General features: G+C 49.2%; 1 protein-coding gene across 2 annotated transcripts; it reads right to left on the reverse strand.

Moving 5' to 3' along the window:
* Positions 1-9,167: 9,167 nt before the first annotated feature.
* On the reverse strand, positions 9,168-41,676 carry MAEA (macrophage erythroblast attacher, E3 ubiquitin ligase). Of its 2 annotated transcripts, XM_044267967.1 has the most exons (10): positions 41,588-41,676; positions 22,883-23,065; positions 20,756-20,959; positions 18,189-18,311; positions 17,403-17,516; positions 14,646-14,722; positions 13,820-13,928; positions 11,207-11,340; positions 10,245-10,440; positions 9,168-9,893 (listed from the first exon to the last, which is right to left on the reverse strand). In XM_044267967.1, exons 1-10 carry the CDS (start codon positions 41,654-41,656, stop codon positions 9,798-9,800), a joined length of 1,305 nt encoding a protein of 434 aa, XP_044123902.1. In that variant the 5' UTR covers positions 41,657-41,676; the 3' UTR covers positions 9,168-9,797. The 2 variants fall into 2 exon arrangements, with proteins under 2 accessions (XP_044123902.1, XP_044123903.1); XM_044267968.1 differs by lacking the exon at positions 17,403-17,516.
* Between the last annotated feature and the right edge of the window lie 30,177 nt (positions 41,677-71,853).

Here is a 71,853-nt window from a genome sequence, read left to right on the forward strand (position 1 = left end):
TCTGCGCCGTGACTCAGGCGCGCTCCCGGAGGGTCGGGAAGGCCGAGGCGGGCGCGAGAAAGGAAGCGGGCGGGCGCAGCAAGTCCTTAAAGGGACAGCGTACGCTGGTGCCGGGGCGAGGCAAGGCGGGGCAGGCCCGAGGGGTGCGAGCGTGGTCTCCACGCCGCAGTCGCCCAGGAGTGTGCGATTCCCAGGCCCTGACACCGCGAGAGGCAGGCCGGGATGGCCCGGGTGGGAGCCGGTGCGCGCTTCTCCCGGGGGTGCCGGACACCCCGCGGCCCCGCGCTGCCTGCTGCCTGGCACGGATGGCACGCTAGGCCCTGGCCCTCCCTGCCCCGCTGTCCGACCCGCGCTGGTGACCGCTTCCGGAGGCGGTGAGCTCGAGGAGCCCTCGCCGTGCAGGCAGGGACCCCCTCCGGGCGCTGGCCAGGGTGCTTGCCAGGCTTTGTCCTTCTCCAGGACGCCCCTCGCCCCTGCCCGCTGAGCAGGGCAGGCCAGGCTGGCCTCGTCCGGGCTCCGCGCTGGCGCGGCCCTGGTGCAGCCCAGGCCCCGATCCGTGCCGTCCAGCCGCGCATGTGCGCCCGTGGGTTCCCTGGGCACCCCCACCTGTGGAGGAGGGCCTGGGGGTGATCCGCCCAGCTCTCCAGTTTCTTGCACCAGGGGGTCCCCTCGGGGCCAGGCGGTGGCCTCACCCAGCGCTTTCTTGGAGCCTGTGCCTGTGTGCCCCCAACCCACAGGCTGAGTGCTACCACCTCCTTGGCCTTTTGTCTTTGCCTTTGCCTCAGGAACACCTGCCTCACCCCCAGGTACTGAGGCCCCCGGTGCTTGGGGCTCTTTGAAGGGGTCTCCACAGGGACTCAGAAAGTAGGTTTGCATGTTTTCTAGGATCTTGGGGGGATGCAGAATGGCGTGGAAACCCCACGGACCTCTGCACATGGGACCAGTACCACATGGATCTGAACGCCCTAAGTAGTATCCTTCTTAGCAGCAAAAGTGATACCAGCCCATACTACCATCAGTCAATGGTAGATGAATGTCTGTCCTTCAGCCAAAAAGGAGGAAAACACAGACACCCTCGATAACACGGATGAACCTTAAAAGGCCCTGATATTGCGGGATTCCATTGACACAAAATGTCCGGGGAAGGCAGATGCGTGGGGATAGATTAATGGCTGCTGGTGGGGAGCCTGGCGGTCAGCACGCTAAAGCATCAAGCTGGATGTGTCCAGAGAGGCAGTCATGGTATGGCAGCTGTCACTCAATAATGCAGTTATGGAAAGAGAAGAGGAAAGTGGGAAGCATGCCGACTCGTCCTTTCTGTGCGCCTGATCCCAGGCCTGGAGGTTGCTCTGAGCAGCCTCCAGCTTGGCAGCCTCCCTGCATCTCCTGAGGTGTGGGTTGGCCTTTCCAGTCTCCCAGCTGTTCCCATCAGCACAAAAGCATGCAGTTTCTCTTCGTCCCAACAGAACCCTGCTCTGCATCCACCTTACCCCCCTAAGCCTGTTAGGATTGTGGTGCTTTGTGCAGCAGGACTCCCCCAAAGAGCTGTGCATTTGCCCTGCACCTCTTTCTCCTCTGACCCCTGTGTCCACCCAGTGGCCTGTGATGTTTGTGTGGCCCACTCACATCTGCCTGCTTGCCTCAGCTCAAGTGATGGGATGTTTGTACTTCCACGTGCTCAGGCCAGTGACCTGGGGGCTGCTGGCACCCCATGTACAACCCACAGGGGACCCAGCAGCTGGCCTCACACCCGTAGAGTCCACTTATCTCACAGCAGCCAGGAAGAAACTGTCAGTGCCACCCACTGCCCACATCTCCAGCTCTGCTACCTCCCTCCAGCAGTCAGGCCTCCACGGAGCCCACTCTCCTGCCTGGAAGGCTGCTCCCAGCCCACCCTCGCCAGCCTTGTAATCAGCCTCTTCATGCCCTCTCCTTAGGCAGCTCCACTTCATTCTGCAGTGCTCAGACTCCATCACACAAGGCTCATAATTTTTTTTTTTCTTTTTGCCCTTAAAACATATGGTCCATGAGAACTGGGGTCTTTATTTTGTTTCATGAGGTCAGGCACAGAGTAGCTGCTCAATATTGAATACTGAATAAATAGAATTAGCCCAAATGAATGTGTTGAGACCTAAAGGATATTGTAGAGGAACCAACCAGGACTTTAGAGATGAGGAAACCCAGCAGGACACGCACAAACCCATCCAAGGCACGGCAGGACCACAACATGGAAAGGCAGTGATGAAAAGCAGTGGAAGAGAAAACTCATTATACAAATAGTTACAAAGATAAGAAAGGGAACAGCAGACCTCTTGGTCACAACACCACAAGCTTGAAGACAATGGCATGAAATTTTTATTTTATTTTATTATTTATTTATTTGACAGACACAGCAAGAGAGAGAACACAAGCAAGGGGAGTGGGAGAGGGAGAAGGAGATTTCCCACTGAGCAGGGAGCCGGATGCAGGGTTTAATCCCAAGACCCTGGGATCATGACCTGAGCCAAAGGGAGATGCTTAATGACTGAGCCACTCAGGCACCCTTGGCATAAAATCTTTAACAAACTAAAAGAAAAAACTAAAAAATTTGTCAACCTGGATTGTATATGCCGTGAACTATCCTTCCCAACCTGAATTAGATTGAAATAGAACACTTTCAGACCAAGAAAAGCTGAGTGAATTCATTGCCAGCAGGTCTGCATGGAAGCATACAGTAAATTCTTTAAATGAGGAAAATGCTAGCAGATGCAAGCTTAGATCTATAGAAGCAGTGAAGAGTGCTGTAATTGGCAAACATGGGTAAATATATCTATTTTGTTTTAAATTTCTTTTCTAAATCATTGGTCGCTGAAAGCATAAAAAGGTATTGCAAGGTACAGAATACAGAATGTCTGTAGAAGTAAATACGTGGCCACAGTGGGGTACAAAGGGCAGGAGAGAGGCAGTAAGTTTCTGATTCTTATCATATTTGAAGGCACTTGTGGTCAGTTAAAGAGGTATACTGAACTAGAGCAACTACAGACATACAGCTAAGAAGTCAATGGAGACAAAATAACTTTTAGTCTAAATTTAGATAGAAGGTAAAGACAGAAAAAATAACAGAAGACAGACCGGACAAATGGAAAAAGAATAACAAATCCAGCAATAATAATCATCACGTTAAATATCAGTAGTCTAGACACTTGCTCAATTAAAAGGCAGTGATTGTCCAATTGGATTAAAAAGACCCACGCGTACGCTCTCTACAAGAAACAGACTTCAAATTTAAGACTTGGGTTGGAAGCAAAAGGATCAAGAAAGAACTAACATACAAACACTCAATGGGAGGGCCAGAGTGGCTGGGCCAGGACAAGGTGGACTTTATTTGACAGACAGAGATCACAAGTAGGCAGAGAGACAGGCAGAGAGAGAGAGGGAAGCAGGCTCTCCGCTAAGCAGAGATCCCGATGTGGGACTCGATCCCAGGACCCTGGGATCATAACCCGAGCCGAAGGCAGAGGCTTTAACCCATAGAGCCACCAAGGCACCCCACCAGGTGGACTTTATAACAAGAGCTGTTACCAGGGAGGGTGTTTGTGCTTAGTAACAGATTCCAGATACAGGAAGCAAAAGCCCATAGATGTAAAGAGGACATAGACAAATTCACTTGTAAACTTTTAAGTACAAGTAGGGAGATCAGTAAGGATAGCAGAGACTGGCTGCCCGTCACAAATTTGACTTGGCTTGCACTTGCAGGACACGCCCCCGACAGCAGGCAGATGTTCTCTTTAAGTGCACATGGAACACTTACCAAGGCAGACATAAAACAAACCTCTATAAATTTAAAAGGATTGAAACCATATGGACAAGATTTTCTAACAATTACATGAAAACTTAATAACAAAAAATATCTGGAAAGTCTACAAGTATTTGAAAATTATCTAACAGGCTTCTGTAACCTGTGGGTCAAAGAGAAAAAAAATCATAATGGAAATTATAAAATAGTTTGAACTGCATGAAAATGAAAACAACATTAAAATGTATGGGATGTGGGGCTCCTGGGTGGCTCAGTGGGTTAAGCTGCTGCCTTCGGCTCAGGTCATGATCTCAGTGTCCTGGGATCGAGCCCCGCATCGGGCTCTCTGCTCAGCAGGGAGCCTGCTTCCTCCTCTCTCTCTCTGCCTGCCTCTCTGCCTGCTTGTCATCTCTCTCTGTCAAATAAATAAATAAAATCTTAAAAAAAAATAAAATGTATGGGATGTTTATATTAGAAAGGAAAGGCCCCAAAGCAGTAATCTAATCTTCCCCTTAAGAAGCTAGAAAAAGGACAATTAAACCTAAAATAAGCAGGAAGAAGAAAACACTAAAGAACAGAAATCAGGAGAAGATATTTGCAAACGACATATCAGATAAAGGACTAGTGTCCAAAATCTATAAAGAACTTAACAAACTCAACACCCAAAGAACAAATAATCCAATCAAGAAATGGGCAGAGGACATGAACAGACGTGTCTGCAAAGAAGACATCCAGATGGCCAACAGACACATGAAAAAGTGCTCCATATCACTCGGCATCAGGGAAATACAAATCAAAACCACAATGAGATATCACCTCACACCAGTCAGAATGGCTAAAATCAACAAGTCAGGAAATGACAGATGCTGGCGAGGATGCGGAGAAAGGGGAACCCTCCTACACTGTTGGTGGGAATGCAAGCTGGTGCAACCACTCTGGAAAACAGCATGGAGGTTCCTCAAAATGTTGAAAATAGAACTGCCCTATGACCCAGCAATTGCACTACTGGGTATTTATCCTAAAGATACAAACGCAGTGATCCAAAGGGGCACGTGCACCCGAATGTTTATATAGCAGCAATGTCCACAATAGCCAAACTATGGAAAGAACCTAGATGTCCATCAACAGATGAATGGATCAAGAAGATGTGGTATATATACACAGTGGAATACTATGCAGCCATCAAAAGAAACGAAATCTTGCCATTTGCAACAACATGGATGGAACTAGAGCGTATCATGCTTAGCGAAATAAGTCAAGCGGAGAAAGACAACTATCATATGATCTCCCTGATATGAGGAAGTAGTAATGCAACATGGGGGCTTAAGTGGGTAGGAGAATAATCCATGAAACAAGATGGGATAGGGAGGGAGACAAACCATAAGTGACTCTTAATCTCACGAAACAAACTGTGGGTTGCTGGGGGGAGGGGGGTTGGAAGAAGGGGGGTAGGGTTATGGACATTGGGGAGGGTATGTGCTTTTGGGTAAATTGGAAGGGGAGGTGAACCATGAGAGACTATGGACTCTGAAAAACAATCTGAGGGGTTTGAAGTGGCGGGGGGGGTGGGAGGTTGGGGTACCAGGTGGTGGGTATTATAGAGGGCACGGCTTGCATGGAGCACTGGGTGTGGTGAAAAAATAATGAATACTGTTTTTCTGAAAATAAATAAATTGGAAAAAAAAAAACAGAAATCAGGTATACAGAGAACAGGCAAACAATAGGGGAAAAAATCAAAGACCAAAAGGTGGTTCTTTGAAATGATCCATAAAATTGATAAGCCTCTAAGTAGATTTCAAGAGAAAAGAAACAAATGACCAATATCAGGAATGAGAGGGTCCATCACTACAGAACCTACAGATGTTAAAAAAACAAAACAAAACAAAACAAAAACCAATAGAGTATGTTGTAAACAAGTTGCTCCGCCAAGTACTAGCAAGTCAGATCCAGCACTACATTAAGACCCACACCATGAGCACCAGAGGTTTATCTCAGGAACCGAAAGTTTTTTCAACTGCTCAAAGCTAATCTAGTTCTCTGTGTCATCCTTATCAGAACAAAGGAGAAGAGCCTTATGGTAATTTCATTAGATGAAGAAAAGAACATTTGACAAAATTCAACATGCCCTCATGATGGGAACTCAGGAAGAAGTGAACTTCCTCAACCTGATAATTGCACCTTGTGAAAACCTAGAGCAGACGTGGTTCTTCATGATGGGAGAGGATGCTTTCCCGAGATCAGAACAAGACCAGGACTCTGTTTTTACCCTCCTAGTTCACACTGTCCTGGAGGATTTACCCATACAATAAGGGGAGAAAAAGAAATGCCAGGCATAGAGATTGCACAAGAACAGGCAAATGGTCTTTATTTGCAGAGGTTACAACGGGTACACAGAAAATGCTTTATAACATATCAAAAAACTACCAGAACAAATGAGTTTAGGAGGGTCACAGGATACAAGATCAATATATGAAATCAGTGACATGTCTGTATGTTACCACTCTAGAATGGTTGGGAAGTCAAATTTAAAAATCTCGCCGACAATAGCAGTAAAATGATGAGAACTGTAATGCAGGTGAGGTCTGGATACAGAGAACACCATATTCACAGGCTGGTGGCCTCAATATAGTCATGATTTTGAAGTTCCTGCTGTGGGCTGAACTGCCCTCCTCACCCAAACTCATGTTGAAGCCCTGCCCACCCCCCATGCTGACTATATTTGGAGGCAAAAGTTCACATGAAGTTATGAGATGGGTCCTCATCCGACAGGACCAGTGTCCTCACAGTAGGCAGGGCTGTCTTTCCATGCACACAAAGGGAAGGCCGTCTGTGAGCCAGGAAGATTGACTCTGGTGTTCAAAACTGTAAGAAAATGTTTTTCTATTGTTCAAGCACCCCAGTCTGTGGTGTTGTTAGGGCAGCTTGAACAGACTAAGGCAGTTCCCAGACTGATCTAAAGATTCAACGCTATTCTAGTTAAAATCCCAGCAGACTTTGTTTAGAGAACTCTTATAAGCTGATTCCAAGACTTAGGTGGAAATGCAGTCAAAACAATTTTGAAAAAGTAGAAACTACATAGAACAAAAGGGGCTCATTTGTACTTTAAAGCTGCAGCGACCCAGATGCTGGGTGTTGGGGTGAGGACAACCTTAAGGCAACTACGCAGAGGAGAACATCCAGAAATAAACCGAGAGAACGACAGCCTGGGGACTTCACATTATCTTATGGAGACAAAAAGCCTTCAACATATGATGTTCAACATATGATGTTGTAACGACAGGATGAACACATGGGGGTAAATGGTCCTTAGCCTCTTCCTCACTCCATACACAAGTTCATTGCAATGGGTTACAAACCTAAAAAGCTAAAACAATTTTCTAGAATACAGGGGAGAGGGGTGCCTGGGTGGCTCAGTGGGTTAAAGCCTCTGCCTTCAGCTCAGGTCGTGATCCCAGGGTCCTGGGATCAAGCCCCACGTCTGGCTCTCTGCTCAGCAGGGAGCCTGCTTCCCCCTCTCTCTCTGCCTGCCTCTCTGCCTACTTGTGATCTCTGTCTGTCAGATGAATGAATAAAATCTTAAAAAAAAAAAATCTTAGAATACAGGGGAGAATATGGTTGGGACCTAAGAATGGGCAAATTTTCTCAGAACAGAAGTTATGAGCCACAAAAGAAAAAGTTAACTGAACTTTACTAAACGTAAAACCTCTGGTGGTCAAATAACAGGCAACCAAGTGCAAATACATGTATCAGACAAAGGATCTGTGCCCCCAATATGGAATGCATTCCTACAAAGAAAAAAAAAAAGGGTTATCCAATAAAGAATGGGCAGAAGACTTAAACAGATACGGGACTAACAGCCACTCACCACATCTGCAGGAGCTCAGCATCTGCAGCCATCAGGGAAACACACATAAGCCCACAGGGATTACCCACCTGAGCCACTAACGGGAAGAATGACGCCACCAAACACTGGCAAAGATGCGGACAAACTTGAACGCCCCCACACTGCCAACAGACATGTACACCGTTACTGGCACTTTGGGAAAAGCCTTGGCAGTTGTGAAATTAAAGGTACAGCACTGGCATGACTCCTTCTACTTCCAGACATTGACTTAAGGGAAATGAAAACAATGTCCACAAAGAACTGTTCCTGCCATATTCACGGCAGCTTGACTTATAGTAACTGGAAGCTGGACACAATGTCCACCGAAAGAACGTGCAGCTTGTGGTGCACGTGGAGTGGACTACTGCTCAGCGGTGGACGAGGGCCACGGACACACGCAGCCACGTGGACGCACCTGAGGCATCTGCTGAACCAAGTCAGGCACAAAGGACCACATGGCCTGTGTTCTGATGTATCCGAGGGCAAGACTAACAGCAGCTGTGCTGATCAAGTCCCAGTGGGGACTGTGCAGCGGGGTGTGGCTGTCTGGGAAGACTCCTGGGCTTGCAGCTTATACCTGGTCCATTTATCAAAACTCATCACACTGTTTATGGAGAACCCGTGTGTTTCAATGGCTACGACTGCTATGCTGGTTAAAGCCCACCATGAGCGAAGAGCTGTCAGCCACTGGCATGTCCTGGATCTAAGATGCGCAGGGCTGAGGCTGGCAAGAATGCAGAGCAGGCCGGGGTGGAGGGGGCGGGAAACGGGAGGCTTTAAGTGCTCTGGCCAGCTGGCCGTCACTGTCATTGTCTATTGACCTCCACTCACAACGTGGGCGTCCAGCAAGTCACACGTGAATGCATTTGTGGCAGCTTCATCTGCAAACAGCTCCAACTTCTCCAGTGTAGCTAGGGCCAATCGCTGTGTTCCACTCACCCTGTGGCTGCCCTCCCCCCCTCTCCTGGCCAAGTAGCTCTCCCCATGTGTGGTCACCGGAATGGACCAGAAGGGACCCGGAGGGCAGGAGTGGGGTGTGTGGCTACACGCACATGCACACATACCGATGTCCTCACAACTTTGGGAAGGAAATGGGAGGGAGGTGGCCCAGGTGATGGTCAGAGGGAGGCCAGGGGGCCAGGGCGGCAGGGCTGGAGGGCATGGTGGGAAGGAGCTGCTGCCTCCCTGCATCCACTCTGTGCTCTGCGTGGGGGCTCAGCCACAGGTGCACCAGGTGCCCATGGGCAGCAAGAGGACAACAGGCGCTGGCGAGTTGGGGAGACCCCACTCAGAGGGTCCAGCTGCACTCGCTTCCCCCAAAGCAGAGCACAGCATCCTCCAGCAGCTGCAGCAGGACTCTGGGATGGGGCCTGTGTGGGGACCCCAGGAGCCACCCTGTTGCGTGGCTGCAGACAAGGGGAGGCCTGGGGTGAGCAGACACAATCGAGGGTATCAGAACGCACAGCAGCTTCCACCTCACACAGACATAAGAAATAGAAAACCCTTTTATTAACAGGTTTTACATTTACAGTTTATTAGCTAATCAACATTGACATGCAAAAATAAGCGCTAAATACAACCCTCTACAGTGTGGTTTCGTGTAAACTACAATGGGTCGTTTGATTTGAAAAGTCATCGGTGGTTACTCGGACTGACTGCTAGTTTCTGTAACAACAGCATTAGATCTACAGTTACGGAGCCATCAGCAAGGCCTCTGCAGAACTCGGTCCAGTGGATTTCCACGTGAATACATTCTCAAGCAGGAAATAAGGCGGCACGAATGACGTGACATTGAACCTAGCACACCATAAGACTGCCCCCACGGCAGCACAGGTGCAGCCCCTTGGGCCCCCTCGCCGAGGATGGCCGTGGGGGCAGGGTGGCAGGAGGGGCAGGGGCGGGGGCGCGGGAGAACCGACTCCTGTTTCCCAAGCGGCCGAAGGCGGCGGGTAGGTCTCTCTGAAAGGGGAGGGCATCAGGTGCCTCACGTGCACTCCGGAGTCCTACCAGCAGAAGGCTGTCCCTCAGCACGGGTGTGCGGACCCAAATCCACCCTTCTAGGAGTGCCCAGCGTCGCTCACTGATCTTTGGTCGCAAGAAACAGAAACGCAGGTGGGCGGGGGCGCAGGGGCGCCCGGCCTACATGATGTACACCTTCTCGGCTTGGGAGAAGTGGAACACTTCTTTGGTCCTCGGACAAACGACTTTGTCATCTTGACGGATGGACAGCAGAGACTGAAACACAACGAGGGCAGGGGGCACATGAACGTGCGGACATAAAGGCCAAACCTCTCCAGGGCGCCCGCCCACCCACCCACCGCTGCAGGAGGGCTCGGCTTCTCTCCGCACGCTGCCTCCGGGAGGCCTGCCTGTCTGTGAACCCTGATCCTGCAGCTTCTTGACCACCAGTCTGGCTCTCCAGGGGCAGCGTGGGGCCAAGCTGCCTGCACACAGGGACCCATACCCAGGGACTGCACCCAGCGCAGACAGCAGGCAGCTAGCAGAGACCGTTAGGTCCACCAGATCCACCACCGCCCCCGTATGTCCCGCCCCGCTCCGCTGTCCCTGCACGTTGTTGCCCCTCACGTTGTAGCCGTAGACATAGCCATTGGGCAGCATCATGGGTGGGTTGTTCTCGTTCATCACATCACCAGAGATCTTGCAGACCAGGCGGGAGTTGGCGCAGTGGGCCATGGGCAGGGGCTGTGCCAGCTTGTTCAGGGAACGGCTGCACACGGGGCAGTCGGGGCTCTTGGAGCTGCCGTCCTCCTTGTAGCACTGTCTGCGCAATGGTTAAGGAAGGGTCGTGGGGTGGGGGGGCACTGGGCATGCTGAGGCCACCCCAGCTGCCAGGCAGGAATCAAGCCTGGCGCTCTCAAGACAGCAAACACTGCGTCAAGCAGGAAAATGGCCTAAGGCTGCACCAGCCTAGCCCAAGAACCCTACTGCCCCACACCCCTGTGCACCTGCCCCTTCTCAGGCACCAGAGCCTGTGGCCAGTGCCCACAACACTCACTGTGGTCCCATCACAAAGATGGCCACGAAAGCCAACAGCCCTCGGTCCCAAGGGGCCCACATGCCACATTCGAGAGGGACACTTGGGCACTGGGGTCACAATCCCACTGCTCTCTGGTGGCAGGGGAATGACTGCTATGCCAAACATGTTTTCAAACAAGACACTGGGCCAGGGACGGCCAGGGCTCAGACCAAGAGAAGCTCGAGGAGATTCTCAGGAATCACATGGGAGCCTTCAGAATGGCAGCCAGACCCAGCTGCCAGAAGGTACACCAACACCTTGCAGCCTGCGAGCAGCGCCGGATGGTGTCTGGGAATGAGTGAACACTCAAGAGGCTGGGGGCAGAGTTGCCCCACGACCACCACCCCTGACTGCCCGGGACCAAGCACCCACCACACAAACCACAAGCAAAGGCCTCAAGTTGGGAAGGGCGTGGCGCCTGCCTGCTCACTGGAGGACAGAAGGCCCCAGATGTGGAGCCCAGGCTAAGGAGGGCCAAGCCTGCGGGTGCCCTCGCCCGCCAGAAGGATACGGTGTCTTTATGGCAGAGAGGCCGGCCTGCAGCGTCAGGGTAAACACAGAGTTGTTGCCCAGCTGGTGCAGCCGGTAGTTGTCGTAGCGGAACTGCTGGATCAGCATGCGCCACCGGGCCGGGTCCAGCAGGTCCTGCAAGAGATGGGGCAGAGCCGCGCTGGGGATGGCACAGGGCCATCAACCCCAACAGCGAGTGACAAAGCCTTCCTGGCCTGCCCTCATCAACCCGTGCCCGCCAGCTTGGACTCCGAAGTCTGCATGGACACGGATGATAAGGGGGGGGGTGCTGTGGCCTCGTGGCAGGAAGGGGATACAGTGGGCCGAAGGACAGCACTGAGGTCTCAGGGGCAAAGTCTCACTCCAGAAAGAAACTTCCTGCGCCAGGAGTCACCCCCATGTCACAGCTGGAGTTATACAACAGAACAGGAAGCCTGGTTAATGTGTGTCCCCAGAGCTTCCCAGGTTCCAAGTCACCAAGAGCAGCAAGGGAGGGCATATGCCAGTAAGACTGAAACCCTGCACGTCATGCACAGGGGTCAGGCCCCACGATGAGGGAGGAGATGCGGGCACCCATTCAGCAGGGACTCTAAGGGCAGACAGTACGCTCAACTCCGATGTTATAAAAACACGTCTTTAATGTCATTATTATTGAAACAAAGTCCACAGTGGACCAAGGCCACAGTCCAGAGGCTCTGCAACCCCCACCCCGAGACCCTTGGCCTTGGGCCTCTGGTGTGGCCACCTCTCCCTAACTAGAGCACATCGCCCTGCTCCTCGTGGGAACCCCTGAGACACACCTGTGACTGCCTGCCACAGGGGGCAAGGCCTCTGTGCCCTCAGCATGGCAGGGAATGGCCCTGCCCCAGCACTGCCCTCTGGAGTCCCATGCCCCCCAGGCCATCCCCTCTGTGTGTATGCTGGTCTTCCTCAGGCATGCCGTCCGTGTCCAGTTACGAGGCCGTGCATCGGTGGGCTGTGTCTGCCTGTCCCCCGCTGGCCTGGACTCCGCAGCGACTGTGTGGCTTCTCTTCACGCTGCCCTGGTGCCTCCCTGAGGGTCAGCCCTCCAGCCCGCTCCCAGAGTGGAATCTCACCCTCCAGGGCAGGCCCTCTCTGCCTTCTCTCAAAGCTTCTCCAGAGCAGGGGAGAGAGACGGAAGAGACTGTAAGTTAAAGCTCAGTCTCATTCCTGCAGAGCCCGTGACCTGAGGCTTGATTATGGGACGCTCCCCATACCACCGAGCCACGTGAGTCCAGTCGCGGGGGAGATGCTGCCACTGCCTTGTGGATGGCCGAGCACTCCAGCAACCGGGGCCTGTCTGCCCATGAAACTGCATGGGGCAGCCAGGGCCTTGGAAAGAGCCCACCATCAGGGCTCAGGGAACAAGCCTGGTCCAGCCCACAGGGAAGTCAGTTTATTTCACTCCCCAGGAACAGGCTGGCAGCCAGGGGAGAGCACATGGCTGAGCGTCTGCTGAGGGTGTAGGCAGGTGGACTTCCAGGCCCACAGGGTGCTGAGGGAGGCATATTCAGGAACTAGTTTGCTTCTAAGAACATACAGGAAGAAGAGCCACCCCCCAATCAGGCCAGTACCCTGATCTCGGGCTTTCCGACCCGAGACTCTGGAATTCCGTCACGGAGCCCAGACAGACGAAGACAGAAAACTGTGGGAGGAACTGAGCAACAAATATCTATACATTTGGGCACAGCTGGGAGAGCCCTGGTCTCCATGGGCAGCAGCAACAGGGTCCCAAGCAGCGCCAGCACAGGTGGCAGAGAGCATGGTGGCATCTAGGGAAGGCAGTGCTTGTGTGGAAGGGACCTGGGAATGTGACGGCCACGCCTCCAAGCAAAGTGCAGGGTCCGCGGGGAGCCAACGGGGTGGGGGGAGCCTGGCTTCTCTGGAAACGTTTACCTTTAAAACGTGTGAACAGAAAACTGACACAGGGATGAACTCATCTAAAGAAATCAGAACTTGATGATTTGGAAATTTCCATCCATGTTGCAAAAAATGAGAAAGCTGCTCCAGAGAGAACACAAAGGGCGTATCCAAGCAAGCCTAAGGACACCCATGGGGGTGTGACCAAGGGCTGATGGCCAAGGGGCCAGCATGGGGAGGAGCCAGAAGGAAAGTGTGAAGGCTGTCTGAATTCCTAGGTTCTCCAGGACACCACTGTGAGCAGTTCAGCTGCAAACACGTAATATCTCTCAAGACAAGAGGACCCTAAAGGCAGATCAGAGATTACCAGGGCTGTCCTGAAGGTTCCAGATGGGCATCACCTGGTTTCAAGAGGCCAGACACGCTGCCCTAGCAATGCTGAGCAAGCTGGCTAGTAATGCTATGTGACCACACCTGCCCAGACCCCACGTGGACCTCCAAGGCCAAGAGGAGCAGCGGAAAGACAACGAGGTGAGGCAGAACATGGGGCAAATGGGGAAGGCGACAGGTGAGGCACCCAGATGTGAAACATTTCCAGGCTGAGACCCCTCATGCGTGGTTCTGACCCAAGCCTCCCACTGGCAAGGTGGGAACGAGAGGGGGGAAAGCGCGTGTGGTGTGTGGTCCCACGCCCAGGCCCTCCCCAGCCCTGAGAGCCCACAGGCACGGCTTACCTTGTAGGGTGAGATGTGCGTGTCTGGGGGGAAGGCCAGCATGCCCATCACCTGGCGGACCTCGTCAAGCTGGCTCCCTTCGGCCTGACTGAAGTGCTTCCTAGCGTGTCTATGAAACATTCCAGATTTGTCTGAGTTTGCCTTTCCATCTTAAAGAATCAGAGCTCCCCATCTGCCAGAGCCTCAGTACCAAGTAAGCCCCACCTCATGTGACCTGGGCCAGGGTCTGCCACAGCAAGGTGAGGCGAGGGTCCCTCTCCTTAAGGGGACAGGGAGGGGGATGAGGCTTGAGGCACCAAGCACAGAATCCCATTCAGAAAACACCAAGAGGCAACAACCCAAGCCCTTCCAAGTGACCCTGGTGTACGTAAACCCAAACCCTGACGACACAACCCTGGGAGGGCCCAGAGGCATTCCAGCTCTCGCAGTGCCTCAACAACTCCCCTTCTGACTCTGAGAGCCCACCTGCCACCCCAAAGGAACAGCCCCTCCCTGCCTGGGCTGCACAGATTGGGCTTGACCCAGGCCTCCCTGCACTGCCTGTCCCTGGGGGAGCCCAGGCTCCCATACCTGCAGACCAGCCTCCTGCCCAAAGGCTTCCTGTGCCCACCCAATGGCCAGCACTATTCTGGGGCGGGTGGAAACAGCCTCAGAACCAAGGGCCCTGAGCCCACGTGCTAAGTCGGCCTCATGCTGCCTCGACAGAACAGAACCTGGGTGCCAGGCGTCAGCACCCTACTGTTCACAGGCAGGGCCCAGCCGGTCAGGGCAGACCTGACCCCCCACACTTCAATCCCCAGAGCCCAGGAGGCCCCTCTCTACATACCTCACGGCGTCGAGTCTCTTATTCTGCCGGATGAGCTCAATGAACTCCTGAATCCTTAGGCTGAACTCCAGGCAACTCTGGGAGTAAAGACAAGACCAGGCTTGGGGAGGTTTGCCACAGAGCCACACTCACAGGCTGACCCTGCCAGACCTGCTGGACACTGCACACCCCGCCAAGCAAGCTCAAAGCCCCCGGGGAGGTGGGTCTGGTACCAAGACTGCAATTTCCGCCTGCTGTCGAAACTTTCCTGGCTCTGCCAGCACGTGGGCCCAGCGTTCCTGGCACAGTGGGAGCAGCACTGAATGCACGGGCCGCTGGCCCTGAGTGGTTACCCACTGGCCAGGCTTCGGGACAATAGGACAGGCAGGCACAGGTGCAGGCAGGCTGCCAGGCTTCACCCCAAGTCCCTGTGAGGAGGCCGCAGACCCTCAGCAGTTCGGAGGGTGTGAGACAGGACTTCCCGTGGGAAGCACGTGAGCCATAGAACACAAGTTTCCACCCCCTTTCCAAGGACAAAGCAGCTGTCTGGATTTGGTCTCGTGGTGATAAAGTAAAAGCATGGGGACGTGCCCCCAGAACCCTGTGTGGCATTGTCCACCCTGACCTGCTCTGGGAGAGGGAGGCCAGTCCCGGTTCAGAGGCTCTGATGCCTGGTGGGAGGAGAGGAGGAGAGACTGGGAGGTGGCGCCTCACAGAAGAGAGCAGAAGCAATGCGCACAGAGCCAGTGAGAGAAGCCCGGTCCCAGAGCAGGGACACCGGGCTGAGGTGGGGACAGTCTGCAGGGACGCCTGGGGGGGGAACCTTCCAGGCAGAGGAAGAGCCAGTCCAAAGGCCCTGGGGTGGGCAGGTGGGACCAGGAGGAGCACAGGGCTGGTGGGGGCCGTCAGAGCAAAAGATGGAAGGTGCAGGGTTTGCAGAGGGCACGAGGTCTGGGACGTCAGCTGCTAGAAGCAGCACTGCCACGCCCATCAGTCGCGTGTCTGATAGGCGTCTGTCCAAACATAGCACGTGTGGTTCTGAGAAGACGCTACCAGGGGGCACCATCAGCAGAAGCCCAAGGGCTAACTCTGCAATGTCCCTCCAGTTGGCTGGGGACGAGGGAAGGCAGGAGAAATTAACTTTTATAACCTAAGACGAAAAACTGGATTATTTAACAAAGATGCTAATTTAAACTCAAATATCTTCAATATGGTTTTAGGAAAACACTCAGTATTTCCAACCAGAAGCAAAATACATGGAATTAACAGAACAAGAGAAAAATCTCTGCGTTCTCCACTCATTTACCATTTTGCCTTCCACGGCACCTGGATCATGAGATGACATGGATGGTCTATGAGGCAAGTCCGTCAGTCAACCCCAAATGTCCAGCGCTTACACTCAAGTTTACCAATCATGTGGACTGCTCCCACCTGAGCCTCCAAGGATGCGCTCTGGCATTCTGATGAAGCCTCTTAGCCAGGCCCCGGGGATGGAGTCCTCCAAGCCCCCACTCCAGTTCCACGGACACCAGGGTGGAGCACTGGCTGGTGTGACTTCCTTAGGGGCCCACCAGGCCGTCAGAGGCAAAGGTGCAGAGAGCTACCTACGTGGTGCCCAACACATCCACACCACAGGAGCTTGGGGCCTGAGTGTGTTCCCTGGCCCCCTCCTCTCCTGCCCTCTGCACCAAGGTGGCAGTCTGTCCCGACCCCCAACTGGATGGAGCCGATGCTATGTGCTGGGTGGCAGCACAAACCAGCCCCAGCTATGAGCGCCCCTCTGAGGCCAGACCAGCAGAGGCCGAGGGGTGAAGACAACGAGAGGGGCCCTGCCTGCCTCCACAGGGCACCTGACGGTCACCACTGCTGTGCTCGGGGATGCCAGCAGCTCTACTGGCAGGAGGGGGCCACCAGGTGGGCATCCCAGACAGACAAGGTCATGGTCAACTCCCTGCGACTCACACGTTTAAACATGTTCTACTACCGTACAGCTCTTTTCTGGTAGGTCACCTTCCAAACAGTCCACCAACGGACAAACACATGTGTACCGAAACCCAGGTGCTCAGACTTGAATGTGAAATACCACGATTCCAGGTCATCACACCAAGCACGGGGGGCTGAACAGGTCCTTCCCGTGAGAGCCAGGAGGGCCTGGCGCATGCACATTTGTGACTCCGTCGGCTTCCTAGACGCAGCACCCATGTTGTGGCTTCCGCTGTCCTTAGGTGTCTGGAGATGGGAGTCAACTTAACAGACAGGCGCCCACCACTTTAGAAGTCTTTTCCAGCTATGTGAAACTTGGGTCTCAAAGTTCCTTTTCTTGCCTAGAGTCTCACAACTGATGTGAGGGATCCATGGTCGTCGGGCATGGCCCCCCCACGCATCTGTCCCCTCCCCCGCCTGCGTGTGCGCTCACACGTGTACACACACATGTGCACACTGTCTGGGCCTACTCTGCTCAGCTGACACTGCAGAAGAAGCCTGTGTTTGGGTCATTAGCTGGTCTTCCCGGAGCACTTGGAAACGGCTATTTACGCTCTCTGCAGTTAAATGTTCCAGTGACGGGAGCCCGCTGTCGCGGATACGGCCGCCCGCCCTCCCCGCTGGGACCCGGCTATGCGGCGGCGGTGCCCTCGCCAAGCAGCAGCGTTGACTGGACGTAGCAGGGCTTGCAGAAACCACCTGTCGGGATGGGGAGCTACGTCCCTTCGGACCTGGTTCCCACCGTGCGGCACAGCTTGGGGGCTGGAGCAGGAGAGCAGGGCAAGTGTTACATACCAATTCTGGCTTTCCTTTTATGGTTTCCATACCAAGATCCTCACTCTCTTTAGGGGGACCACTGGCCACTCTACTTTTCCGTCCCGTCTTCGCGTCGTGCTCGCTTTGGCGGCCCTGAGTGGCAGAGAGCGTCACCCTTGGCTGGTGACTATGTGCACATGACAAGCTCAACCGGGGAGAGGTTAAAGGCGCTCGGTTTAGAAAACAGAAAACAAACAGTTTTTCTAACGGAGGCAGGGGAAGGTTAATAGAAGTTAAACATTTCTGCAAGCTCCGGGGACAACACCTGTCAGTAAGCATGTTTTGGGTCTCTAAGTTATGATTAAGGGTCCACTCTGGAAGCTGCTTGTGGGTCTCAAGAAAAGCTGTACCGGAGAGGAGCCCAGCCTGGAACACTGCACCGCTGCAGGCGGACCGGGCTTTCCTGCCTCGGTGACTAAGGGGTCAGGGGTGGGAAGGACCTGCAGCCGCTAACAAGCTGAGCACACGCAGGCAGGCGGCACCTTGCTCCTTCAGAACCCCATGCTCAGAACACTTGTCCAAACCATAATGCAGAACGGGGTGCACTTTTTAGGGATTTTACCTAAAACCCAAACATCACAACCAAAAAATAACCCCAAAGCTACACCAAACACCACAAACCACCCCCCCAAACCAGAAGCACAGAACTCAGTCAATAGGTGCAGGCCAGTGGGCTGCAGGCAGGTGTCTGCCCCGCCCCCATGCCATGCCCCCAGCCCCATCCTGAGTGGTCCCTCCCACAGCCGCACCCGGGCTCCTGCACACCTTCATCTTGCGCAGCCGGGATTTGTTGTCGTGACACCAGGCCAGACAGGTGGCCGTCTCCCGCCTCTCCAGGGACTCTTCCACTTCTTTGGCCGTCAGGAACATCTCGATGTTCACTAAGTCCTTAGTGGAAGGAAGCGGTACGCACTCAGAACACCGGACGTCAGGACCCCAGCCCCAAGTCTGCAGATGCTCCCCCATCCCCCAGCACACACCACCCAGCCAGCTCCTGAGCTCCCACCCTGTGTCCGAGCACAGCCCACCGGCCAGCTCAGCCAGCTTCTCCAGCTTCCCTGGGCCAGGATGAGGGGCAGGCCCGCAAATCATTTGGATATAGTCTCCCAAACCAAAGGCCCAATCCACAACCTTGCCCCCGACCCTAGCAGCGGCCTGACCCTGTTACACACCTTCACAATCAGACCTGGGAACCCTGGCAACCCATACCCTCATTTTGTTTTGTTTTGTTTTTTCCCTCTGAAGATGTATTTGAGATTCTGAGAAGGAGCAGTGAGGGCCGAGGGCCGGTGGGTGGCGTCAGGGCCAGCACAGGCACTGCCCGGGCATCTCGCTGGGGACAAGACATGCCAGTCCAGGGCAGAAGAGCCCCCAACCTGAAGGGTAAGCGGTGTGCCGCCGTCAGGGTCGGCGCCCTGCAGATGACCTAGGGGCTCGCCAGCTCAGTATAGCAGCCCAGCAGTGGGCAGTCTGGGCCAGGTCGCCCAAGTCTTCCAGAACCAACAGATGGATCCCCAGCCTCACTCGGCCTCAGGCCCCACACCCTGACTGCAGGCCTGTCGAGGCAGCAAGGTCAGACAGGGGCAGACCCAGAGAGACACTGCTCTGCCCCTCATGTGTGGGTGGGAGCCCTGCTTCCTTGCCCCCTGACCCCTAACCCTCCTGACATGAGCTCTGACAATAAGTGCTGAGCACCGCAGCCTCACATCATCTCAGAGCTCAGCTGTTCTCATGAACCACTGCTTTGGCCATCTCTCTGGCATTTTCTTCTCTTTTCTAGAACCTCCCTGCAGGAAAACACTGGGCCACCTACATGAGGGTCATCTTTCCTATTTCCCATCTCTGGTTTTCAGTTTTCCTCTAAATTCTGAGAGATGCCCTCTCCTGCCCGCACCTCAGGGTCCACCTGTGTCTTTGGTCCACACGGCCTCAGGGTTTGGGTCTTTGCCATCTTTCTCTTCTGCTGATGGCTGTCCTAGATGTCCATGGACCCTGGGGTGTGGGAGCCACACCAGAAGTGTTAAACCCGGTGACTGGAGGCAAGCTAGAAATTATGCCAGACAATCAGGGTCGCCCCCATGAGGTGCCACCACTGATTTCAAATGCAGACAGACACACCAGGACACCAGCAGGGTAGGACTCTCTTCTAAGACCACGGCTCCGTGTGGGACACACAGCCCCTATCTGGGCTGACCTGATAAGCTCTCCCTCCATGTTGACAAACAGAAGTTTTAAATGTGAATGAACCCTGGTACATCAACCTCTTGGTTGGTGACAGCACCCCATCTTGTCAGAAGACCTCCCCCCACCCCAAGGGCCTAAGCTTGCTTCTGGAAGCAACCTTAATTCTACCTATAGCTGTGGAGCTGGGCATTCCACATGTAAATCTCACAGGGATCCTTTAGCGAATGTCCAAGGTCGTACCACTGCCATCATTGTGACTCACAGAGGAACCAGAGAGAGCCTATTAGAGCAGTGCTTCCAACTCAACACCCCCAACCCACACCCATCTCAGTTGAGGGGAAGTCCCACTCTACGAGTTCTGTATGTGCTCAGACCCCCCCCCACCCCAGTACCAGGCAGCTCCCAGGCCTGTCCCAGGACACTCCCCTCATCTCTACAAGTCGACCCCAACTAGCCTTCTGAAAATCACCAGCCATCCCGCCCCTTTGCCCTATGCACCCCTGTAAACAATCCTGTTGGACCACCTGCCTCTCTCCCCTTCAAAGCCCATGTTCCTGAGGCTAGGAGCACCTGGCCACACTCTGCCCACAGAGGAAAGGAGAGGACTGCAGGCTATCTGCGAGCACACACGTGACCATGCAGAGGCACCGGTGGTGCCAGACAAACACAAGGACCACAGAGCCCCCGTCCATCAGATATTCAACGGCCGTGCTGGGCAGGGAAGGAAGAGGGTAGGAGGAGCAGGACCAAGGGACTACTGGGTGCAGAGTGGAGACCGGTGGGCCAGGGAGATGCAATGGCCCGGTGACAGAAGGGCAGCACACAGGCTAGACAGCAGAAAGAGGTGCACAGGAGTCTGAGAAGTGCTGGCACGGGGTGAGGGCACTGGATGCCTTTGCCACTGCTGAGCAGCCTTCCTCCCGAAGCTGCACAGAACCTGGCCTGCATGGGCACTGAGAGCCAGAGCATCGCCTGTTTCTATGCCTGAACTGTGGAAACCGCTGCAGACAGGTGGGTGGGACGCTGCAAACAGTACCAAAGGACGGGTACAGAGTGGGAATGACCCCCTGCCACAGGCTGCTGCCGGAGTGTGCAACACACTGGCCCTGGTGCCCAGACTGGGATGGCGGGGGCCCGTGCATGCCCACCTCAATGCCGCTCTGGCGTGCCAGCTTCACAGCGGTGTTGTAGTAGCCGCAGCGCAGCAGGTGCTCCACCATCATGCGGTCCATGCGCTTCCTCTTCCACATGCTGGCGGCCGCTGGCTGGTCGCTGCTGTGCTCCTTGAGGTGCTCGATCCGCCGTTTGCACAGCTTTGCGCTCTCGTCCTCCGCCTGGATAGACTCTACTGCCTGTGCCGTGGGCAGAAGGCACATCAGCACAGGGCCCTTGCCACCATGGGGCAGACATCAGAGGGGGGTGGGGGTGTCCCTGGGGCTGGGGGACAGAAGCAGCAAAGGGGAGCACCTCCCTGTCCCCCGTCACCACCCAGAGGCAAGTCAACACCTGCCCCTCAGAGCCGCACCTTCTTGTCCTCTGTGGTCTGCTGCCACCAAAGCCTGACTGCACGTTTGTTGCCGCTTCCTGGCTACCTCAGCCATCTGTTACCATTTTGCAGCTTTCTATCTTTGCTAATACTTTTCTCCTCAACGTCAAGTCTGTTCAAAATGAACACAGCTCCGCAGACACGTTCCATATCAGCTCTGGCTGGGATGGCAGCAGACCGCCAAGTAGGTGACACATGATCAGGGCCACCAAGGAGCCGGACACGCAAATGCAAGCACCCAGGGCCCCAGTCGGCCTGTGTTTCCCTCAAGCGCTCGCCATGCTCTCCAGCAGCCCCCTGCTGCCAGGATACTTGCTGCTTCTTTGGAAGTGGTTTTCTTCCTTCGGCTGCTTTTAAGATTTTTCGCTCTTTTCAGTTTCATGATGTGAAATTCTAGGTTTATCTTTTTTATCCATTTAGGACTCTTGAACTGGTAACTTCCATCAATTCTGAGAATCTTGGCTACTCTTCCTGTGCCCTCTCTTGACTTTGGTCAAACATGGTCTCCAATCTAGTCTCTGTGGCTTCCCACCCTCTTACACAGCTCTGTGTTTTTGGTTCTGTGTGCTGCTAGAATTTCTTGGTAATTTCCTCAAACCTACCTTCCAGCTCACAAATCCTCTTTCTAGCTTTGTCTGACTGTTAAATGTTAAAAAGTATGTTATAAGCAAACACCTGAGTTTTTCATTTCAGTCATACTTTTAATTTACGTTTTATTTGGTTTATTTTAAACTCTCAATTATGCTTTATGCTTTATATCCCCTTGCAAATATCCTCAGCTGTTCAATCTTTGGATATAGTCAAGTTTGGTCCCTGATAATCTCTACATCTGAAATCTGAGTGAAGTCTCTTGTTCGTGCCACACTTTAACAAACCTCAACCACAGCTTCCCATGCACCTTGTGGTCCTCTGTGACCCCTGATGCTCTGGCGGACGGTGTCCAGCCCCTGGGAAATGCATTTAGTGTGCCTAGCGCCTGGAGGCTCCATCAGCTGGGACCCTTTACCTCAGGCTGAAGAGAAGGGTCCTGGCTCCCCTGGTGTTCTGAAACAGGCTTTGATGCTCTGCCATAGGAGGCCACCCTTGGGGCACCCCCACCTGACATACACGGCCACCAGGTCTCACCACCAGCCCTGGCTTCCCCCAACCCCCAAGGTGGCCCCAGACACTGGCCAGCAAGGCAGCCATGGGTCCTGCCCTTCTCTCCTCTTGGCCCCTGCCCTCCAATTCTGGTGATCAACTTTCTGTCTCATGAGCCCTTTGACATGTTCAGTAGGATGTTATGAAGCATCTTGCTGTGTTCTCTGGGTGGTTCCCCAGGCACGGTAGTGTACCCTACCTCCCTCTCCCAGAAATGAGAAACCCTATATGAAGCTTTGAGGGGAAAGCCTAAAAATAATAAATCATTTGCCTCCTGTCTGTGCTTGAGACACTCCAGAGCTGGGACAACCCAGCGACACAGAAGCAGGAGCATAGGACTGGAAGCCGGACGCCAGCCCCGCAGAGGCTGCAGAGCACAGACAGCATGGAGGGGCTCGCCTCTCTCACACTCCGGCCGTGAGAGCCCACCTCCCCAAGGCACGGCTGTCTGGTTTCTGCTGCATCCTGGCTCCCGCAGAGGACAGCCCTTTTGGGGACAGCCTGGGTCCATCAGAATGCTGGGCTGTAGGACCTACACTATAGCTCACACGTAGGCAGGTGGGCAGGATGGTCCAGAAGCCGCACTGACCTTCCTCTTGAGGACACTGAGCTTCTCCACCACACCATCCAGAAGGCTGACCACAGAGTCCACGGCAGGGCAGCTGCTCAAAGTCTTCTCCAGCTCGGCCACCACCATGGTAACGTGGCTCGTTTCTCTATCAATGTTTTTCTGAGCAGCCCGAAAGCGTTTATTTAGTGTTTCGTAGGGCACCTGGGGAAGAACGGTAATTGGTGTGTGAGCACCAGCAGTCCTACACGTGTGACGCCCAGACCCGATTCACAGTGTTTTGGCAGGCACACGTCCTAGGCTCCTTGCACTCTACAGACACATCTACTCTAACCCTGACAGAGGCCCACAAAAAGCCTGTGTGAGGACACTAATGAGAAGACGCATACCCCCCCCGCCCCACAAATCCACAGAGGCAGCTCCTTTCTTTCCAGAAAACTGTTAAGGGCACACTAACAAAATAATCCCAAAGTTCATCCAGGATGCCAAACACCTGAAGGAGATGACCACCACGAGATCCATCAGATGGAAAACCTGCAGTGGCCTGTGATGGGGCCGGCAGGTGCCGCAGACTCGGGACACCGGGAAGGCCACGCAGGACAGGGTGGAAACGCACAGACGGTCGGAATGTCAGCATGTCGCCACAGGTATGCATCTAAGTCATCTCAGTCAGACCACATTTATTCAACCCCCAGGGACAAAACCACCTCTCCCTATAGAATAGCCAACAAAAGACCCAGGAAGGATGGCGTGTCACTGAGAGACAGTGGCTGCCAACACTGCTCCCAGACCTTCTTGGGCTCCAGGTCCAGTACTCCCCACTCGTCAAATGCAGCTCACGTGGCATGGACGCCCTGGCAGTCAGCAGTTCACCACAGAAGTCTGCACTGCCACTCCACCAGGTGCCAGGCGCCATGCATGGAAGGGGGGAACCTGGGACTGACAGGCGCAGGGACACCTAGGAGACCTAGACACTAACCTAGACACCAGGGGCCCTAGCAGCAGGACCTCCCCAAGATCTGGCCAGGGGTCCAGTACTGCCCTTGCCCCAGCTGCCACCCCCCAAGCTGCCCTGCAGTCACGGTGGCAGTGGGTAAACATTCCTGTCCACCACACCTTGGGTCTTCCCGGCTCAAGAGGCAAAATGCTGTTAGACAAACCTCCACCACTCCTCCATCCCCAGCAGCCGGGTCTAGCAGGCTTTCCTGCAACTGCGCCATGGTCTCACACAAGCAAGACAGGAGAGTCTCTAGACAAAGTAAAAGGACCGTCCCTAACATGGAGTGGTGCAGAGCGCCTGCAACACCCATGCATCATCACCTGCACTGAGGTCCCCAACCTAACCAGGCCTGTTTCGACTTCAGTCCCTGAAGAGCCTTCCACTGTGGCGCATGGACAAGAGTAAAGCCACGAGCAGGTGCCAGGTGCAGACAAAGGTCCCGTCTTCCACGTTCAAAGGGAAGGGCTCCCTGCCTTGAGTCTCAGTTTAGGCAAAGGTCCCTCCTAATAGCACAGCTCGGAGACCCAGGTGCGTGCATGCGCTTGACCCTCCTCGCCAAGAGCACAGCAGCTCTCGGCGGAGGCCCTGAGGCCGGCCGACTGTGGGATGCTGATGCATGCATCCTTCCTTTCAGAATCTTGGACTGTTCTCAGAGCCCCACCCACCCCAGGGCCTGCAAACTGTGCCAGACGGTTTGTGTGTTTCCAATATGTTGTGTGTGTTTCCAATATGACCTGGCTGATATTTCCATAAAACACAATCAAGAGAATTACTGAAAAGTGAACTGAAACAAATCCCGTGATGCCCGATAACAAAAGCTTCCAAGTTTTATTCTAAATTCAAATGTTAAAACTACGTTTCAATAAATACAAACAAAACAATCACAACACGGGAAAAGAGAAAAAGCCATACACCTGCACACACTGTCGGCCCAAGCACAAGCCAGGGGACGGGAACACTTCCAGCTCTAGGCAACTGTAAAAGCCTCGGGAGCAGCCGGTAAGCGCCGTCACACCCACTAGACACTGCCATGCCCCTAAGATCCAGCAGGTCTCCCTGTGGTCAACGTACCCAAGCTCAGGGGACACCAGCACAGGAATCCCAGGAGTCTCAGGTCCTGCCTTCTGTTCATGACACCTGGCATGATGCTCATCCCTCAGAGCCAAGGGGAGAAAAGGAGACTCTGAAGGAGGCGCCACAGGCCTGGATCTCCATTTTTAACTTTTACCCAAAAAGAAGCAGACAACACTCTAACACTCATCTTCAGTCCATCATCGATACCCAGGCCCAACTTATAAGGTTATAGTCAACATTAATTCTTCTATCTTTTGATAAAAGAAACTAAGTCAGGACTTCATACACTTCTGGGGGGCTATGAGCCCCACTTTGCTCTCCCACCATGTGGCCTGCATCTTCCCTGGGCCTGAGTAAGCCCCTCAGCCTCCACTCCTGAGTCTGACCTCCAAATGGCCTGGACAGGGGCTTTCCAGGGCCACTCCTTCCACCCAAGAACCTCTGAGCTGTCCCTGGTGCTCCCGCCCCACACCTGGTCACAAGCTCCACAGGGCTAAGCTCTCAGGACCTCACCTTCTGCTGCCCACACCCTGATGTGTCCTGTGCCCCCCCACCGGTCTGGCCCATCCCCCACCAGGAGATCTCAGAATTTATGTCCCAGGAGCACTAAGCAGTCTCCCGTGCCAGCTTCCGTCCTGAGGACACCGGGCAGCTGGCCCTGGAAAGCTGCTCAGCGTTCTACCCACAGGGCACCCAGCCTGGGGTCCGGGTCTCCCCTGCCTTTCCCCAAATGTCCCCTGCTGCTCAGTCACCAACAGCTCCTCCACATCCTCCTTCAAGAAGGGCTTTGGCTAAATGAAGGAATGGAATTTCTGAAATGCTGAAGATACTAAAAGCAGCCAAACTATCATTCCAGAAGGGCAAGATTAAGATACTTCTAGATATGCGGCACTGCCAAGGTTAGCGCCCACATCCCTTTTCTGGGAGGAAAATTACTCAGAGAGCCCTCAGTGAGACAAACAACAAAATCAATGAGAGGAAACAAGATACAGCAAAAAAGCAGCGAGGAAAGAAACCAGTAAATAACAGAGTCGAATGAGAAGGAAAGAAACCAATCCATAGCCTAAGGAAAGTGGACAAGGTGACTCTAAGTCCAAGAGATTTGGAAAGAATTCCAAATTAAGAGGCAAATATGAAATGTAGTCTTAAATGCACAGGCAACAGGCAAAACCAAAAGCAGACAAATGGGATTAGTCAAATTTAAAACTCGTGCGAAGTAAAGGAAGTGATCTATAGTGAGGCCGTAACTCCAGAAGAGGAGGGCACCCAGGCAGAGTGCGAGGCTAAAAAGGCTCTGGTACCCGGGGCAGGTGGAGAGCTCCAGCTCCAGAGGAAAGGCACGAACCCCCAACCCCTGCCAACCCCAAGGTGGGCAGAGGAGCTGAGAGGACAGCTCTCAGGAGGACGTGTGCAGTGGCCGAGCCGCACAGGACAGGCCCCTGAGTGTCACCGCGGGTCAGAACCACGGGTGACCCCACGTCACAGCCCGCAGGACGGAGCAGACACCGATGAGCCGTGGCGAGGACATGGACCGATGGGAGCCCCGTGCACTGTGGGCTGCGGCCGCTGTGGAAAACAGTGTGGAGGATCCAGAATGAGCTCATGGCCCAGTGTTCCATGTCTGGGCGTGTTCCCTGGGGAATGGAGAGCAGGGTCTCCATGAGATGCCAGCACACCCATGATCATGGCAGCATTAGGCCCTGCAGCTGAGATAGGGAGGCACCCAAGTGTCTGCGGGCAGATGGATGGACGGAGGGACCAACTACCGAAATGGGGTGTATACACCCAATGGAATATGATTCAGCCTCAGAAAGAAGGAAACCCTCCCACATGTCGCACCATGAAGGAGCTGCAGGACATCACGCCAAGTGAAACGGCCAGTCACCAAACACTGAAGGGTAGGGCTCTTTTCCCAGGAGACACCGAGAGTAGCCAAATGATCAGAAACAGAATAAAGGAGGGCGGCTGCGGGGGGCTGCGGAAAAGGAGAGGGATTTAATGGTGCAACAGACGGATGTGTCCCCATCCCCATAATGCACCCACCTACTCCCAACCAAATGGTATGGTTTGGAGCTTTGGGAGGGGACTGGGTTACAAAGTGCGGCCCTCATGACTGGGATCAGCATCCTTCTGAAAGAAATGCCCACTGTCTTCACCACATGTGACACAGGAGAAGGCAGCCGTCAGCAACATGGAAGAAGCCTCACCAGAACCAGACCATCCTGGCACTCTCATCTTGGACTTCCAGCCTCCAGGACCCGGGAGAAGAACTTTCTGTAGTTTACAAGCACCCAGTCAACTGCATTTTGAATTGATCAAGACAAACAGGTACAAAGTTTCAGTTGTGCAAGCGAAAAAGCTCAAGAGACCTTATATGCATATGGCTAATACTGCTGCACACTTAAAAATGGAGACGACTAGGGTGCCTGGGTGGCTCAGTGGGTTAAAGCCTCTGCCTTCGGCTCAGGTTATGATCGCAGGGTTCTGGGATCGAGTCCCACATCTGGCTCTCTGCTCAGCAGGGAGCCTGCTTCCTCCTCTCTCTCTCTCCTCTCTCTCTCTGCCTGCCTCTCTGCCTACTTGTAAGCTGTCAAATAAATTAATAAAATCTTTAAAAAAAATGGAGATGACTAGTTCATGCTATGCTTTACCATGATAAAAAATATTCCTATGGTGCTGATAACACACAGCAATGGTATCTGATTTCCACAGCTCCCGTGAGTTACAATGAACACACCAGGATTGGAGGAGGGTGGAGAACCCAGATACGGATCCCAACAAGGGGCCCAGCGACTTGGGGCAGAGAGGACCCGCTCTGCAACAGCGGAGCAGAACTAGACAGCCACATGGGAGAGGGAGGATCGCAACCTGGACTTCATGTGGGCTGCAAAAATTCTTAAATGACCACGGACCCAAATGTCAAAGCTAAAACTACAGAATTCTAGACGGAACACAGGAGAAAACCTTCACAATCTTAAGAGAAGCAAAGATTTCTCACAGGAATACAGAAGGTACTAGCTGTAAGAGAAAGATTAATTAAACTAAAACTTCTCTTTGAAAGACAATTATTAAAGGCAAGGCAAAGAGTAGGAGAAAACATTCAGTGTATGTAAATCTGACAAAGGACTTACATCTAGAACATATTTAAAACTCTTACAACTCAAGACCAAGAAGACAATCCCATTTTTAAAACAGGCAAAAGGTTTTAACAAAAAGTCCCAAAAGCAGATATACAAAGGGCTAATAATAAAGACACATAACATCATTAGTCAGAAATATCCAAGTTCAAGCCACAAGGGGACATGTGAGAGTTAGTGGTATGTGTTGTCAAGCTGACCAGGCCACAAGGTAGAGACACAGGGTGAGAGGTGGCTCTGGGTATGTCTGGAGAATCACGTTTGCACACTGGGTTGGGTAAAGCAGACTTCTGTCAGCTCTCCTGGGGCTCCAGCTTGCCCACTGCAGATCTTTTCAGCCCCCATAATCCCATAAACCAATTCTGCATAGTCTCCACCTCTCTCTCCTTCCTCCTTCCCTCTGTTTTCCACCCGTACAAGATGATTCCGTTTCTCTGGAGAGCCAAGACAGGACACTAGGGCATGCTAGCAGGACTTCCCCAGCACCTGCCGGTCAGGCTGAGGACACCTGGATGCTATTGCGGGCAGTGGTGGGTATGACCCTCAGGAACAGAATCTGGCTGCTTATGGTGGTAAACATACATGTAACACATCACTCAGCAATTCCAATTCCAAGAGAAACAAATAGAGAAACCACAGAGACTTGTACACAAATGCTTGTAGTAGTTTTGTTTGTAAGCCCAAGATGGGAACCATCTCAAACATGCACCCATGGGGATGGTAAACTGCCCACTGATGTAGGTGCCGCCACTGAAGTTCAGTCACAGGCAGGTGAAAAGCGAGACATACAGTGCAGCTAGGTCCCTTTATGTGACATTCCAACACCAGCACACCAGGGGGAGGAGCGGTTTGCCACCAGGGAGACCGTCTGGAGACCTTTCAGATCTGTCACAACCCGGGTGTGGCTGTGAGCTTGTCAAACCAAAAGAGGAAATTAAATGGAACAAAGAAAACCTTATCAATCTACCAAGAAGGAAAGGAAAAAAGACACACAAAAAAACACAGGAGACGGAGAACAAATATGGGGAGGGAAAGTCCACAATATTGGTACTCACTACAAATCTGGATGGCTACGGAAAGAGAATCAGAGCATAAATGGACAAGAGAAACAGAAAGGATAAAGCCACAGCAGGATTGTCTGTGGAATGGTGAGCTGTGTGTGCACACCATTTCAAATATTTTCTCTCCACCACATTAAAGAGAACACAATGAAGCTGATTTTAGTGTATTTTATATACCCAATACACCCCAAATATTGCATTTATTAGACATGTTGCATTATTTTTTCTCTTTGTGTTAAATCTTTAAAAGCCAGTACACATTTTGTTTTACACGTTGAACACATATTTGGACAAACAACATTTCAAGCACTCAATAGTCACACAGGGCTTGGGGCTGCTGTGTAGCTACAGAAAACCTATGGTGAAGTTTGGGGGTAACTTGGACCCCATACATGGCTGGCAGGGAGCATGGGGAAGGGAGGGAAATTTGACAGCAGTTATCAAACCGTGTCTCATCTCTGACCTGCCTACTGAAATTCTGTGGATCAATCTTAAAGTTAACTCATGTGTGCAGAGTAGCAGGTCATGGATACCCTCCCAAGGTTGGCCAGCACCATGCAGGCCAGTACACATTTTGTTTTACACGTTGAACACATATTTGGACAAACAACATTTCAAGCACTCAATAGTCACACAGGGCTTGGGGCTGCTGTGTAGCTACAGAAAACCTATGGTGAAGTTTGGGGGTAACTTGGACCCCATACATGGCTGGCAGGGAGCATGGGGAAGGGAGGGAAATTTGACAGCAGTTATCAAACCGTGTCTCATCTCTGACCTGCCTACTGAAATTCTGTGGATCAATCTTAAAGTTAACTCATGTGTGCAGAGTAGCAGGTCATGGATACCCTCCCAAGGTTGGCCAGCACCATGCAGGATGCTTTTTTTTTTTTTTTTTTAAATTTCTGTAGTTTCCACGCGGGGCTTGAACTCATGACCCTGAGATCAAGACCTGAGCTGACATCAAGAGTCAGACACTTAATCAACTGAACCACCAAGGCACCCCTACATGAGTGCTCTGTAACTGTCTATTACGTTGAAGTGTACAAAAATGCTGACAGGCCATCATTATTTTACCAATTTTAATTAAGATATAATTCAGATACCATAAAGCTCACTCTTAGAGTGTACAATTTCATAGTTTTTCATATAATCATAAGGTTGCACAACTATCACCATAAAATACCTTTAGGACATTTCCTCAACCCAAAAAGAAATCCTATCGCCATGGAGGTCCTCCCCACAGGCAGACAACCATCCACAACCTATCTGGGTCTGCTCATCGCAGACACTTCTTCACACACTCGGATGCAGATAGCCTATGGCCTTTGGGCCTTTGGACTGGCTTCAGCGTAATGTTTTCACAGTTCAGCCATAATGTAACATGTATTTCATGCCTTTTTACTGCTGAAGAATGGCATTCCATCACACAAACAAACCGCATTTGTTTACGTATTCATATGTTGATGGACATTTTGACTGCTTCCAAAATTTTGGGCTATTATGAATAGTAAGGCTACAGAGACTCCTGCATGGTTTTCATGTGGACACCCTTCGCTTCTTTGGGAGCTCTACTGAGGAATGGAATGGCAGGCCACTCTGTCGAGCTTTTTTGAGAAACACCAGACTGCTCTGCATAGTGTCTTTGCCATTTTACATGCCCTGCACTGCAGGACAGCTCTGCTTCCTCCATACCCTCACCCAACACCTGCTACCAGCCATCTTTCTGATTCAACGTTCTAGGGGGCAGAAAGTGGTATCTCATTGTGGTTTTCAATTTGAATCTCATAAATGAATAATATTGTTGATGCTTATTATTCTCAATGCTTATTAGCCATTTTATATCTTCTCTGGAAAAGTCTATTTGAATCATTTGTTCATTTGAAAATTGGGTTGTCTTTACATTATTGAACCTTAGGAACTCTTTTTCCGTAAATTCTGGATACTACTAGATTCCTACCAGGTGTGACATGCAAACATTTTGCTCCATTCTGTCCTTGGAAGCACAGGCTTTTTACTTGAAGTCCAACCTATAACTTTGTTTTGGTTTCCCGTGCTTTAGTTGTGATATCTAAGAATCTTAGCTCTTACATTTAACTCTTTGATCCATTTTGACTTAATGCTTGCATACAGTGTGAGCGAAGGATTCAACTTCTTTCTTTTCCATGTGGATAGCCAGCTGTCTTGGAACCATTTGATGAAAAGCCTCTCCCTTCCCTATTAACTGTCCTGGCACCCTTACTGAGAGTTACTATGTATGGGCTTATAGCTGGACTCTGTAAGTTCTAGCTCACTGATCTATCTTTAGCCTTTATTTTTTTTTTTTAAAGATTTTATTTATTTATTTGACAGACAGAGATCACAAGTAGGCAGAGAGGCAGGCAGAGAGAGAGGGGGAAACAGGAACCCTACTGAGCAGAGCCCAATGTGGGGGCTCGATCCCAGGACCCTGGGATCATGACCTGAGCCAAAGACAGAGGCTTTAACCCACTGAGCCACCCAGGTGCCCCTTGTTGAGTGTTTTTATCATGAAAAAGTGGTGGATTTTGTCAAGTGCTTTTTTTTTTTTCTCTGCCTATGGAAATGATCGTGTGGGTTTTGTCCTTTATACTGTTGTGGTGTGTGTTACACTGCTTTTTCCACCTTGAACCAACCTTGCATTCCTGGGGTATATCCCATTTACTCATGGTACATAATTCTTTTCCTGTGTTGTCAGACACAATTTGCTAGTGTGTTGTTGAGGATTTTAACACCGATATTCACTCTTGGGAAATACTGGTCTATAGTCTTCTTGGATATCTGTGTCTGGTTTTGGTATCAGGCTAATACTGATCACAGAGTAAGCTGGGAAATGTTCCTTTCTATTTTTGGGAAGAGTTTGTTAAGAATCAGTGTTAATTCTTCTTTAAACATTTAGCAGAATACACTAGTGAAGCCACTTGATCCTGGGCTTTTCTTAATGGAAAGTTTTCTATTCTTTTCTTTTTTAAAAATCTCTTTATGGGGCGCCTGGTGGCTCAGTGGGTTAAAGCCTCTGCCTTCGGCTCAGGTCATGATCCCAGGGTCTTGGGATCGAGCCCCACATCAGGCTCTCTGCTCAGCAGGGAGCCTGCTTCCTCCTCCCTCTCTCTGCTTGCCTCTCTGCCTACCTGTGATCTCTGTCAAATAAATAAATAAAATCTTAAAAAAAAAAAAACTCTTTACATGTTATAAGCCTATTCAGCCATTGTCTTTTAATCCACAAAACAGCAATTTTACATGGTTCAATCCAACATATTTTCCCTTTGTGTTTCCCTGTCTAACACTCAAGGAGGAAAAGAGGTCTTGGATCTTTCTCATCAATGCGAATCAGCTCTTTATGGGTCACATTTGGTGGATTTTTAAAATTGTTATTTGTTTTAAATTCTGGCTCTATTTTATTTGAGTATACCAGAGATTTAAATTTGTATTAATTAAATCCACTTAATTTTTCCTTGGTAATTTATTGCACTGTAGCTTTTAAGATCTTGGGATTTCTGTTTAGTTTGCTGATGTTAAATTATATTTCCTTCAGTACATTTTCCCCCTTCAGTGACTCACAAAAAGTAATCCTTCCTGTTTTCATAATTGAAACAGAATCTGGCAAACACCGTAAGATTTCTATGAAACATCTGTACTTTCACCAGCTCTATAGCAATCCTCCTACACTGTGTCATTTGCTTTAGTATGTGTTTCTTCAAACCTTCTCCAATGTTTGCTGTGGGTTTTCTGACAGTATTTGCAGACAAAGAAATGCATTTTAGTTTGTCATCATGTTTTCAGCCATTTTTACCAGCACAGGAAGGATTTCCCCAATGTCATGGGACTTTTTATCTTTCACAATGAAGAAACCTCAGAAGAGGTTTCTATTTCTCACAAAGCTAAGAACATCTTCTAAAGTGTAAGACTGAAGGGGCGTGTGGGTGGGTCAGTTGGTTAAGTATCTGCCTTCGGCTCAAGTCAGGATCCCAGGATCCTGGGGTCGAGCCCCACATCAGGCTCTCTGCTCCATGGGAAGCCTGCTTCTCACTCTGCCTCTGCTTGTGTTCCCTCTCTTGCTGTGTCTGTCACATAAATAAGATCTTTACCAAAAAGTGAAGTGTTAGATTGAGCCCTGAGCGGCAGCAGACATCTACATCCTGAAGAGTCCACCTCGTGTTCGGATGTGTGGCATGGGACAGTTTCCCAAATCACAAACCTTCCTCCTTCCTGGAGCTTATCTCCCAAGCACAGCACACACCCCAAGGGAGGCTCATGAAGTTTCAAATGGCTTCTCAAAACAGTGACATTTCTGGCCAGCTTCAAGGTGCGAGGACGACACAGCCCATTCACAGCACAGGGCAGCAGACAGAGCTCGCCACGGGAATAGCACCAGCAGCACCTCCATGCCCTCCTCCCTCAGTGCAGGATGGTCCACCGGGTACCTGCAGACATCTGTCCATGCCACTGGTCCATCTTAGAAAGGGAGGTCTGAGCAAAGCAACAGCCAGCACGCACACAGTACAGCGTCGCACGGGCGATGGACCCCCATGTGGGGGGAGCACCACAACCGTACCTCCCCGTGGTCAAGTGCCATCCACCCCTCGGGATGGGCTCACTGACCAAACACGACACAGCAACCACTGATGGGCACCAGGGTCGACCTGTGTACGTAACACCAGCAGAGCAGGCTTCCTCACTGCTGAGCAGCAAGGGACGGGAAGTGGCAGCTGTCCGCAAGGGGGACGTCAGCCACTGGCCTTGGCATGGCCCCGCCCTTCCCTGTGTTTCCCTGATTACACATAAGAAGTCTGGGCTCCAGCACAAGCAAGTCAGATGGCATCTTCAGCCATCAGTATGTTTAGACACAACACTCCCTGCTGGTGCTGGTCCTCCTCTAGGCCTTTCCTGAGACTCCCTGTGTGTCTCCCGCAGTGCCCATCATACTAGCTGCTAAAACTTCCCTTGGTATTTTCTGATGCTGTTAGGTTATTGTGAACAGGTATTTTCCCATGAGGTGCTTTAGCTGGTTGTTGCTGACCCAGAAAAGCGACCAATTTTTGTATATTTTTTATGTGCCCAGTTATCGTGTTGAACTTTCTCATTAAGTCTAGTAATTTTCCAATTTGTTTTTGTTCTCTGGATACACAGACATATTTAATATGTCTCATCCATTTGAAGTTACATTTACTTCTGTTTCAACTTTTACTTGTTTAGACAAAATTGCCAAAGTAATATTTAACTAACAGTTCATTCGTTAACTGAAGAAATACTTCTCTGCCCTCCACAAAGCCTACAATCTCAGGGGTTAGAACCAAAGAAGCAAAATGCAGTATGACAGTAACAGCTAAGAGGAAAGAGAGAAAGGAGGGAGATGGTAGGGCTCCCAGTTGAAACAAAGTGACCTCACTGAGGTTACAGCAGAGCCAAGATCCAAGAAGGTAATGGAATAAGAGGAACACCTGAAGGAAGAGAATTCCGGAAGAAGGAAACATGTGCAAAGGCTCTGAGCTCCCCCACCCCCACTGCCAGCTCCACGGCAGCAGGAAGAAGGAAGGTAAGACAGTCCAATTCTGAACACATGCTGGAGCTAGAGCGGAAAGACACACGGATGTAAGCTGTGAGGACAGACGGCTCAAGGCTCTAAACTGATGGGGAAGAAAGGAAGATGGGGAGGAGGTCTGGGGAGGAGGCACGTAAGGTAGGGAGTTCAGACCTGCAGATGCCGAGCGACCTTGCAGAGATTCCAACGAGGCTACTGGATCCTGGGCCCTGGGACTGGGGAGCTAACCATCTGGGAGTCACCAGTTTGCACAGAGTCCTCAGACTCATGAGACTGCACAAGATTACAAACACGGCACGCGGTCACACTGGGGGAGGGCGGCTGTGAGCCGGGGACAGACCTGGGAGCCAAACAGGGCCCTGTTGCAAGGAGGAGGGGCTGTAAGTGGGTGCTCACTGCCAGACACTGTGAGGATCACTGAGGACCTGGCCAGAGCCTGGGAGTGAGGAAGCAGAACGCAGCTTCTCGTCCTGAGGAGCATGAGCTGTAATGGAGGGCTCTGACAGAAAAGCAAGGAGACTGGGGACAGTTCCATCCGACTTTGATTAAAGCTGTAAAGAACATCAAGTAGAGGAAGGGACAGAGCACAGCAGGGGCCACAAACCCCAGCTGCACTCAGGGCCAGGGCAGCAATAAGCCCCCCATCAGGCTGTCCTAAGGTCCCCCCAAAGCTGGGTAGAGACAATTATAAGCTCTGGCCTCTGAGCAGAAGCAAAATGATGAATGGCATTTCCGGGAGGCCCCCCCCCCCCCCCCCCCGGGAAGGAGCAGGCACCTTCCCCCTTCCCCTTCCTCCTACCTGCCACACACAAGCAGACTGGAGCCCTGCAGCCCATGGAGACCAAGGGGATCACGGATCACAGAAAGGTCGTAGGAAACACAGGCCTCAGGAACACCCCAGGGCCTTTGAACAAACCCTGCACAAAGGGCAGGAGGACAGTCTTCACATAAGATGGGCTCGCTGGGTGCCAAGAAGCACGAATTCTGGGGCAGGGAGCCTTGCTCAGTCGCGTGAGGGGTCCTGGCAGGTGGCCCACCATCCAGGTGGGAGTTCAGGGTCAGGCCTGCCTGGAGGCAGGACTTGAGACCTCTCCAGGGCTGGTTGCTGCCACGGAGACTCAAGAACCCCAGGCTGGAGGTAACCTGAAGGCAGAAGACTAGCCAGGAGAAGCAAGAGAATGGCAGTAGGGGGGGCCAAGTGAAGGAGGCAACCACCCGGCAACTGGCCACTTAGCAGCGTCAAATGGACTGTGACCTTGACAAACACATTTTCAAGGAATGTCAGGGGCCAGACTTCTGACTTGAACCAGGGAGACACAAGGGAGGGGGCAGGAATAGGAGACAAGTGGCTGGAGAAGGACCTGGGGCCATCAGAGCCAGGTGCTGATGGAACTCATTGAAAGGGGGAAACTGAGTTGGGAGGGAAGAGATACGTGTGCTGGAGCCACAGGCAAGAAGGGGCGGGCTCCAGGCACAGCTGACTACTGCAGGGGCAGTCCCCCACAAGGGAGGGCAGACCCAAGGAGGGCAGCAGCGGTCACGAGTGGAAAGTGGGTGAGGCCACGTGGGCTAGGAGGAGCAGGAAGCAGAGCTGTGCAATACTCATGTTCATAGATGGGGGTGGGGGAGGATGGGTCAGTGAGGCCATTAGCACAGCTGGGGGGTTTTCTCCATCAGCCACATTCAGCTCAATAGCTGGGTTGTTAAACTAATAATACCTCTTTTCTATCACTTAGTTGTTACTGAAACTGTGAATAAATCTTTTTTCAGAAAGCTTTCAAAAAATAGCCCCCAGGGATACAGATTCTAAAACAACATACACCTAGAAAGACCAGAGGCGCACTGAGCTCTGCTGTGTCTTGGTCCGCACCAAGCAGGGCACACACCGCACACAGTGGCCAGCCTCCTTCCAGCTTGCCCCTCCCGCCCCTGGCCCTCAGGGCCCCACTGTCAAGACCTCTGTGTGGCTCCCAGAACACCGGAGCCCTACAGCTCTGACAGGTCTGTGTGCCAGTGGTGCTAGGGTCAGCCAAGACCTTGACACAGCCCCAAAGCGCAAGTGCCCTGGCTGCCCACTTTAGACCATCCCCCCCACCCTGTCAGCCCCCGCCCCCCTGCCCCACACAGGCCTGACTCCACCTGTTCAAGGTTGGAGATGTTTGAGATTACTTGTTTAATGCCTCCCCCTTGCCAAGCCCTATCTTTTTCTCTGTGACACCCCAGTGTCCCCAGCTGTGCCCACTGAGCACACAGAGGTTCTTCAAGCAAGGAGCACAAGCCAAAGGAGCATGAGGCCTTTGGAGTCTGGAACCTCAGCTCTGGGGTGCCTCGCAGTGGCTCTGGGAGGGAGAAGCACCAGCGAGCCCCACCTGCAGACTTCACACTAGCATCTGTCACACGGCTGCCCCTTGGCCAATGCTGAAGCTGCTTGCCTGGGCGGGGGCTCGAACTGGCTCCAGCCTACCCCACTGCTACAGAGAGTGGGGCGCTGGAAGCCCTTCCATTCCTGGCATGAAGCTTGTTTAGACTATCACGAACAGCCTGCACTCACCCGGGCACCCACCCTGACATGGAGCAGCCCCTGTCCCCAAAGGCCCACCCACCCCAACGTGTTGTCTGTGGCCCAGGATCTGAGCAGCAGCGCAAGAGACAAGAGTAGAAGCTCAGGAGGATGCAAAGGGGAAGAGGAAAGCATTTCAACTGTGCTCTGGCTTTGGTAGGGTCCTGGAAGACAAAGGCAGTCTGAGGTCCCTCGGGGTAGGAGCAGACTGAGCTCTGGAGGTCTGACAAAGTTGGAGCCTGAGAAGAGGAAGGGCATCACACTCAGAAGCCTGGAGCCAGAGAGAGAAGTGGTGTCATTCACCAGATCCAACCACCTCTGAGAGGGAACGGCTCACTCTGTAAACCACAAGATCTAAAGTAAAAAGGAATCAGGACCCAGACTACGCCTCCCTCCTGGACTCAGCTTACTTAGGATTTTGTCCCTTCAGACCACATGCTCATGCTTACCACTGTTTCTCTAACTTGAGAACATATGATCCCCTACATCCGGCCAAGACCAAGCTGGAAAAGCTGTAACTTTAGGCATATAATTGGCACCCAGACTTTCTACAACAGGAACAAACCCTGGCTTTGAAATTGCAGACCAGTATTTGGTCAACAAGACTGTCACCAAATTAAAAGCAGAACATTTCAACAGTCCAGTAGAGAATTGAGAGACACAGGAGAATTCGCCCATAGACCCTGCTGGGAACAATGCCCCATGCTCCCCTTCCCCCAGCCTGTCACGTGTGAAGAGAGGGCAGCTGGGAGGGCGACAAAGCTGGGTCAGGCTGGGAGGACCAAGAAGAAGAGGCCCTGGGAGAACACGGAGAGAGGCACTCGTGAGACTCAAGGTGAGGAGTTGGGGGAGGGAAGGTCCAGAGCCAGGTCTCCCAGGGACCAACGCCAGACACTCTCTCCTGGGCTGTGAAGACCCCCACCTGATTTGGGCAGTGGCAAAGAAGGTCTCTAAGATACTATTTTACTTCAACTCTCTGAGAGGGAAAAAAAAGAAGTCAAGACTCCAAAATATAAACAGGATGGTTAGCAAAATAATTTGAAAAATAAACATGTTACTTTGATAATTTTTTTTTAAGATTCTATTTATTTATTTGAGAAAGAGAGAGAGTGAGAGAACACGAGAGGGGAGCAGGAAAGGGAAAAGCAGACTCCCAGAGTCTGCTTCTGGGAGCAGGGAGCCCAACATGGGGCTCGATCCTAGGACCCCCAGATCATGACCTGAGCTGAAGGCAGATGCTTCATCAACTGAGCCACCCAGGCGCACCCAGAGAACACTTTTAAAAGCATAATTAAAAGAGGGCTTTCGGGACGCCTGGGTGGCTCAGTTGGTTAAGCAGCTGCCTTCGGCTCAGGTCATGATCCCAGCGTCTTGAGATCGAGTCCCACATTGGGCTCCTTGCTCTGCAGGGAGCCTGCTTCTCCCTCTGACTCTGCCTTCCACTCTGTCTGTCTGTGCTCGCTCTTGCTTGCTCTCTCTCTGACAAATAAGTAAATAAAATCTTTAAAAAAAAAAAAAAAAAAAGAGGGCTTCCAGTTCCAGGTGCTCACAGGTAAAGACTCACAGCTAGGCCCGAAACACAAACGTGTTTTCCACAAACCCCATTCTCCCTGCTGTTCTAAAAACATAAAAAACAAGTTCCCCAAAGCAAAATCCAGTCCAGTGTTTCTTACCAGGGCGATTCTATCTTCCAGAGGACATGTGGCAACGTCTGGAGACACTCTGGGGATGGGCAGAAACCAGGGGTGCTGCTACACATCCTACAACGCACATCCCCCACTACAAGGACTCATGTGGCCCAAAAGCCCACACCAGCCCATCCCACCCCAGGACTGTGGGCTCAGTGAACAGAAGGCATCCAGCTCAACCGATGCAGGGCGGTTATGTCACGACTGTGCCATTCTCTTCCCGTTGTGCTAGGAGGTAAGACCCGTGCCACAGGCACCCAGGAGCCTGCCACCAGCCCTGGGGCTGTGAGGAACCTGCCTGGATTTGCCTCCATCGTGTCCAAGGAGGCACTGCCTGTCAGGAAAGCAATGAGAACTTGGCTCCCATTACCCTGCAGGAGAGCGTGCCCTTGAAGCCCAGAAGCATAGTACACACCCTATAGAACTCCAGCCCTCGGCCCTCACTCCCCTCTTTAGGCTGTCTGCACAGTGCTTCACGCCGAGGCTCGTGCATCTGAACCGCGCTCAAGACTGTGACCGGCATAGCTCCCAAGTGTCCTGGGGATTCCGTATTAACTTATGCTCCTATATAAAGGGACCCTTGTTTCCCAGGGAAACTTCCTCCTTATCCACTAGAAATCACTCCTGAAAATATCTAGAAAAAATGTCAACTCTCAACAATGACGATTACAGGTGATCCAGACAACCTATGAGGGAAAATGGTGGAAGTAGCTTCCCGATTTCAAAAATTCATTTAAATCATTCTAAAGCAGAAGTAAAACTCCTTTTAACCACACAAGCTCACTTGACACTGTAGTATCTCTTTATCTGTATAAGTAACTGCAGGATTATTTTTAATCAAAGGCTATTTAATAACTCTAGAAATCAACCACAGTCAGGATTATGAAACCACGAAAGAGAACTTGGAGGGGAAATCCCTTCCTGTCTTGTTGCCTACACTCACCAGCTAGTCCCAAACTGCCACAGTTTTGTCAGTTCCAGGGCCAGGCCTGGGGGTAGGCTGAATGAGACAATAGGCCAGAAATGAGCAGCTCCCCCATGAAAGCCTCATTTATTCATGTGGTGTGTGTGTGTGGGGGGATCAACCCAAATGATGTCTCCTTGGGGGCCTTGGGTGGCAGATGTCATGGCTTCTCCGAGCCACAGGGTCTTCAAGGAGTTGAATACAAGAACACCTACCACCTAATTCTGAAAGGGCCTAGACAACAGGCTTCTTGTGCAGTAGCCAAAGTTCCCCTGCCCTTCCTGATCAAACAAGGTGCGGACAAACAGCACTGCTCCACCACTAGTCAATGAAAAGCAACAAAGCCTCACTTCTGCTTTCCAGCGAGGACTGCCTATGGCAGTCTGACTTGAGTACTGACGACTGGCAGCAGAGTCCCCGGATTCACCTGGGGTGGCTCTGGTGCTATCATTACCTACGTGTGATAGGAGTCAGCAAACTCAGAGCAGGTGCGTCCCCTACCTGGGGTCTCCCCGACAGTGATGAACACAGCGGGGCAGTATTCAAACCTGCCACAGCGCACCCACCTCCACCTGCCACCACTTAGGTGGATGGGGATGCGGGGGTCTCCCAGGAGGAGAAAAAAGCTCCCTGGCCTCTCAGGGAACGAGTCCAGAATCACAGATGCCCAACCACGGTTCTCCTGGAATGTTATGACCTTGATCTCCTAAGAAATTCGTTTCCAGGTGCTTTGTTTTCATCGCCATCAAATACTCTGCTAACTAGGTAGGCAGCAAGTGCGGCCCCTCGTACTAGAGACACAGACTTCATGCTCAGGGAAGGCGACTTGGGTAAATGGCCATCCAAGGTCACCCAACTGGGAACCTAGTGGCAAGGGCTGTATTTCAGGTTTGGTGACGCCCCACAAGATGGGTTCCCATTAGGTCGTTAGGTCTCTCTTTACAGGTTCCCTAATTAGAGACCGGAAGTCAATACACCAACACCTCCTGATATCAGGACAGCTGAATACCAACCGTCAGGCACTCTTGCCGGGCGCCCGCGACCCCACACCCTGCAAACCTCGGCCTCCATCCCAGTCCCCAGTACCACAAGTCTGCCTACCGCAAAATGGCACTGGGGCAGTTCACGTTTGTTTTCTCCTTTTTTTCTTTTGGACGAAGGGGCCACAATCGGGCTCCGGAGGGCGAAGCGGGGCGCCAGACAGACGCGCTCCACGCCCTGCCACGAAGTCGAAGGTAGAGCCGGCAATGGACGGCCCCACACCACGACCTGCCCGGCCTGAAGGACCCCAGATCCCGGAAAGCCTGGCCCCCAAACCCCGCCGCCGCCGGGAAGCCCAGGGGGTCGGCCTCGCAGACCCCCAGGCCCCGGGGAGGCCGGCCCTACACACCCCCAGATCTCGGAAAACCCGGCGCTGTAGACCCCTGGACCCTGGGAAGCGCGGACCTCGCGGGCCTCGCGGGCCTCGCGGGCCTCCCGACTCCCAGACCCCAGGGCACCCAGGAGCCCGCAGCACAGAGACCCCCGGATCCCGGAAGCTCGGCCCCGCAGAACCCCCCCCGACCCCGCCCGGTGCCCCAGGCCGCGCCCCGGCCCCCACCCTGCCCCTCCACCCTCCCCTCCGACCCCCCGCGATCCGCGGGCACCAGCCAAGCGCGGTCGCTAGTCCGGACCGCAGACCCCACCTTGAGGGTCGGGTACTCCTGCACCTTCAGGGTCATGGAGAGCTGAGCAGCTGACTCCTGCACCGCCATCTTGAATTGGCCAAAACATAAGCGGGTGGGGGAAGCGCCGCGCGCGGCTCGCCGGGTAGTGACGTCGCGCCCTCCGGCGGGGCGGGACGGGCTGGGGCGGGCCGACACGTCTGCCCCAATAGCGTCTGCCCACCAGACAGTGGCGGCGGAAGGAGGCGCGGCCCCGGCGTGTGCGCGGAGAGGCACCCGGCCGGACCAATCATCTCTGGCCTTCCTCTTGTTCAGCCAATCAGCGGGAAGCCCGGCTCGGCGGCTCCCCCTGGAACCAGCGGCAGGGAAGGACCGGCTCTGCGCCGGGCTGCTACGGCCAGTCCGGGCGTCTGTGCGCGGAAGGTCCCGAGCATCCGCCGGAGCGGGGAGGCTGAGCACGGAGATGCACGGAGCTACGGGCCGCATGGATTTCCCCCCTCACGGACGGGATGGCCGCTGCCCCGTCGGGAAGGAAAGGCGGACCTGGTATTACTGAATGACCGGAAAGCGCCCCAAGTGTGCCCTCCCCACCAGGGGCACATGGCCCGGTGTCCACCGCGGCGCTCCAGTTCCTTGCCAACCACTTCACGATCCAGCCTTTCCAAATAACCCTCTTACTCCCCCTTTTAAAACAAATGAAATTAGGTTTCATATCAGTTAGGAGAAGATTTTCAAGTTAAATCGTTTCTCGTCTTTTTCACTCATTCCCAAAACAATTACTTAAAACTGAAGCTTAGTGTGAAACAACTAAGACTATACAAGGTGGGACCGCTATTGTGGGAGGGGGAACCGCCACGTCCCTCTGCCCCCACCTCTGCCCAGCCCATATGCCATGCAGGTGAGGAGAGAAGCACACCGGGGTGAGAGGCAGCTTCCTGTCCTGGATCCGGCCGAAGTCCTTGTACTGGTTGCATCAGCATGAGTGAATTCATCAGGATCATCAGAAAGTGCTTACAGCTCAGTACTAATCACGCTTTCTCCCAGTTGGTGAATAGATGCGACAGGTCCACCCCAATGAAGTGTGAAAGTGAGAAGGAGGAAGACAGATTCCTGTGTGTGGTGTATGCCTCTAAGGAGACATTGGGAATGAAATTGATGTAAGACTAGGGGCGCCTGGCTGGCTCAGTCCCTTAAATGTGGTACTCTAGGTTTTGGGCTCAGGTCGTGATCTCAGGATTGTTAGATGGAGCTCCGCCTAAGGCTCAATCAGGGAGTTTTAATGGGATTCTCTTTCTCCCTCTGCCTCTGCCCCAACTTGCACAAAAGTGCACACACACTCTCTCTCTGAAATAAATCCTTTAAAAAAAAATTGGTGTAAGACTAGAAAAATGCAGCATTCTGTGGGAGAAGATATTTGCAAATGTCTTATCAGATAAAGGGCTAGAATCCAAAATCTATAAAGAACTTATCAAACTCAACACCAAAGAACAAATAATCCAGTTAAGAAATGGGCAGAAGACATGAACAAACATTTCTCCAAAGAAGACACAGAAATGGCCAATAGACACATGAAAATATGCTCAACATCGATTGGCATCAGGGAGATACAAATCAAAAGCACAGTGAGCACACTTCACACCAGTCAGAATGGCTAAATTAATAAGTCAAGAAATAACAAATGTTGGCAAAGATGTGGAGAAAGGGGAACCCTCTTACAGTGCTGGTGGGAATGCAAACTGATACAGCCACTCTGGAAAATAGTGTGGAGGTTCCTTAAAAAGTTAAAAATAGAGGTATCCTATGACCCAGCAATGGCACTACTGGGTATTTGCCCCAAAGATACAAATGTAGTAATCTGAAGGGGCACGTGCACCCAAAAAAAACAAATGTTTATAGCAGCAATGTCCACAATAGCCAAACTATGGAAAGTGCCCAGATGTCCACTGACAGATGAACAGATAAAAAGATGTGGTATATAAATATACATAAAGACAATGGAATATGACTCAGCCATCAAAAATGAAATCTTGCCATTTGCAATGACATGGATGGAACTAGAGGGTATTATGCTAAGTGATATAAGATAATTATCATGTGATTTCATTCATATGTGGAATTTAAGAAACAAAACAGAGGTGGATGGAGAAGAGAGGCAAAAATGAAATGATGAAATCAAAGAGGGAGAACCATAAGAGACTCTTAATCATAGGGAACAAACTGAGGGTTGCTGGAGGGGAGAGGGCTAGGGAAATGAGGTGACAGAGTGATGGACATTAAAGAGGGCAAGTGATATAATGAGCACTGAGTGTTACATGCAACTGATGAATCACTGAACTCTACCTTTGACACTAGTAATACACTATATGTTAATTAATTGGATTAAAATAAAATCAAAATTTTAAAAAGACTTCAGAGAATACTGAACAGTAGTGAGCTTATTGGGAAATACAAAGGCAGTAATTTGAAGCAAAAAAGAAAAAAGAAAAAAAAAGTGCACCATCTTAGCATTTTTTTAAACCCTTAGCAAGGTTAAAAAGGGATGCTACCAACTATGATTGATCCCAAATCTAATCACAGTTCATCAGAATAGTGGTGTTCCTGTCTAGTTTAGCAAATTGTTTCTGTATTTCAAGGAGAAAAACTGAACTTGAAATTAGCACATGCAGCTTTGGAGAACTGTATTATTTAACCTAGATTGTCTTGTTTTCAATTTTCAGGAGTTTAAAAACTAAAGTACTGTGGAAATTGAAACCAAGTGTGGTTTAGAATGGAGTCTGGAGGCGGGCAGGGGGATCTCCTGCCCTACACTCCATGTCAATCGGGGACCCAACAGGAAGACAGGCACCTTACACCTGCTATTAGCTACCACTTTACTATACCAGCAGGAGGAAGGAAGGTTTCCTCCTCCCCCAGTGACAGCCCAGCCAATGAGGGACTACCACAGTCCAGCCAAGAAGAGACTGCCACTACACTTAAACTCCCAGTAATACCCCAATGGACTTACTGTTTACAACAGCCCTCCCAGCTCCTCTTTCCTCTGTAAATGGGCCTCCTCTGCCTTATTGTCTTGACTTGCCTATGGTTTTGCCCTGGGTTGTTGGCTCTGCACTGCAATCCTCTGCTATTCCTGAGAAAACCCAGTTTTATAGGGAAAATAGCAAGAAAAATTGTCCTTTTTGAAAAAAAAAGATTTTTATCTATTTATTTGACAGACAGAGATCACAGGTAGGCAGAGAGGCAGGCAAGGGGTGGGGGAGCAGGCTCCCTGCTGAGCAGGAAGCCTGACGCAGGGCTCGATCCCAGCACCCTGGGATCGTGACTATAAGGGCCTATTTAGCCAGAGTGGCCCCACCCCAGTTGAACAGCCATTTTGTTGTTTATGCAGTAAAACTTAAATTGACCCTGCCCCCCCACAGGGGAACTTAAAAGGAAGTCTGGGAAACCAGTCCCAGGTAACAAAGCCCAAATACAAGGGTGGGTCAGGTCAGGTGGAGATAACAGCCCGAATGCAGGGATGAGTTGGGTCAGGTGGAGACATCCAATGAGTAAAGCACACATAATGTCTCCCTAGCTACCAAGAAGTGGGGGCCGGCCTTTTGGGCGCCAATTCTGACTAAGGTGATAGGCTAGTATCAAATAGCTACTATGGGGTGAATTGTAATTCAATTGGCCACCTGTGTGGGACCTAGCATGACTATGCAGCTTTCTCTGTGTGTTACAATCTCATTGGCCACCTGTGTGTGTGGCCAGGCCCAACCATATGGACTTTGCTCTATAAAAGTTAGTCTGGGGGCGCCTGGGTGGCTCAGTGGGTTAAGCCGCTGCCTTCAGCTCAGGTCATGATCTCAGGGTCCTGGGATCGAGTCCCACATCGGGCTCTTTGCTCAGCGGGGAGCCTGCTTCCCTCTCTCTCTCTGCCTGCCTCTCCATCTACTTGTGATTTCTCTCTGTCAAATAAATAAATAAAATCTTAAAAAAAAAAAAAAGTTAGTCTGTAAGGCAGGGAGGGGTTGCCCTCTCTGCAAGAGATGGCCCTGGCCGGTCAGTTTTATTCTCTTGGCGTGAAATAAAGCTTTGCTTGACCTTCACTTTGTATCAGGCTTGCTCCTTTCACCATGGACCCAGCAATGACCTGAGCCGAAGGCAGAGGCTTCTACCCACTGAGCCACCCAGGCACCCCAAAATTGTTCTATTTTTAAGGTTAATACATTGCCTTCTAAGTTGTCAATAAATCATTATCTCTATGCTCTTTCCCCAAAGGAAATGTCATTTGATCATTCCAAGAGACAGTAAGTCTTCTCTAGGGTAACAGAACCCGCCAAGTTTTTAAAAAATTGAGATATATTCCACAAAGAACACTATGTGTATATTTAAGGTATACAATGTATTGATTTGATACATTTACATTACAAAATAAATGCTGTCATAGAGTTGGGCATGCAGCCATGGATCACAAACTGTCACTTCTTCTAGTGTTGAGAACAATTCAGTTCTGATCATTGAGCAAGTTTAATGCTCAATACATTTTTGTTGTCTATAATCGCTGTACTGTGTACTAGGTCTCTGGGACTAAGTGGCTTACTAGTTCCAGTAAGTATTTTTAAACTATATCTCTCCCATTCCCCCACCCTGCAAGCCCTGGTAACCATCATTTTACTTGCCACTTGTGATTTCAGCTTATTTAGGTCCCACATGCAAGATATATGAATCATGAAGTATTTCTCTATGTCTGACTTACATTACTCAGCGTCATGTCCCCAAGGTCCATCCATTGTTGCAAATGGAAGAATTTCCTCTTTTCTCATTGTTGAATAGTTATCCATTGTGTATATACACACCTCATCTTCTTTATCCATCCATTGATAGACACAGGTTATTTCAAAACTTGACTATCGTGAATAATGCTGCCTTAAACACAGGAGTATATATGCTTCATTGGTATCCTGTTTTCATTTCCTTTGGATGCATATCTACAAGTGGTATTGCTGAATCATATAGTAGTTCTATTTTTAACTTTTTGAGGAACCTCCATATTGTTCTCAATGGTGGTTGAACCAGTTTACATTCCCCCCAACTGTGCAAAAGGGCACCCTTTTCCCACATCCTCACCAACACTTGTTATCTCTTGTCTTTTATCTTTTTAAATATTTTACTTATTTATTTGACCAGGCAGAGATCGCAAGTAGGCAGAGAGGCAGGCAGAGAGAGAGAGAGGGGGAAGCAGGATCCCTGCTGAGCAGAGAGCCCGATGTGGGGCTCGATCCAGGACCCTGAGATCATTAACTGAGCTGAAGACAGAGGCTTTAACCCACTGAGCCACTCAGGGACCCTATCTCTTGTCTTTCTGATACTTAGCTATTCTTACAGGTGTAAGGCAATATCCCATCATGCTTTTGATTTGCATTTCCCTGGTGATTAGTGATATTGAGCACCCACTCATGGACCTGTTGGTTATTTATGTCCTCTTTGGAAAAATTCAGTTTTGGTCTATTTAGGTTCTCTGCCCATTTTTAAGCTGGATAGTTCGAGGGTTTTGCTGTTGTTCTTGTTGAGTTTATGAGTTCTTGACAGATTTTAGGTATTAACCGCAAATATTTGGTTTACAATTTTATTCCATTTTGTAGATTGTCTTCATTTTGTTGATGGCTTATTTTGCTGTGCAGAAGCTTTTAAGATTGATGTAGTCTCACTTGTTGATTTTTTTCTTTTGTTGTTTGTTCTCTTGGTGTCATAAAAAAAAATCATTGTCAAGACCAATATGGAGCAGTTTCTTCCCTGTTTCCTTTTAGGAACTTTAGAGTTTCAGTTTTAAGCTTAAGACTGATGCATTTTGAGTTAATTTTTGTGAGTGATGAGAAGGGGGTCCAATTTCATTCTTCTGTGTGTGTTTATCTTGTTTTCCCACCACCTGTTGAAGAGACTATCCTTTCCCTGCTGGATGTTCTTGGCTCCTTTATCAAATATTAGTTGACCATATGTGTGAGGTTTATTTCTAGGCTCTCTATTCTGTTCCATTGGTCTATGTGTCTGTTTTTATGTCAGTAATACACTTTTTAAAATTACTATAGCTTTGTAGTATAGCTTCAAGTCACAGACAGCTTTACAGAAGGATCTCTACTCAGCTAGAGAGCTCTGTTAAAAGGGGTCTTTAAGCCTCAGTTGTCAAGCATGGCCCCCCAAATGCACTTTCCATAATAGCTGGCAAAAGACAGGGCAAACAAGAGTGTATAAGAGAACTCCAAAATGCTATTCAAGGCCCCCAATTTCTAATAGAAGTGTACCAAGTTAATGCTCTCATAGTAATAAGGAATTCTTCTTTGGTTTGTTTTCTAGACAATTACACACAGAAAAACACCACTGCTTAATAGGAATTTTGAATGATTTATAATTTGATTTGGTTCCTAAAGGCCTGGAGAAAAAAGAGTGACATTTTTTCTGTTATGGATTTTCTCTAATCTAAATGTTCCAACTAGTGTCTGCTTTGGTAAAGAAACAAACAGTTAAATCAGTTACATGTCTTAGGGCAGTGCTGGAACCTACCAAATACTGAAACTGAAAGCATTAAAATTCAGATGCGCTCCATCTACCTTCTGTGTTAAAGCTATCGATTATCTATGTTCCATGTTAACTGTGTGACTAAACTGTGTTATTAAAGTTACTGTATTTTTTTATTTATTAGAGAGAGAGCACTAGCAGAGGTAGAAGCAGACTCTCTGCTGAGCACAGAGACTGATGTGGGACTCGATCCCCAGACCTTGAGATCACGACTTGAGCCAAAACCAAGAGTCAGATGATAAACTGACTGAGCTACCCAGGCACTCCAGAAATACTGCTTTACAACAAAAATACCACACTGAAAGTGGTAATATATCCCACATTTTAGGGAGTCATCATTTTATATACAGGATCTTCAAAAGAAATAACCCCAAATAAAAAGAAACTTTTTAAGGAGAGGATTCTGGGAAGACAGCAGAGTAGGAAGTGCATGTAAGTGAGAAACTGCCTCCCCACCTGGACCACAGCTGCAGTCACAGAAACAATCTGATGCAATGACCATCTTGGACTCAGGAGTCTCTTGGAGGCTAGAAACTTCCAGACTTGGAAGGTAAATTACAGCTACTTTTGGTCAACTTCAGCTCTTAGCACAGTAGCAGCTACCCATACCCATCTTTCAGCCCCAGTCACACCACAGGCAATTGTCCACCTCTTTCTCGAACAGTGTGCAGAAGCCAGTGTGGGCAAAAAGACCCTGTCTTGCAAAGAGTAGGGATCTGGGCTTTGACTGCTGATTGCTCCTTCTAATAACACAGGTTCAGACAAATAGGCAGCCAAGCTTGTTGCCCCTCCCCACATTGTTGTAAGACCCTCTCCCTCTGGCTGAACAGACTTCTGGGAAATTCACTGCCAGCTCCCTTCCCACTACTTTATTTTTTCTTTTTCATTTTTTGGGAGCCAGATATTTAGAACAACTGCATATGAGGAGAAAATTAGAAAGTAGGCCATGCACGTCCAGGAAAGGGCTCAAAAAAGACTTGAGAAGACCTTAAGTTATACCTCAGGCTGATCCTCAGCACAACAATCAAAGCAAAATAAAAACAATAACAAAAAACAGCAAACCTTAAGGTAGGGGGAGAATTTGATTTCCAGAGAAACCACATTATTAAATCCAAATGTTCAAGGTTCAATGTTCAATGGAAAATCTCAAGGCATACAAAGAAACTGGAAAGTATGGCCCATTTAGAGGGGAAAAATGTATCAACAGAAACTTTATGAAAAACACTAACAGAGCCTAAGGGACCTATGGGACATAGCAAGCAGATCAGGCTACCCATTGTGGGCATTGCAGACAAAGACAAAGAGAATCTCAAAGGCAGCAAAAGACAAGCAACTCATCACATTAAACAGCTCTTGAGGGTGCCCAGGTGGCTCAGGGGGTTAAAGCCTCTGCCTTTGGCTCAGGTCATGATCCCGGAGTCATGGGATCGAGCCCACTTCGGGCTCTCTGCTGAGCAGAAAGCCTGCTTCCCCTGCTCTCTCTGCCTGCCTCTCTGCCTACTTGTGATTTCTGTCTTTCAAATAAATAAATAAAATCTCTAAAAAAACCACAGCTCTTGAATAAGATGATAAGCAGATTTTTCATTAGAAATTTTGGAAGCCAGAAGATATTGGGTCAACATATTCAAAGTGTTAAGAGGTGGGGTGGGAGGGGGGAACAACCCTGTCAATCAAGAATCCTATAATCCTTATTCAGGGCACTAAATGAGAAGAACATGCAGCCAAGAATACTTTATCCGGCAAGACTGACATTCAAAATGGATGGAGAGATGAAGAGTTTCCAAGACCGGCAAGGCTTAAAAGACTATGCAACCACCAAGCCGACACTGCAGGAAATATTAAGGGGGGTTCTATAAAAGAGGAAAAATCCCAAGAATAGCATTGAACAGAAATATAGAGACAGTCTACAGAAAGAAAGACTTCAAAGGTAACTCGATGTCAATAAAAACATATCTATCAATAATCACTCTTAATGTGAATGGCCTAAATGCACCCATAAAATGGCACAGGGTTGCAGATTAGATAAAACGACAGGACCCATCCATATGCTGTCTACAAGAGACCCATTTTGAACCTAAAGATACACGCAGACTGAAAGTGAAGGGGTGGAGAAGCATCTTTCATGCCAATGGGACTCAAAAGAAGGCTGGGGTAGCGGTTCTCATATCAGATAAATTAGACTTCAAACTAAAGACTGTAGTCAGAGATACAGAAGGACACTACATAATCCTTAAAGGGACTATCCACCAAGATGGTCTAACAATTGTAAATATCTATGCTCCCAATATGGGAGCAGCCAATTACTTAAGAAAACTGTTAATCAAGATAAAGAGTCATATTGATATGAATACACTAATCGTAGGAGATCTTAACACGCCTCTTTCAGAATTAGACAGATCATCGAAGCAGAAAATCAATAAAGAAACAAGAGCATTGAATGACACATTGGACCGGATGGACCTCATAGATATATACAGAACATTCCACCCTAAAACAACAGAATACTCATTCTTCTCAAGTGCACATGGAACCTTCTCCAGAATAGACCACATACTGGGTCACAAAACAGTACTCAACCGATAACCAAAAAACTGAGATTATTCCCTGCATATTCTCAGATCACAATGCTTTGAAACTGGAGCTCAATTACAAGGAAAAGTTCCGAAGGAACTCAAACACCTGGAAGCTAAAGACCACCTTGCTTAAGAATGCTTGGATCAACCAGGAGATCAAAGAAGAACTGAAACAATTCATGGAAACCAATGAGAATGAAGACACTTCGGTCCAAAAGCTATGGGATACAGCAAAGGCGGTCCTAAGGGGAAAATACATAGCCATCCAAGCCTCGCTCAAAAAAACTGAAAAATCCAGAACACACCAGCTGTCTCTACACCTTAAAGAACTGGAGGATCAACAACAAATCAAACTAACTCCACACATAAGAAGGGAAATCATCAAGATTAGAGCTGAGATCAATGAGGGAGAAACCCGAGATACAGTAGAACGTATCAATGAAACTAGAAGCTGGTTTTTTGAAAGAATCAATAAGATCGATAAGCCACTGGCTACACTAATCCAAAAGAAAAGAGAGAAAGCCCAAATTCATAAAATTATGAATGAAAAGGGAGAGATCACAACTAACACCAAGGAAGTAGAAACAATCATCAGAACTTATTACGAACAGTTATATGCCAATAAGCTTAGCAACCTAGATGAAATGGATGCATTCCTGGAAAAATATAAACTACCAACATTGAACCAGGAAGAAATCGACAACCTGAATAGACCGATATCTAATAACGAGATTGAATCAGTGATCAAAAACCTCCCAAAAAACAAGAGCCCAGGACCTGACGGATTCCCTGGGGAATTCTACAAAACCTTCAAAGAAGAAATAACACCTATTCTCCTGAAGCTGTTTCAAAAAATTGAAGCAGAAGGAAAACTTCCAGACTCTTTCTATGAAGCCAGCATTACCCTGATCCCCAAACCAGGCAAGGACCCTACCAAAAAGGAGAATTTCAGACCAATATCACTGATGAATATGGATGCTAAGATTCTCAACAAGATCCTAGCCAACAGGATCCAACAGCACATTAAAAAGATTATCCACCATGATCAGGTGGGATTCATCCCTGGGCTACAAGGATGGTTCAACATTCGCAAATCAATCAATGTGATACAACAAATTAATATGAGAAGAGAGAAGAACCATATGGTCCTCTCAATTGATGCAGAAAAAGCATTTGACAAAATCCAGCATCCGTTCCTGATTAAAATGCTTCAAAGTATAGGGATAGAGGGAACATTCCTGAACCTCATCAAATCTATCTATGAAAGACCCACAGCAAATATCATCCTCAATGGGAAAAAGCTTGCAGCCTTCCCATTGAGATCAGGAACAAGACAAGGATGCCCACTTTCACCACTCTTGTTCAACATAGTATTAGAAGTTCTAGCAACAGCAATCAGACAACAGAGAGAAATAAAAGGTATCCAAATTGGTAATGAAGAAGTCAAACTCTCTCTCTTTGCAGATGACATGATTCTTTATATGGAAAACCCAAAAGACTCCACCCCCAAACTACTAGAACTCATACAGCAATTCAGCAACGTGGCAGGATACAAAGTCAATGTGCAGAAATCAGTGGCTTTCTTATACACTAACAATGAAAATACAGAAAGGGAAATTAGAGAATCGATTCCATTTACTATAGCACCAAGAACCATAAGATACCTGGGAATAAACCTAACCAAAGAGGTAAAGGATCTGTACTCGAGGAACTACAGAACACTCATGAAAGAAATTGAAGAAGACACAAATAGATGGAAGACCATTCCATGCTCTTGGATCGGAAGAATAAACATTGTTAAAATGTCTATACTGCCTAGAGCAATCTATACTTTTAATGCCATTCCGATCAAAATTCCACCGGCATTCTTCAAAGAGCTGGAGCAAATAATCCTAAAATTTGTATGGAATCAGAAGAGACCCCGAATCACTAAGGAAATGTTGAAAAACAAAAATAAAGCTGGTGGCATCACGTTACCTGATTTCAAGCTTTATTACAAAGCTGTGATCACCAAGACAGCATGGTACTGGCATAAAAACAGACACATAGACCAGTGGAACAGAGTAGAGAGCCCAGATATGGACCCTCAGCTCTATGGTCAATTAATCTTCGACAAAACAGGAAAAAATATACAGTGGAAAAAAGACAGTCTCTTCAATAAATGGTGCTGGGAAAACTGGACAGCTATATGTAGAAGAATGAAACTCGACCATTCTCTTACACCGTACACAAAGATAAACTCAAAATGGATAAAAGACCTCAACGTGAGACAGGAATCCATCAGAATCCTACAGGAGAACATAGGCAGTAATCTCTTTGATATCAGCCACAGCAACTTCTTTCAAGATATGTCTCCAAAGGCAAAGGAAACAAAAGCGAAAATAAACTTCTGGGACTTCATCAAAATCAAAAGCTTCTGCACAGCAAAGGAAACAGTCAAAAAAACAAAGAGGCAACCCACGGAATGGGAGAAGATATTTGCAAATGACAGTACAGACAAAAGGTTGATATCCAGGATCTATAATGATCTCCTCAAACTCAACACACACGAAACAGGCAAACACATCAAAAAATGGGCAGAAGATATGAACAGACACTTCTCCAATCAAGACATACAAATGGCTATCAGACACATGAAAAAATGTTCATCATCATTAGCCCTCAGGGAGATTCAAATTAAAACCACATTGAGATAACACCTTACACCAGTTAGAATGGCCAAAATTAACAAAACAGGAAACAACATGTGTTGGAGAGGATGTGGAGAAAGGGGAACCCTCTTACACTGTTGGTGGGAATGCAAGTTGGTGCAGCCTCTTTGGAGAACAGTGTGGAGATTCCTCAAGAAATTAAAAATAGAGCTTCCCTACGACCCTGCAATTGCACTCCTGGGTATTTACCCCAAAGATACAGATGTCGTGAAAAGAAGGGCCATCTGTACCCCAATGTTTATAGCAGCAATGGCCACAGTCGCCAAACTGTGGAAAGAACCAAGATGCCCTTCAACGGATGAATGGATAAGGAATATGTGGTCCATATACACGATGGAGTATTATGCCTCCATCAGAAAGGATGAATACCCAACTTTTGTAGCAACATGGACGGGACTGGAAGAGATTATGCTGAGTGAAATAAGTCAAGCAGAGAGAGTCAATTATCATATGGTTTCACTTATTTGTGGAGCATAACAAATAGCATGGAGGACAAGGGGCGTTAGAGAGGAGTAGGGAATTTGGGTAAATTGGAAGGGGAGGTGAACCATGAGAGACTATGGACTCTGAAAAACAGTCTGAGGGGTTTGAAGTGGCGGGGGGGTTGGAGGTTGGGGTACCAGGTGGTGGGTATTATAGAGGGCACGGCTTGCATGGAGCACTGGGTGTGGTGAAAAAATAATGAATACTGTTTTTCTGAAAATAAATAAATTGAAAAAAAAAAAAGAATCCTATATCCAACAAAACATTCCCAGATAAACAAAAGCTAAGAGTTTTCATGGCCACCTAGACCTGCCCTGGAAGAAATGTTCAAGGGAGTCCTGCAGGGTGAAATGAAAGGACACTAAATAGTAACTTGAAGCCATATGGAGAAATAAAAAATCTCCAATAAAAGTAAATACATGAACAATTTTAAAAGTATTGTAACATCGGTTTGTAATTGTACTTTTTGTTTCCTACACAATTTAAGAGACTAATACATTTTAAGAAATTATTAGTTTAAAAGCTAGTATTGTAACTTTGTTTATAATTCCAATTCTTATTTTCTGCATAATTTAAGAGAACAATTCATTTAAAAGAAATTTTAATTTATGTTTCTGTGCACACAGTGTACAAAGGTATAATGATGTGACATTGATAATTGAAGGAGGAAGGGACAGAGCTATAAAGGAACAGACGTTTTATTGTTCTTCAAGTTAATCTGATATAAATTATATAAATTCAAATTAGACTATTGTATCTTTGGTAATTTTTTCTCTAAATATTTTTATTTATTTATTTGACAGAAAGAAAGGGAACACAAGCAGGGAGAGTGGGAGAGGGAGAAGCAGACTCCCCACTGAACAGGGAGCTCAACGCAGGGCTCAATTCTAGGATCCTGGGACCATGACCCAAGCCGAAAGCAGATGCCCAATGACTGAGCCACCCAAGTGCCCCAAATTTTGGTATTTAAAATATAAGTCTCACAGATAAAACAGCTATGGAATATACACAAAAGGAAAGGGGAAAGGAATTTAAATATTTCACTATAAAAAATCAACTAAGCACAAAAGAAGACAGTAATGCAGGAACAAATGACAAGAAACTATAATGCACATAGAAACAGTATAGTGACAGAACTAAATATTTCCTTTTCAGCAAAATCATAAATATAAATGAACCAAACTCTCTAAACAAAAACAGAGATTGGCAGAATGAGAAAAATACGTAATCTAACCATAGGTTGTCTATAAGAGACTCACTTGAGATCCAAAAACACAAACAGATTGAAAGTGAAGGGATGTAAAAACATACTCCATGAAAATACTGACCAAAGGAGAAATAGGGGTTACACTAATATCAGATAAAATAGACTTCAAATTAATACAGCAAGAACTTAGAAGAAATATAAACATTTACATAGCTAACAATGACCATCAAAATACATAAGGCAAAAACTGACAAAATTGAAGAGAGAAATAGCCAGTTTTACAATAACATTTGGAGATTTGATTACCTTACTTACAATAATACGTAGAACTAGAAAAAAAGATAAATAAGGAAGCAGGACTTAAGACAATAAACCAACCAGATCCAAAAGACATACAGAACACCCATCCACCAACAACCATGCACACATTCTTCACAAGTGCACACCAGGTATTTCCCAGGATGAACCATCTTTGAGGCTACTAGTTAAGTCTCAGGGGATTTTAAAAGATAGATATTGGGATACCTGGGTAGCTCAGTCAGTTGGGTGCCCAACTCTTGATCTTGGCTCAGGTCTTGGTCTCAGGGTCATAAGTTCAGACCCCTCATTGGGCCTCACACTAGGCATGAAAAAAAAGATATCATACAAAGGGTCTTCTCTGATCACAATGGGATATGGCTAGAAATCAATAATGGAAGGAAAAGTAGAAAATTCACAAAATTGTGGAAATCAAACAATGCACTTTTATTTTTTACTGATATATATATTTAATTTTAACACAAACTCAGATTTTAGAAGCTGTACAAAGAAAGCTAAAAATACTTCACATATTCATGTAGCTTTAATATTTAATCTTTGCTTTTACTGTACTGACCTAGAATGTTCACATTTACTGAGGAGGACCAAGCATGACCATCACCATCTGAGCAGCTTGCTGGGGGCTTGTGATTTCTTCCATGTTCTCTCTTCTCAAAAGTCAACTGTTTTAAGTCTTGAAGCTGTTCTGCTTCTCACAGGTGTTTCCAGAATAAAAGGAATGCTTATAAAAGAATTCTTCTGTTTATATTTTCAATATTCATTTTATGTTTAGAAGCTGTAAGTTTGTAGAGACTATAATTATGGTCAACAACTTTGGACCTACTTTGAACATCAGAAGCTCAATCTGTTGTCCAAACAGCACACTTTTACACAACCAATGAATCAAATATGAATCTATGTTAAAAATCATGAAGAAAATTAGAAAATAATTAGAGATGAATGAGAAAGAAAGCACAACTTACTAAAACTAATGAATTCATTGACAGTGGTCTTAGAGGAAATTTATAGCCATAAACATATTTAAAAACAAGAGTGATTTCAAGTCAATGACCTAAATTTACAACTTAAGGAATCAGAGAAACAAGAACAGAGTAAACCCAAAGCTAGCAGTAGGAAGAAAATAATAAAGATGAGAGCAGAGAAAAACAAAATAGAGGAGAGAAAAACAACAGAGAAATCAGTGAAACCAAAAGTTGGTTCTTTGGATAAATCAACGTAATTGACAAAACTTTAGCTAGATGGGCTAGGAAAAAAAAACAGGTTACTAAAATTAGAAATGAAAGTGGAAATGTTCAAACAAATGTGACAGAAATAAAAAGGATTATAAGATAGTACTATGAATAAATGTACATCGAAAAATTGGGCGCCTGGGTGGCTCAGTGGGTTAAGCCGCTGCCTTCGGCTCGGGTCATGATCTCAGGGTCCTGGGATCGAGGCCCGCATCGGGCCCGCATCGGGCTCGCTGCTCGGCGGGGGGCCTGCTTCCCTTCCTCTCTCTCTGCCTGCCTTTCTGCCTACTTGTGATCTCTCTGTCAAATAAATAAATAAAATATTTTTTTTTTTAAAAATTGGGTAACCTAGATGAAATGGGCAGATTCTTAGAAACACAAAACCCACCAAGACTAAATCATGAAGAAATAGAAAATCTTAACAGACATAGAACTATAAATAAATTGAATGAATAAATAAAAAATCTCTTGACTGGGCGCCTGGGTGGCTCAGTTGGTTAAGCAACTGCCTTCGGTTCAGGACATGATCCCAGGGTCCTGGGATCGAGCCCCACATTGGGCTCCCTGCTTGGTGGGGAGCCTGCTTCTCCCTCTCCCTCTGCTGCTCTACCTGCTTGTGTCTCTCACTCTGTCTGTCAAATAAATAAGTAAAATCCATAATAAAATTAAAAATTAAAACAATCTCTTGACAAAGAAAAGCCCCAGACCTGATGGTTTCACCTACAACTGTAGGAAACTACAAAAATGTTCTCCCAACATCTAAAGTACTAATACTAATCACTTTCAAACTTTTTCAAAAATTGAAAACGAGGGAACAATTATTAACTCATTTTTATGAGGTCAGCATTTCCCTGAGCCAAAGCCAGGCAAAGACTACAAGAAAAGAAACTATAGAGTAGTATCACTTATGAACATTGATGCCAAAATCCTCAACAAAATACAAGCAAACAGAATTCAGCAGCAAATTTAAAAGGATTCTACCCCACGACCAAGTGGGATTTATCTCTGGCATGCAAGAATGGTTCAACATATGAAAATCAGGGGCGCCTGGGTGGCTCAGTGGGTTAAGAAACTGCCTTCGGCTCAGGTCATGATCCCAGGGTCCTGGGATCAAGCCCTGCATCGGGCTCTCTGCTCAGCAGGCAGCCTGCTTCCCTTCCTCTCTCTCTGCCTGACTCTCTGCCTACTTGTGATCTCTGTCTGTCAAATAAATAAATAAAATCTTTTTAAAAAATTTAGGAAGAACTAAAGCTGTCTCTATTTGAAGATGATATAATCTTATATTAGAAAACCTGAAAGAATACAGAGAATACCCATTAGAATTAATAGATGATTTCAGCAAAGTGGCAGGATACAAAGTCAACAAAATGTCAGTTGCATTTCTATACTTGAACAATGCACAATATTAAAAGGGAATTGTAAAAAAAAATTCCACTTACAATAACATAACGAAGAATCAAGTACTTAGGGATTAACTTAACCAAGGAAGTGAAATACTTGTACAATGAAAACTACAAAGTGTTGCTGAAAAAATTAAAGAAGTCAAAAATAAATGGAAACACATGCTGTGTTTGTGGATTTGAAGTTTCAATATTGTGAAAATGTCCAAGTTCCCAAAGTAATCTATAGTTTCAGTACAATCCATATAAAAATCCAAATTTCATTTTTGGCAGAAACTGGAAATCCAATTCTAAATTTCACATGAAATCTCAAGGGACCCTGAATAGCCAAAATAATCTTGGAAAGTGAGACCAAAACTAGAGGAATAACAGTTTCTGGTTTTGAAACTTACTACAAAGCTACAATAATTAAAACAGTGTTGTGTTGGCAAAAAGACAGTCATATAAACAATAGAAGGGAATAGACAGCTCAGAAACACACCCTCACAAACATGGTCAAGTGATTTTCAACAAGGGTGCCAAGACCACTCAATAGGGAAAGGGCACTCTTTTCAACAAATGGTGCTGAGAAAACTGGATATCCCCAAGTAAAAAAATGACTTTGGAGGCTTACCTTATATGAAAAAATTAACTCAAAATGGATCAAAGACCTAAAACTATAAATCTTTTAGGGGAAAACACAGACAAAAGCTTCACAACATTTGACATGTTTTTTTGGATAGGACAGCAAAGCACAGGAAACAAAAGAAAAGATAGACAAATTATACTTCATGAAAATTTTAAAATTTTGTGCATCCAAAGACTCTCAACAGAATAAAAAGGCAGTCCACAGGATGGGAGAAAATATTTGCAAATGATGTGTCTCAGAAGGTATTATTATGCAGACTATGTAGAGAACCTCTAAAACTCAAGAACAAAAAAACAACAAAAAAAAACAACCCGAGTCAAAAATGGGCAAAGAACTTGAACAGGCATTCCTCTACAGAAGTTATGCAAAGGGCCCAAAAGCCATGAAAAGATACTTAACATCACTAACCATCAGGAAAATGCAAGTCAAAACCACAACATGATCCCGCCTCACACCCAGTGGGATGACCACAACACAACAACAGTAAATAATGGTTGTTAACAGGGATATGGGGGAACTGGAGTGCTGAATGCTACTGGTGGGGAAAATAGGATGGAGGTTACTCAAAGCATTAAAATAGAATTATCATATGATCCCACCATTCTACCTGCAGGTATGTTCCCAAAAGAATAAAGGGCAGGGTCTTGAAGAGATATTTGCACAACCATGTTCACTGCAGCACTAGTCACAGCAGCTAAAGAAGTTGAAGCAACCTGAGTGTCCATGGACAGATGAATGATTACCAAAATGTGGTCCATCCATAGAATGGCACATTATTCGGCCTTAAAAATGAAGAAAGTTCTGACACCTGCTACAGCATGTGAACCTTGAGGACATGACGCCCATTGAAATAAGCCAGACACAACAGGACAGACCATGTGTAATTCCACCCATATGAGAGGCCATTAGAGGAGTCAGAGTATAGAAACAGAGCAGAATAGTGGGTGTCAGGGGCTGGGAGGGGGGAGTCAGTGCTTGATGGGAATCAAGTGTCAGTTTTATAAGATGAAAAGAGTTCTGGAGATGGAGGGTGGGGCTGGTTTCAGAATATTATGAATGTATTAAATACCCCTGAACTATATAAAAATGATTAAGATGGGGATGTCTCAGTGGATCAGTGGGTTAAGCCTCTGCCTTCAGCTCAGGTCATGATCTCAGGTCCTGGGCTCCCTGCTCAGTGAGGAGCCTGCTTCTCCCTCTCCTCTTTGCTGCTCCCCCTGCTTGTGCGCTCTCTCTCTCTCTCTGTGTGTCAAAATCTTTTTTAAAATGGTTAAGATGGTAAGTTTCAAGTGATTTGTAATATATATTACAATTTAAAAATTGGGGGAGAATAAGAGGCAGGCAAAATGGATGAAAGGGAGTGGGAGGTCCAGACTTCCAGCTATGGAATGAATAAGTCAAGGGGATGAAAGGTACAACACACAGAATACAATGTTGTAAAGTGACAGTCATTACCCTCATAAGACGAGTGGAACAGAGAGTGGTCCAACCACTATGCTGTACACCTGAAACTAACGCCCCATTGTGTGTCAACTATGCTTCTATTTTAAATAAATGAGGGATGAAAAGGGAGGCTCTGGCTTCCTGGGATCTGAGCTCTGGTGAGACTTTGCAGGGCCCTGGGACCCTGACCTAGGAGACCTCTTTCTTTGCCTGAGAGCCCAGCTGTCTACTGTTACTCTCCATGTCAGGATGTCCCTCTCTGCCCTGTGTGCTGTCCCCAACTTCACAGGCTGCTGCCGGCACATAGCAAGGGTTCACGTCTGGGAGGGTGCCCCCAGGGCCTCCACTCTGCCCACTCACTCAGCGAGCCCTGAGGGTGAGCAGGCAGGGGTGAGACCCCACTTGGGGGGGAGCATGCTCCCTCCATGCTAGTCACCACACCGGCCACATGCTGTCCTGGCCTGTCCGCTGGAGGTTTGGCCAGTGTATTCCTGCCCTGACCATGCATGGAATTCTCCTCACCACTCACAGAGGGGAACACAGGGATGGCTCTCTCCCCTCCCAGGACAGGTGTACAACTCTGGAATCTGCCTTATCCAGACATCCTTAGCTTTCTTGTGAAGTTCAAAATGAACAGGGAACCCCTAAAGGCAAGCGTAGAATGATGGGGGTAACTATGTCTACCTTATGTGGAGACAGACGTCTTCTCTGAAGGTTTGTTTCAGTGCCCGGGAGAGATGGGCTAATGTGGCCAACTGTGATCTCATCTGCCGGGTACTGTGAGGGCATATCTGGCCCTGTCCAACACATTTAGTAAGAAGAATATTCTGCCAATTCTCCAGCTCGTTGGGATTTGCTAACTTTTACTAGAATAAAAGTGGACTTGTCATCATCACCAGCTGAGAGCCCCTTTGCTTTCTAAGGGTAATCACTCATTCTAGATGTTCCACATTCTACATGGCTGCTCTCTGAATTCTTTTTTTCTTTTCATTTTAGAGAAGGGGGAGGGGCAGTGGGAGAGGGAGAGAGAAAATCTTGCGCAGATTACATGCCCAAAGCAGAACCAAAAGTGGGGCTTGATCCCACGACCCTGAGACCATGACCTAAGCCAAAATCAAGAGTCGGATACTTAACTGACTGAGCGGCCCAGGCATCCCCGCTCTTGAATTCTGACTTTATTTTCATATGAATTGGGTGATGCACCTTGACAGGTGTATGTTATTCATTTAAGCTCACAGGCAGAATTTTAATTAGGTAACCCATTTAGAGCACTAGTAGTAATTTTAAATTCCTTTGTAGAAAATACACTGAAACAAAGAAAGGAGTCAGGTTGACAAGATAGCCTTCCAGGATCCTCCACCCTGTGGTGGTATGAACACTCACACATCTGTGGTTAACATTTTTGTTTATGGAGCCCTTTTCCTTACGGGGGATTAAAACTGCGTGGTGCTGCTTTCCAGTGCAGCATCCAACCATCTGCAGCACCAAAAGGAGGTGTACCGGAGGCAGGACCTTCCTGGGGGTCTGTCTCTGGTCACGCTCGTCCCCATAGATGGGTCTTTTGGGCCAAGGGGCCATGGGCATCCACACACCCTCTCCCCTTCTAGAATCTGCCTATGCTTGCAGCCTCAGAATCCCACCGACCAGTCTGGAGCCTGCTCCTGGGCCGCCATAGGCAGACCCCGACCAGCTCCCTGGGGTTGGACAGCACAGTGAGTGTGCATACTCGAGTTCAAGAGGTGGCCAAGGGTCAGGGTTTGGAGAAGTGCAGGGGTGGCCAAGATAAGCAGGACTGAGGGACAGGACACACAGGACCTGGACATCAGTGTGGACAGCACCATGTGGGCAGAGCACGTAGAGACCAAGGGGCAGCGTCAGACCAGTGACAGCTGAGGACAGAGAGGCCAGAGCAAACCACACTCCAGGGAGCCAAGCCTCAGTTTGGTAACAGATTCCCAGATATGACACTTAAGTCACGGGTAACAGAAGAAAAAGAAAAAAAAAATAGAAGGATCATACTTCATCAAAATTTAAAAACTTTTGTGCATCAAAGGACATAACTGAGAAAGTGAAAAGACAACCTACAGAAGGGGAAAGAATATTTGCAAACCATCTATCCGACGTGGGTACAGAAAGAATTCTGACAACTGAATGACAAAAGGAGAGATGATCCCTTTCAGATGAGGACAAAGCACTTGCACAGACATTTCCCCAAAGAAGGTCCACAAATGGCCGGTAAGTCCACGGGAAGACTCTCGACTACCAGCGAAGCAGTTGGGGACGTGTAGCTCGAGTCTGTCAGGCTAGACTCGCCGCTCCAGAGTCCATCAGGCTGTCCTGTTCCTTGCTTGAAAGACAGCAGGTGCAAGAAAGGCCCTGACTTCCCAGCACTAGCATTTCTTCCTAAACACAGAAGCTAGACCTCCCACATGGAAGACAGTCCCCCCCCTAACCCCCGGCACCAAAAGGAAAGTAACACTCTTGTCACCGAAGACAAGGAGTCAGGCCTAGGTGATTTTGTGCAGACAGAGCTTGTTAAGATAGCTTTCCTCTGCCTTCGCCCTCCCTGGGTGTTTTAGTCATGGTTCCTGGTTACCTTTCCTGGAAACCCTAAGAGGGTCAAGGTAAGTTTTAGCTCCCATACCTTATCATGGGGGAAATGCAAATCAAAACCACAGTAAGATATCACTTCACAGAGCGCTTGGGGGGCTCAGATGGTGAAGTGTCTGCCTTCCGCTCAGGTCATATTCTCCAGGTCCTGAGATCAATCACCTCAAGGGGCTGCCTGCTCAGCAGGGAGCCTACTTCTTCCTCTTCCTCCACCTCTCCCCCTGCTTGTGCTTTCTCTGTCTCTGTCTCTGCATCTCTCTCAAATGAATAAATTTTTTAAAATCTTAAAAAAAGATACCGCTTCACACACCCACTAGGACAGCCATAATCCCAATGGGCAAATAACAAAATAATTCAAAACCAGAAAACAACAAGTTAGTTAGGGATGGAGTGGAAAGTGGGACTCTCCTACTTTGCTGGTAGGAATGAAAAATGGTGCAGCTGTCATGGAAAAGAGTCTGGAAGTCCCTCGAAGTTTCGAACATAGAATCACTGTATGATCCCGCAGCTCCACACTTAAGTATAAACCCAAGAGAATGGAAAGAGACGTTCATACAAAAAAAAAATTACCCATCTGTTCAAAACAGCACTACTGACAATAGCCAAAAAGTGGAAACAATCCAAATATCAGCTGATGGGTAAACAAAATATGGTCCATCCCTACAACAGGAAATTTCTCAGCCATGAGAAGAAACTAAGGACCGACATACAGCATGGATGAACCCTGAAAACACGTGGAGTGGAAGAGGCTGGACACAGAAGGTCACATACGCTATGGCTCCATTTATATGAAATGTCCCAAACAGGCAAATCCATAGAGACAGAAAGTAGATTACCGGAAAGTACACATTTAGGTTCCTGACATAGACATTTATAGAACACTCCACACAACAGCTGCAAAGTTCAAGTTGTTTTTACGTCCCCATGGAACATGTAACAAGATGGCCTGTATCTTGGGTCACAAAACAAATCTCAACAAATGTAAAATAATTGAAATCATGCAGACTATGTTCTCCAACCACAATGGAATCATACTAAGAAATGATAGAAAGATTACAAGAAAATCTCCAAGCACTTGGAAACAGAACAACACACTTCTGACAACCCACAGGTCAAAAAGCAAGTCTCCAGGGAATTTAAAATTAATGAATTAAGTTATAATAAAATACAAGATATTAAGATTTGTGGTACACAATTAAAGAGGTACCATGGGGAAAGTTTACAGCATTAAATACTTACCTTAAAAAAAAGGAAAACTCTTAAACCAATCATCTAAACTTATACCTTAAGAAAGTAGGAAAAAGAAGAGCAAAATAAACCCAAGACATACAGAAGGAAACAATAAAAATGTGCAGAAATCAATGAAATTGGAAAAAGAAACAGAAAATCAATTAAATAGCGGGCCATAAAATTAATAGACCTCTAGTAAAATTGATAAAGAAAAAGAGAAGACACAGAGAATCAATATCGGGAATGAACCAGGGGCCTCACCTCAGACACTGCACACAGGGAAGAATGAGGAGGAAATACTCCCCCTACACAAATTTGACACCTTAGGTGAAATGGACCAAGTTCTCAAGAGAGCACCAAAAAAAGATATCTCCAGGCCTAGGTTTTTTCACTGGAGAATTCTTCCAAACATTTAAAGAAGAATTAACATCAATTTTACATAATATTTTCCAGGAAATTGAGAGAAAACAAGGGAGCACCTCCTAATTTATTTGATGAAGCCAGTATTAAACTGATACTCAACTTGAGAAAGATAGTATAGAAAAAGAAAACTGCAGACTAATATCCCTCATTAACTGAGGCGCCAAAATCCATATCAGAACATTACCAAAGAGAACTCATCCCTGTATAAAAACAATTGCACACCACAACCATATGGGGCATATTCCCCAGACATCTGAGATAGTCCGATACTTGCAAATCAATCAATACTAATCCATCCTATCAACAGGCTGAAAAAGAGAAGTCATATGAGCACATCAGGTGGTGCAGAAAGAACATTTCTTTTGATTCATAATTCAACACCCATTTATGGTAAAAAACTCAGAAAACATCGAAATAGAAGGAATTCTCTATCTTGATGAAGAACCTCAATAAAAACCTCTAGCTACAGAATATAGAATAGTGAAAAACTATTGCTTCTCTCCTACAATCAGAGCAAGGCAAGGAAGTCTTCCCTCACCACTCTTATTCAACCCTACTGCTCCAAGTTCCAGCCAGTGCAGGAAGGCAAGGCAAGGAGTTGGGGAGGCATATGGTTTGAAAAGGGAAAATTAAACTGTCTCCATTTGTAGACAGTACGACTGTCTATGCAGAAAATTCCAATGAATCTAACAAACAAACAAACAAACAAACAAACAAAAATATAACAAAAAAACAAACAAACAAATCCTCTACCTGCTGGATCTCAAACCAAAAACCACTTTAGAATGAATATGTGAGTTCGGCACAGTTTCTGGATATAAGATAAACATCAACTTTATTTCTATATGTTAGCAGTGAACACATGGAAACAAAAACTTAAAAAATACATAATCACAATTTTTGAAATTTTATAATCATTAAACAGCTAGATACAAATCTAAAAAACATGTACAAGACCTGTTTGCTGAAATTTACACAGCCGTGAGGAAAGAAATCAAACCTCCAAATGAATGGCAGACACGTGGTCATAGCAATGTCAAGTCTCCCCAGATTGATGTACTGGCCTCACATATTCCCTAAAGACATTGCAGCAGTATTTATTTTGTACATATAGATGAGATTATTCCAAAGTATGTACAGAAATCCAAAGGAACTAGGAGAGCTAAAACACTTCTGAAAAGGAATAAAATGGGGGAATCTGTGCTCAGTCTCAAGACCGTCAAGTGTTTGGAGGGAAAGACATGGGTTCAGTTGAGGAGAGGACTCAGGAGCAGACCTACGCCAGTATGAGTCACTGAGTTTGTTTGTTTTGAGAGAGAGAAAGAGCCTGAGAGCGAACAGGAGGTGTGGGGGGCAGAGGGAGAGAAAGAATCTCAAGCAGACTCTATGCCCAGCACAGAGCCCAGTGAGGAGCTCTATCTCACAACCCTGAGATCAGGACCTGAGCTGAAACCAAGAGTTTGATGTTCAACTAACTGAGCCACCCAGGTGCCCCTGACTCCTTGATTTTTGACAAAAGTGAAGAATCTACTTCATCAGAAGCACAGACTTCTCCACAAAAGGTGCTAGAGCCATTGGACGTCCATCGGATGAGAAACAAAAACAAAACAAATAGAAAGACCTCGTCCTAAACTTCACTCCTTATACAAATTTGAGCTCAAACTGACCACAGTATGTATTCAACAAAAACTGTGAAAGGGCTACCCTTTCAGGAGGAGGTACGGGAGACAATCCTCAGCACCTCAGTATTGCTGGGTTCTAAACATGGCACCAGAAGCAGGATCCATACAAGAAAACACTTGAAAAACTGGCCTTAAACTTGCTCTAGTAAAGACCCTGTCCGGAGGATGAAAGACAACGTACCCCCTGGGAGAACATTGTTTGCAAACTGCATAGTTGACAAAGGACTTGTATCTAGAAAGTATATAGCATGCTCAAAAGTCAACGGGGAAAAAAACCCCAAACTAGCCAAACAGAAAATGGGCAAAAGACATAGACATTTCAGCAAAGAGAATGGACAGATGGCAAATAAGTGAATGGAAGGTATTCAGCGTCCTTAGGCATTAGGGAAATCCAAAGAAGGACCCGAATGTACATCCCCGCCTCCTGCAGCACGTGGGTAAGCTAAGGGACACCCCGATGCTGGGAGGACGGGGCTCTGTCCCAGGTCGCTGGTGGGACTGCCGCGGGCACGGCCCTCTAGGAAGACGGCTTGATGGGTTCTCTAGAAGCTCGGTCAGGGGGCTCTGGCCGGCGGGTGGTCTCTGGGCGCCTGTTACCAGCTCGTGTGCTGGGCTTGTGGGCACCTGTCCCCCCAAGCCGCTTGGTGGGAAGCCCGGCCAGCCCCATGGCCGAAGCACGGGTTTGAGCTGAGCTGGTCAGAGGGCTCCGGCCGGCAGACCCGTCTGCCTTGGGCTGGAGGGCAGACACGCCCTGACTGGCTGGAGGTCTGGGAGGCTCCCTGTGTGCATCCGTGTAGAGGGTACCCGCACCCAGGGGGCAGGGTGCTGGGGGTCACCTCCCTGTGCTGACCCGGCTGCAGCCCTGCAGGTCCGGGAGGGGCTCTCCTGGCAGGTGAGGACCCCTCCCCTGCCTGCTGGATGGGAACATGCCTGGGACGGTCAGGCCGGCCCTGGGGGTGCGGGTCTGTCAAGCGCCCGGTGCCAGGTGTTGGCGTGCGGGACAGCAGGGCATGAAGGTGGTGCCAGTCTGCAGGTGGGGCGGCGGGACTGGGAGGGCCGCAGGGGCCGTGGGTGGGGGTCCGCAGTCCGCTGGGACAGGCCATACAGTGTGGAGGAGGTGCGGGGCTGCAGCGGAAGCGTGTCTCCCAGCACGGTGGGGCCTCGCCGGGACTGGCGTCCACGACAGTTGGGCCATCACCAGCCTCCTCCGGATGTCACCCCTGCTCCCCTCCCCAGCCACGGACCTCTTGACCTCATTACCAGGACCTCTTCCTGGAGGCCCTCCCAGCCCGACCAGTGCCCATGCGGAACCTTCCCCTTGCCCCTTGCTCACCTCCCCCGCAGAGCCTTTGTTCCACAGGCCAGCGATGGGATGCCACACATGAACATTAGTAAGAAGATGCGTTTAGAACGGAGTCTGGAGGTGGGAGGGGGAGCTCCCGCCCTATACTCCCGGTCAACCGCACATCCAACAGGAAGACGTACGCCTTACACCTGCTATTACCTTAGCTACCACTTTACTATCCCAACAGGAGGAAGGAAGATTTCCTCCTCCCCCAGCAACAGCCCAGCCAATGAGAGACCGTCACAGTCCAGCCAATGAGAGAGAGTCACAATCCAGCCAATGAGACACTGCCACAGCCCAGCCAATGAGAGATCATCCTAGCCAGCAAGTGAGACCCTGCCACAGCCCAGTCAATGAGACACTGGCACAACCTAGCTTATGAGAAATTGCCATAGCCCAGTCAGTGAGAGTCCCAGCCTAGCCAACGAGAGACAGTCTCAGCACAGCCAATGACAGTCCCAGCCCAGCTAATGACAGACAGTCATAGCCCAGCCAATGAGAGACAGTCCCAGCCCAGCCTGTGAAATGCTGGAACAGGCCCTGTCGGTAAGAAGCCACTGCCCTTCCGGCTCTCAGTCTGTCCAGCGGGTTGTATGGAGGTGGTGTCACCCAAGCGCGTCCTCCGTTGGGTTCTCCCGCCTCCGCAGTGCGTCAGTGCCGGTTTGTCCTGTGCCGCTGGCCCCGGTCTTCGCGCGGACACGGGGTGTTGCCCGGAGAACTGCTGGTGGTCCGAGTTCAGGGTCCCGCCACGTGGGGCGGCACTAGGCCGCGCGCGCTCCGGCTCCGGCCGCCAGCGCCTGGTGACCCGGAGACTCCGGGGCCGCCCTGCGCCCTGGCAGGTGAGCCTGGGGCCCGGAATCTGTCAGGAGGGCACGAGCACCTGCCCCGGATGGAGATCGGTCCCTGGAGCTAGAGGCTCCGCAGCGGGCGCTCGTCGTCCTTGTGTGTCCTGAGAAGGGCCGCGTGGGTCTCCGGAGGGATCGGGAAGCCCTTTCCCGCCGCTCTTCTGCTGCAGGTGCAGCTCCAGGACAGAAGCCTCTGGAGGCGACGAGCAGGCGGATGGACACGAAGCTAATCCGCGAGTGGGGAGGGAAGGTCGCTTCCTTTCTCTGAGTCATCACCTCGCTGACCCTTGGCTGATTGCAGCCCCACCCGTTAGGGACGGCCCCACCAGCCGCTGGCGCAGGATAGGCCTCCCACCTGCCCTCGCTGACACTCCTGCAGCTCCTGCTCCTTGGGGCACCGACCTTTCCCGGGTTCCCAAACCAATGGGTCGGCTCCCTGCCCCGCACCCCACGGTACGTCCTTTCCTCCGGGTGCCCTCCGGGTTCCCTGCTCGAGGCCCCTGACTTCCTCACTGTTGCCAGCATGTGTGGCGGATGTCGCCCTGCCCGTGGTCCTGCTCCCCTCTCTCCGCACAGCCTGTGCCAAGCCGGGGGGCGCCATAGCCGAAAAGCCTGACCCTTTCCCGTGGCATCATTTTAGGCAGGTGGCACTGCAACCAGAAAGCAGTTGTGATGGGAGACCAGGTCCCGGAGCCACAGGGAGAGGCGCGCGAGGAGCGCAAGAGGTGCTCCGTCCCTGCCTGCCTGATCCCAGAGGAAGCCCAGACTCCATTCCCCGGGTCTGGCCAGATCGGGGGCATTCTTCCACATTGTGTTCTTGGAGTTGTCTGAGGAAACAAGTTGCAGGGCTGTCCAGGGTCCAGTATCCGCTCCAGGGGCTGCACAGGACAGTCCACCTTCCCCCTCGAGAAGAGGCAGGTGGAGCTCTTGCAGGGCTGGAGCCTGTTGTGGGGAGGCTGTTGGGGGGGGCGGTGAAGACAGAAGGGCAGAGGTGATAGGAGACCGCTTGTGGGGGGGTGACTGAGGAACAAGTTCTCAAGGGGGACAAACAGTGCGCACAGTCTGAGGAGGTGCATATCTGCACACCTGGAGGGTCTGAGCTCTGCCTGGTTGGCTCAACCACAGCAGAGGAGGTGGGGGGATGGACACCAGGGCCCTGTAGGTGGTTCCTAGATGGTGCTGGGTAGACCCAAGGGGAGAGAGAGAGAGACACACACGGGGTGGGGAGGGGTCATTGGGAAGAGGAGAGGTAAGCTGGAGCCCTAGGTGCAGTGGGGACTGAGGCAAAAGAGGGGCAGCCTGGGGGCCCAATCATTGGAGGGGTGGGCGGAGTTCTCCGTGTTATCACAGGCCTGTCTGTGTCTCGCCTGAACTACTCTGGCTGATCTCTGAAGCCCCCCTGCTGATGGCCCTCCCAGCATCAGCTGGTCCAATTCAGCCTGTCAGCCACACAGGGTACACTCACCACATTTCCTCCACTCTGCCACTGTTGCTCCCTGGCCACATGGGAAAATGCATGGTCATCCTGCCCATTTCCCTCAACCCCTCACCTCCCAGCCCACAGTCCCAAGTCCAGACCTCCAGCAGGGTGCTGTCACAACCTACGCTTCTCACCTCCCACCAGCTCCAGGAGGAGCTGGTCAGGGAGCTTGCCACCTTCCTTGCTGACCACCCATGAGGAAGGAGCTGACAAGTATCCCTGTCCTCTTGTCCTCTTCCCCCTAGCAACTCCTGGAGGTAATCTGTATCCATCCATGGGCTCCCAGGGGACAGCACACCCACCTGGTTCCCCCAGCCAGCCGCATGCGGGTGGACATCCCATGAGCTCAACTGCTTTTGCCCAAGCGTTCTCATGAAGGCCTCTTGGGATCTCAGAGTCCCAGAAGCTCGATTCACAGCCCATCTCCTCCCCATCAATTTCCCTCAGTCTGCCAGGAATCTGGGGGGAAGAGGTCGTCATATTCTCCACTTCCCATCAATTGATTTCAGCCCCCCAGTCACCCCAGGGAAAGGGATATCGTACTAACCCTGCTCTCAGAACACATGGCGGATGCAGGGCATGGTCCCCATTTCTCGTCAATCCTCTTAGGCTCCAGCGACCAGTACAGAGGGCACCATGCCCTCCCAGGTTCCAACCCTGGGTGAGGACCGGCAGGTGCAGAGATGGGCACCTGGCCTCCAGCACCCGGCTGGTGAGCACAGGCTTGTGGGCTCCCAGCCCCAGGCTCGGGGGTCTGTGCTCCCCAGCCTCCTGGGAAATCTGCATGGGACCCTCAAGAACACAGGTGTACATGTGCTGCCAGAAATGCCTGATTATCACTTGGAAAAGAAAGTGGGAAATCATCTGAGCAGATCTCAGAGCTGGGGGTGGGAGCGGAAATGGGAGGTGACTGCTTCAAGGATCTCCTGGTGGCATGAGGACAGAGAGCTCTGAGGAGGTCATCTGGACAGGACATGAGGACACGGGCTCCATGATGAGGCCAGGGCTAGCTGCTCGCCTCCCTACCCCACCGTTGTCCTGGGGGAGAAAGGACCCCTGAGTGTGCAGGACAAAAGGAAATATAGTAGCAGGGACAGATTGCACTGACGACGGGGTGCTGAGAGCCGTCCCCTGGGCTCCAGCCACTTATGCAGGCCCACTGTTCCTGCCATTCAGGGCTGTCCTCGGAGGACCCTTCCTGTTTCATCTGGGTCTGCTCCTAGTATCTCCCACACGTCTTTCTCCGTGGCAGCTGTCACCTGGCACTGCATGATAGCTAGTGTGGCTCCCTCATGCCCGTGGTGTGTCAGGTCCGTGAGCAGGGCTCTGTCTGTCCTGTCCATGGCTGCATGAGATCTGTATGGCAGCCACCAAAAATACACACTTTTTTAAGGTGCTGGGGCCCCAAAGCAGGGCTCGAGCACATGACCCTGAAATCTAGATTCAGACACTTAACTGAGCCACCCAGGAACCTCCAAAATATTTTTTAATGAGTAAATTGTTGCTATATATTCAACCGAAAAAGCTGGATGTCAGAGTTCCATGGCCCACAGGTGAAGAGTAGTTGCACCAAATGATCCTTCAAGACCGGAGACAAGCAGTTCCCCGCATGCCCAGACTCTGGGAGTTCATACTCATTCTCTGAAAAGATAGTGAAAGTGTGCACGCAGAAAGGAGAAAACTGAATCCGTGCAAAGCAGTGGAGAGCAAAGAAATCCCTCAAGTTTAAGGCCATGGTAGCGACTTGGAAGGTTTTTAAACAAACATCTGTAACTTTAATGGTAATGATTTTGATTTTCATAGTAATGATTTTAAATTGTATCAGCACAGAAGGGGCCTGTGAGCAAACATCGGTGGCGTCTCATGCAGAAGGAGCCTCATGGTGGTGACGTAGCCCCTCTCATGACCAGAGGGGCCTGGTCAGTGTCTGCCCGCTAGAGGCCTCTGGCCCTCTCCACCAGCTCTGATGGAGAGCTCTGGAGGGAGACTGGCAAGCTGTGGAAGCAAGCGGACTATTGGGCATATCTGACCCTGGACCTGGTGCCGGGGACTGGATTGTGTCCCACAATAAGTTACATCAACACTGTAACTCCCAGGATCTCAAAGTGACCAGAATCAGAGATAG

Source organism: Neovison vison, chromosome 11, assembly GCF_020171115.1.
Source record: "Neovison vison isolate M4711 chromosome 11, ASM_NN_V1, whole genome shotgun sequence".
NCBI classification, from domain to species: Eukaryota; Metazoa; Chordata; class Mammalia; order Carnivora; family Mustelidae; genus Neogale; species Neogale vison.

Coding starts and splice junctions, on each gene's coding strand:
- MAEA (XM_044267967.1), bottom strand. CDS start 41,656: ATGGCGGTGCAGGAGTCAGCTGCTCAGCTCTCCATGACCCTGAAGGTG. Junction 23,066..41,587: donor AGGAGTACCCGACCCTCAAG/GTGGGGTCTGCG, acceptor GTTCTTCCCCAG/GTGCCCTACGAAACACTAAA. Junction 14,723..17,402: donor TAAAAGGAAAGCCAGAATTG/GTATGTAACACT, acceptor CTTTACTCCCAG/AGTTGCCTGGAGTTCAGCCT.